A 61,596-nucleotide genomic window follows, 5' to 3' on the forward strand; every position below is an offset into this window, starting at 1 on the left:
TATAACTTCCGATTTGTACTTGAGATAGATGTTTTTATACTTTGCTTCTCGAGTTAACATTCTTTCTTCAATGTCAATCCAGGGATTGGTGTTCAGAATAAAACTTCTGACTTTTGCGATCACATCAATAATACAACAAAACAAAAGGTTTTCAATCGTGGATCTGTTGCAAAACAAAGAGGTTTCAATCATTTTTTGATATAGACAGTTGAGACAATTTTTGAGACATGAAAACATTTGTTTTTGTTGGGAATAAGATTTCAAGGTCTAACCCGGAATGGCCAATTCGGCCCAGCGATCCGAGCGAGACCCTACAAGGCCTAATCTGTGCATTCATGAGATAGCCTCGGTCTTTCCAGTGAAGCCCTCTCGCGAGGCCCACGAGTAAGGGGCCTGTCAGCAAGAGTCATTATAAGGAATTTTCTACGACGACAAGATACACTTTCTAATATATCGATGTATGAGATACGAAAATATGCTGAATATCTTGTCATGGTGGTAACATAATCTATTATTAAACCCTCTATAAATACATCAACTTTATGTTCTTAGGGTTGATCAATAATTCGTTACTTTTCATCATATTCACGGTTCACATTGACTTGAGCGTCGGAGAGGGAAATTGAACACCACCCCGATCTCCCCTAGTGCTTTAAGGTCGAATGTGGGCCGTGGATCCAATTTCTTCATCAACGAGATGCACGTGAATCACTCGTTGTTTAGACCCGAATTTCGTTTTCCTAACATTGGCGCCGTTTGTAGGAAACGGCACGTGAAGCCATTGTTTTTCCCGATTTTAGATCTAAGAGCTTGGCAAGATGGTTTTCACTTGGAGTTAAGTTAATTCCGTACGCAACCATCCCAGTGTTGGGGGCTCTGTCCGTAACCTTAACGCACAGCTGCCCCCTAGCAACGACAATTAATAACCTCTTGTTAATCACCATGCCTCAGGCAATGATGTTTCGCCTCGCCAGCAGCTGACGGACGACTCCCATCCTCCAGCACTCGTTACCGCCTCGCTTGAAGGAGATTCTTAGGCTGAAAAAGACCTACTAGAGGCCTTTCCATCGGAGAAAAGGGATCGAATCCGAGCCACAATCCTCCAATACAAGCAAATGGCTCTGAAGAATGCCCTCGGTGCCCCACGGGGCTCCCAAAGTGGCCCCACCAAGCGTGAGGGGCTGTAAGCTCAATCAAAGTGCTGGGAATCGCCCGAGACATTCTAGAAGGACAAGAAGAAGAAGGGAAGTTTACGCCTGGAAGGACTTTCGCTCCGCAAGGGAGACTTTGTTGTTTCCCTAAAAGTGGAAATGATGGTTGAGGAGCGTAACAAGCTTATAGAGAATTGAATCGCGAAGAACAAGAAAAATAAACAGGGCATTGTGCTCTTTGATATGGATGACAAAAGTCCCTTGGCGAAGGAAATCCTCTCTACCATCATACCGCAAAGGTTCGCTTTTCCTAGATCACAACTTACGACGACAAGTTTGACCCAAATGACCACATTCGCGGATAGGTCACCTCAATGTGGGAAAGACTTCCAACGAGAGGGTGAAATGTTTGCTCTTCCCCAAGACTTTGACTGGGTTAGCAGTAAAGTTGTTCTATTCGCTCCTCGTGGGGTCCATCTCTAGTTTCGACCGACTGCAGGAGTTGTTTGTGCATAGTTTCGCAAGTAAACAGAGAAACCGTAAGGATGTAAACTAACTGTTTAGCATGAAGTAGAGAGAGGGTGAGATGCTTCATGCTTGGTACGAGCACTTCTCTGTAGTGGTTGTAGAGGTACTTGAGGTCACGGCGCACGAAACCATATTTGCATTCCAAAGAGGATGTAGGCAGGGAGACCTCAAGAAGGACCTCATTGTGCATCCTACTCAAGACCTGGGTGACCTCTCAGCAAGGGTCCAGAGATACAAGCCTTCGAGGAGTCGCTGGTTGCAGAAAAGAAGGGTAAGACCGCTTAGGAGAAAAGTGAAAGGATTCCCCCAGGGATGAAAGACGCCATGGGAAATGTCCAGAGCAGTTCATGGCTCTCACTACCCTTCGGTTTCTTGTTCTTCATGAGGTAGCAAAGCTAAGCCTGATCAAGCCACCTCCATTGCCCAAGAAATGATCGTATGGTCATGATACTGATAAATGCAAGCAACTGAGGTTTGAAATTGAAGAGCTAATCTAGCAAGGGCACTAAAGAAGTTTGTTCGGGGTGGCGGTTACGACAAAAGCCCTCCGTGAGGGTCCACTCCCAAGAAACATGGTGACTGCAACCAAGAAGGGAGTCCTGCGAAAGGGATAGGCCCCGCGAGTATCGGCGTTACAATCGTGACGATTCTCGAGAAGGTTGTCGCGAATCAGGAAGTACCAGGAGGGAGCACACCCTTAAGGTGTCATCCATATAATATTCCGGGGAGAAGCCTCTTGAGAAGCGTCTACCAGCGCGCGAAGAGTCTACGACCTGCAAGTGAAGTATGTCGATGCATCCTCAACGTGAAAGGGAGTCAAGGACAGATGACCCGAGGACCTAGTCCTTAGCTTCTATGAAAAGGACTCAGAGCACGTACTCAACCCTCATGATGATATGCTTGTGATGTCAACTTGGGTTGGGGCTTACACTGTAAAGCGAATTCTTATGGACATGGGGAGTTTCGCGAACATACTTTTTCTGGACGCATTTAACCAAATGGGTTTAACGAAGGAAAGCCTCAAGCAGGTCAACGCACCTCTTGTCAGCTTCACTAGAAACATGGTAGAGCCGCTAGGCTGTATCAGCCTGCCTATAGTATTTGGCAAGGAACCTTAAAGAGTCAATAGGATAGTCAACTTTTTAGTGGTAGATCTCCCCTCAGGATACAATGCCATTATAGATAGTTCCTTGCCCCCTTTAGGAAGCGACTGAGAGTAGCTAGTCTTCTAGTCGGTCTCTGGACATCATGGGGGAATTTTGACGAGGCCATGTCTAAAATAGCTTGGACCTTCTTCGGATTGGCCTCAATGCCCCATTGGGTAATCATAAACCCCAAGAACTTCCCAGATTGGACCCCAAAAGGGCACTTCTCAGGGTTCAACCTCATCTGGTACTTCCAAAGCATCGCGAACTTCTCCTCCAGGTCCTCGTGGTGCTGAGCGGTGAAGGGGTCTCGATGATCATGTCATCCACATAGGCTTCAACATTCCTACCCAGCTGCCTCGCGAACATTCTATTAACCAATCTCTGATAAGTTACCCCAGCATTCTCAGCCCGAAGGATACTAGTTTATAGTAGCAGACTCCATTGTCTGTGTGGAACGCTATGTGCTCCTCATCCAGAAGGTAGGTTCTGATCTGGTTGTACCTAGAGCAAACTTCCATGAAGGTTAGCAGCTCATTGCCTGTAGTGGAACTTACCAATTGATCAATGCGTGGTAGCAAATAGGCATCTTTTAGGCAGGAGTTGTTCATATCGATGTAGTCCACGCACATCCTCCATTTGCTATTACTCTTCTTGACGAGTACGATATTTGCAACCCGAGTTGGAATCTGACTTCACGAATAAACCGTGCTTTCTTTAGTTTCTCGACCTTCGCTTTTATTGCTTCGAGCCTTTCCCCTAAGGGGTCTTACTTTTTGTGCCACGGGCCTCACTCCCTCCTTGATGCCCAAGGGATGAGTTATGATGCTTGGGTCTATTCTCGGTATATCCGAGGCCTGCCAGGCAAAGCAGTCTAGATTAGAGGATAAAAAGTCCAACAATGACTCCGGAACATTTGGAGCTAACCTGGTTCCCTCTTTTAACTTCCTTCCATTAGGGCCTACTTCTACATCTTCGAGTTCTTCCACTAGGACAAACCTAAAGGTGCCTTCGCGTGGATTCGATTCCAGTGCCAACATTTACTCCACTTGCTTTCCTTTCAGCAACGCTATATAATAGCTTTGCGTCATTGACTGGTGTCCATAGATTTCTCCAACTTTGTTACAAGTGGGGAACTTCAATTTCATGTGAAAAGTCAAGGCCACGGCCCTAATGGCATTAAGCGTTGGTCTATCTATCATGGCATTGTACCCTGATGGGAGATCCACCACTAAAAAGTTGATGGAGCATATGTCATTGTATCATTGGGACGCTTTCCATACCACATCTCATATGGTGTCTTTTTAACTTATTTTGACGAAGCATGATTTAATATGAGAGCGGCTGTTTGTAGAGCTTATCCCTAGATGGAGTCAAGGTAAGTCAGCATGACACGTCAAAGATCGAACTATATTTAATAAAGTTCGATTCCTCCTCTCAGCTACACCATTCCACTATGATGTTCCAAGTGGAGTCAAGTTGGGATATAATCCCACACTATCTAAGATAGTCAACAAAATCATAGCTCAAATATTCATCTCCTCGATCTGATCAAAGAACTTTAATGCTCTTATCCAATTGATTCTCCACTTCATTCTTAAATTCTTTGAACTTTTCAAAGGATTCGGATTTGTGTTTCATTAAATACACAATCCAAATTTACTAAAACCATTAGTAAATTTAAGGAAGTAAAGATACGCACCGCTAGCAAGCTTGTTCTTCGATCCACATACATCGGTATGTATAAGAGCCAGAAGATTACTAGCTCACTCACCCTTTTTGGTAAAAGGGGCCTTTGTCATTTTCCCCATTAAGCAAGGTTCGCATGTCTCGATCGATTCTAAATTAAACGAATCCAGTAATCCATCCTTATGGAGTCTAGATATACGAATCTCACTAATATGGCCTAAACGATAATGCTAGAGGTAAGTTGAGTTCGAATCATTAGATTTGAGCAGTTTGGTCTCCATGTTATGAAATGGCGTGTCTAGATCAAGATTATTCATACCATTACTTAAATGTACACTGCCATAAAATACATAGAATAACAATTGTCCTTGATAGTGAAATAAAACCCCTTCTTGTCCAAAAAAGAAACAAATATTATGTTTGTACTAGTGGTAGGCACATAATAACAATCGTCAAGATCTAGTACAAGCCCAATAGGCAAAGACAAGTGATGAGTCTCTATAGCTAAATGCAGCAACCCTCGTTCTATTTCCAACTCGTAGGCCCACCTCATCCTTTGCCAATAATCTATTATTCATTAGGTCTTGCACATTACTACAAATGTGAGCACCACACCTAGTATCTAATACCCACGATGTAGATGTAGTATGTACATCGATCTCTATAACATGGATATCTGAAGTGGAAGTCTTACTTCTCTTTTTCTTCTTCAACTCCTCTAGATATATCTTACAATTCCGCTTCTAGTGGCTAGTGTTGCCATAGTGGAAGCAATAGTCATCCTTTGCCACCTTAGCTTAGGGCCTTAATGTACTTGAGTCATACTTGGATGCGTCCTTAACCTTCTTGCCTTTCTTCTTGTCTTTACCCTTTTTCTTGGTCCCTTGGACCTTCAAAACAAACGTCCATTTGCTGATATTCTACTCAAATGTTCTCAACATGCTAAGCCGCTCAGGCAATGGTTTGTTGAACTCACTCATGTTATAGTTCATGATGAACTGACTGTGACTGCCAGGCAATGATTGCAGGATTAAGTCTGTGGCCAACTCTTGACCTAGAGGAAACCCCGGTTGTTCCAGTTTCTCTACATACCCAATCATCTTGAGTATATGAGGACCTACAAGGCTGTCCTCAACCAACCTTGTCTGAGAAAGAGTCTTCGATACCTCAAGCCTCTCATGCTGGGCTTGCTCTTGATAGATCTGCTTGAGATGTACCATCATTTCGTACGCCCCCATGTTCTCATACTACCTTTGCAGTTTTGAATCCATGGTGGCCAACATGAGACATTCAACATTTACGACATCTCTAAGCATCTCTATCAGTTCGGGCGGCATTGTTAGGCAGTAACGCAGTAAGAGATTGCTCCAAGACATATAATTTGTTTTCCTATTTGAGAATAATTCTCAAGTTTCGGTACCAATCCAAAAAATTATTCTAAAATAGTTTGTCCTTCTCAATGACTAATCGCAAACAAAAGACACCAATAGTGTTCACAGCCATGGAAACTACGACAGAAATACATAGAATAAGTATTATAAGAATATTTAATGAGGACTTTATTAGATATAGCTCCCACTTTTTTATCAAATCAAATGACCATCACCATTGATTCGGAGAATCTCACTCTCATAGTGGTCCAAGATCCATATTTCACCAAGTTCTGAGTCAATGAAGGTTGATTCTCCCAAAACCGGCTATTTAGATAGGGAATCCCATTTCCTAATTGCATTACATGCAATTCTTGGTTAGTTGGGTGAATAACTCCTTATTCCGATCTTCCTTGTAGATCGATACCTAACTCCTTGCTCTCTGAACTCCTAATCCTATTAGGCTTGCTCAGTTAAGTCCGACCCACTAGTAAACACCACGCCTTACTAGGATAAAAGAGGGCATCCTGAGGGCAAGGTTTACACACTTATCGATCTTGGTATTGACGAGCATTACACGATGGAAAGCTATGGATTTAATAGTCTTTTGAGGGATTTCGTCAATATTTAAATTGATCTCAGCATGCACTATTATGTAACCACTGCATAATAGACCATACGTATAACTATTATACTAACACAACTAAGACCTAGTCTATGTCTAATCATCATGCATCGCAAATACAAAACAAATTACAGAAGTACCAGATTTTATGCTTCTATTGACTCAAATTTTTACTAGCTAGACTCTGATACCAATTGTAAGTTTCACGTGGTCTACAGAAAGGTAGAAGAAGGAGAAATTCAAAATCTTCGTACCTGTGAAACCCCCAAGACCTACTAAAAGAATTGGAGTAGGTAGAAAAAGGAGAAATTCAAATTTTTCCTATCCGTGAAACTCTCCAGACCTACTAAAAGAATTGAAGCATATAAAGTCTGCTTGAAAATTTTTTTGTCGTCAATTGAGCGCCCCACTCATGACGCTTCTACAAGTATCTACACCGATTTATTTGACAGGTCTTCTTGATCATCGGTGCTAGGGATCAACCCTCGAAGAAAACCACCAATGCGGCACCCAAACTATTAGATTAAACCGGGCCTATTTGAGTTGAACAATTCAACCTGAATTTTCCAAATATATATATTTGACACATATGCATGCATGTACATGCACATGCAAAGCCATTCCCATTTCCTCCTTTTGTAAGGAATTAGGGGAAGCCATTTTCATTGCATGGCCGATGTGGGATTTGTTTAAACAAGCCCCTATAGTGCCATGTGGAATGCTAAATGGCTTCATGCATGTGGCCCTTATGTGGCTATTCAATACGTTGATAGTAATATTGAAATCTATATTTCAATACTACAAAAAGTGAGCGACATTTATCATTGCAATACTATTACTCAAGTAATCGAAAAGTCAATTTCTCAACGAGCCTTGTGACCTATGTTACCGTGCAGTACAATCTTTTTGTCCTCTATATCTCTATTGAGCTCAAGGCATTGGTCGATGTCATCCTTGTATTACTTAATCTCTTTTTCTTGATACAAGGTAAGTCTATCAAAACAAATGAGCTCGATATCCTTATATTGATTCATTTTGGTATGCATACATTTTTAGTCTCTACTTACTAAGTGGCCGTGAAATATCACTCCCATTACGTATGAGGAACGAATCCTATCTTGGTTACTCACATTCTTTTCCATGCTCTGTGGTATACCCAATAATTGCCTTTACTACCAACCTGTTACGATAAAGTATACAACATTACATGTAGGAAACCATGGTAACCTCAAGTGAAATGACCACCGCACCATAGTCACTATGATAATTGCAAATGTCAGCCACGTAACGACCTATGTAGCAGTCTCATGGCGAGTCAGTTCAGTACACATTACTCCTAATGCATACTTGTGGTATGACTCGATATCTCCACATCCATGACCTGTGAGACTTAATCATCAATCGACACTCACACTAGTCGTACCGCATTATCGTTATCCTAATTAACAATAATACTCTAACCAGGGACGTTTAGGAATCGCGTTCATTATTTATAGGATCTCATAATCAAGTCATACTTGATACCTGTTGAATATACTATTCTGAGGACGTTATTGCGCAAAATAATATATACAGCGCAATCCACAGAATAGCAAAATGCCTCATGTTATTAATAAATACATGTCATAATATAAATTTGATGACAGATTACCTCTAGATCATACATCAATTCAGAACAAAAATAATAATACAATATATAATACCCATGTATTATGACCGGACTGCCGCAGCGAAGCCCAGCTTTTGCCCTTAATTTTCATGATAGTCGAATCTCAAGAATGAGATTGGGATATGTACTGAATAATAATGAATTTTTCCATTCTTCACGGGTGTCCCAATTCCTAATTTATTTGCATTTTCCGGTAGGAGAATTTTCATGGTCTCGCAATATTTTTTCCAACTTCAGAGCTCAAGATATTGATTTAAGAACCTCCTCAAAAATTAATTTTTGAACCCAAGAAAGTACGTGTACTTCAAGCTCATTTAAATTCGGGTTTGAATATTAAATTTTTAGGATAGACAGGGGACCCACAAAAATACAAGCATTGTTGGTGCACGAACCAATCGTAGGATAACATATTAGCCGCCACGGGTAATCTGCTGACGTAGTGCCTACCTCGCAGTGTGCCACATAGGTGTCCCGGGGTTAGTACATCCATCTTCGTGGCAGAACGCCGGGGTTTTTTCTGAGCCATTGTACAAGGCCATGGCCACGTGCGCCGTACCAACGGCCATCTTCTTTTGTTATTCTAGTCCTCAGCTTTGCAGGAGGGTATCCCGCTCGAAATCCCCTATAAATCGATATACCTCCGTAGACCTCATTTTTGCCAAAAGAAAAGACCTCTACTCGCACAATTAAGTCGCACACCCCTCCGCTAAAATTTCAAGTTCGAGTCATTATAAATCGAAGGTGATTGGAGGAATAATTGCTTAATAAGATGAGAACTTGATTTTTGGAGTTTGTTGAGAGGACCGGTAGCCCCTCACGATGTGTACCATTGGCACAAACATGGGTTATGCCACTGAACAAACATGGGTTGACCAAATCGTTTTATAATCACCTCATGAACTTGATGTTTGGAGTTTGACAGGTGGGGTGTGTGTACGTCTTTGGCCAGAGGCCGGTGGGAGAAAGCGGACGCTGGGGCAGAGGTGAGGACGTGGAGATGTTCTCAGGTAGGGATGGAACGGGCACAAGTTTGGGATGGTAAAATTCCTCCTATATCTATTTCCATTAAAAAAAAGTCAATCTCAAACCTGTCACAAACATGTTACTATTTTGAAAGAAAAATCCCAAACCTCTCCATTGTCTTGCATCTGGTAATAAAATTTGCAAAAAAGAAATGCTCTTATGGGCTTTATCATAGCATATTACCTATACAAAACACATAATCCGAGGTGAATAATGGACTTGTCATACCATATTACTAATACAAAAACAATAGTCCAAAGCAACAAAAAGTATTCAAATATGAATACCATGGTATTTAAATACCATATATAAGTTCCAGACGAGTAATTGTTGAAGATAAATAAGCCACAGTATTTATAAGTTTATAACATTAAACTTCGAAATAAAAAAAGAATTATTTCAATAATCAACTCTGAAAACAAATGGAACCCTTGAAATTAGAATTGCGAGAACAAAAAATTATACAAGTGTTAATTTAGTAATTGAATTGCTCACAGGTTTGAAACAAGTTTTGAGATAAATTTATTCTTTTCAAATTCTATAGGGTTTTGACCCGTTTCATGACCCAAAAGATAAAACTTTGCCTAGGGTATGGAACGGATACAGACCCTGTTTATATATACAAACTCCTTGCCATCCCAATTCCCCATTCTCAGGTTTGAGAGATATTGATATTGACAGGGCAGAGAACGTAGAAGAAATCCGAGACAGAGAGGGGAAAGAGATGGGTCATTTTCAAAATGGGAAAAAGACAATTTTGATCTTATAAGTTTGACTTTCAGACAATTTTGATTCTACAAGTTTGAAAAAGGCCACGGGTATCGATAGGAGGGGGGAGCCCCCACCACCGCTAGTGCCGCAGCCCATGCCCACGCCCCAACCCACCCACCCCACCCCTCGGGGGCGAGGACTTAAGCATTTCGAGCTGGGTTCTTTTTTCTTTTTCTTTTTTAATTAAATTTATTTTTAAAATTATTTAATTTTTTTACCAATAATAAATAGTTACGTAGACAAAATTAAAGTTTTTAAAGTCCACGTCAGCATCTCTGTTATGCTAAGTCATGGAACGGATCAAAACTGTTTACCGGACCAAACGTATAAGATTATTTCAGAATTAAAAAAAAAACCGTGGGCCATCTTTTAAATTTTCAAATTTTATCATCAAGGATGTTTAATTAATTAGATGCTATACAACCATATAATTTCTTTTCAATTCCGCAGACACCATTACTTATGTGTTCCTTGAGCCCAGGAGAAAGAAAGAATAATACATATGAAAATATAAAAGTAACTCATCAGAATTCTAATGGAGACAATACGCTGAATGTACAATTTCTCCGTGAAAGAATGCAGGGGGGAAAGGGAAATAAAATGAATACATACCTAAACTAAACGGCTGGGTGGGAGAATGTATCGAAAGCTTAGGAGATGTCGGTTCGATCCATGCCAAATTGTCTTATATTAGGTAAGTACATTTCAGCAGGACATGATATAGATCATAGCATTCATTCACCATCTTTTCCCTCTCTCGGCAAGCTTGAACAAACCGTTATATGGCTACACATGCGACCGCCAAGCAGATCCATGAGACTCTTTCAACTGAGGACCTTCACAAGCGCGTACGCCTGGTAACGCATTCCTGAGAAAGTATACGAGTGCCCTGCTTTTCTCCGAGTGTATCCACCACGAAATTGCACGAAACGGTGAATTTCAAGGTTCCGCTTTTTAATAGTCCAATCTTCATCCCTGCAGGAACATCCATCTCAAGCAAGAAAGGCACGTGAACCTTTGGCGTTGTACTCTTCATGCTCTTATTAATATCTTCAGGAAGATGGATATTTAAACCCTCGAGAGTTAATTTAACATCCTTTGTCTCCTTTCCATCTTGGTTGAATGCCGGGTATTTTCCACCAGCGATTTCCTTTCCCCTGCACAATAGGGAAACGATACCATCTTCGTGGTACAAGATTCCGGTGACGGGGTTCTTGTTCTCATCCTTGAGTGTAATTTCATAATGAAGGTGGCTTTTGTTCTCGTGGTGCGCTGAATGTGTCAAGTTCTTGACAGAGAAGTGCTCGATGCGATAGACAGGCACTCGAGGCAAGAAAGCGAATGACATGGTGCTTGGTAACGTCCTTATCATGACAAAGATTGCCACCAAGGCCAAAATCACGACCCATATGGATAGGCAAGAACACCAGGAACAGCAGCCGCATAGCTTCTTTTGGTTGGCCTTCTTCGGAGGGTTTCTGTGGCGCTCGATGATCAATGCATTCTCAGGGGGTGGCACTCGGTAGATTTGATCTTTCGGGATTTGAACCACCAACACGTGCTCGGGGTCGGATGCTGGCAATGGGGGCAACGGGCCATGAACATGGTTGTGGTTATCAATATCTAGGTTCCCGTTGTTGTCTGCCGAGGGCGGCACCCGCTCCTCCATGGTGAAGATGGGGAGCGGTGGAGACAGGAGGATTGGTGGTGGGTTGTGGTATGAGAGAATGTTGTGTTGGCATGGCGAGGCTGAGGTGGAGAGAGAGTGGAAAATGAGAGGAGAGAGAAGGATGGGGACTAGCAATTGAAAGAGTGGAATTGCAATGCAAAAGACTATATTTGGATGTTTAGTTTTGTCAGTTCCATTGGATAACGCCCGACGGTATTATTAGAAAGTCAGAAAAACTCTTTCTCAATTAGCTGAAAAGTTATTCTGTTGGATTTGGGTGCACATCAAAAAAAAGTTATTTCGTTGGATTTTCTTTTTTTCCTTCACAGGAATACGTTATATTGAAATTTGCGATCTTTTCTTTGAACTAACTAGCCAGTTGACCCACACACGTACCTGAGTTTGTAATTTCTGAAAGTTTTTGGTATATTCAACTATCTTACTAAAAATACTAATGACATGTTTTGCCAAAAGATATTAACTGCTTCATAAATGTACAATTTAATTTTTAATAATATTCAAGTTACTATAAACCAAAAAAAAAAGAAAAGAAAACCGAAATCAGTATTATATACCTATGCATTTTTTTTGTATGCTTTTGAAAAACCTATAAGTAACAATGGAACGAAATATATAATTACAAACAATTGAATTATACCAAAAATGGTACGGTAAAATATGTAATAATCCATTTATAATGAAAGGAAAAATTATACAATAAAACTAAGAAGAATATAATTGGAAAACTTAAGTCTTGAAAGTATAAGTTTGGATCAACTAGTCCTAAACATTTAGCCCGTTAAACATTTTCAGTCTGAAACTGTTAATGCTATTAAACCGGTTCATGTGACGCCTTCTGATTGGTCCAATAACATTTTTATTTATAAAATTTTTAAAAATCCGAAATAAAAAAGATTAGAAGTTAAGAAAAAGAAAAGAGGAGAAGGGGGTCCCTCCAATGGGGCTCCCCGGCCAGCCCCTTTTTGCTATTCTTAATCACAGAGAGAGGGTGGAGGAGAATTAATCAATAATGCTACCTAAAAAGAATCGGTCAACAAGGCCTTGAGAATTTATATGAAAGACTGTCATGATGCTTTCTCATTGCACTTGTCGAACTTTATACATTTGTATTAATGATCTCTATATATTCTAAAATATTTTTTTAATTATATATATTGATGATGAATTCATACTCTTTTTTTTTTCCTATTTAAGTTGGCTATTTTCTATTTTTGGTTGCAGAAAATTGTAGGATTGTGCTTACAAAATTAAATATTTACATTTATAAGATCATAAAAAATAAAACAAATATTTCAGTCGATGTAGCGGCTGGTGGCACGGGCTGATCAGGGATGTCCCAAACCTTCGAAAGAGCTGAGGTTGATGGTTGATCGTAGGCCTCCTCACGCCTTGCTTGGCTACGCGTCCATGGTGGCATGCACGAGTTTAATCCTCATCTCCATCGTCACCGGCCTCTACTCGATCTTCTCTTTTATTCCTCTCTCGCTCTATCTAGGTTTTCGAATGTGTGTCCGTTCAGTTCTCATGCACACTAAAGCTCTCCTCTCATTTGTTATATATAAGAATAAATGGGCCAAGCCTAAGTGAGCCTTACTTATGCCCTTATCTGGACTTATCATTGGGCTAAACCAACCACATAGAGAGTAGGTATCAAAGTACCGATTGAGAATGAGGCTAGAAAAAGGACCTAAGACATGTTTGACCTGGCTCCTAGAATGACCATAATGCCCCTACTAACAAATAGCACACTAAGGTCATTCTAACTTTGGTCATTACAACTATGTAAATAGAGGCATGTCATGTCGAGCACAACCATTGTCCCTAACTTGTAAGTGTCTCTATGTGCTGCTCCTCTATGTAACCCTTGTAATCGAGGTCAGGTCCCATATGGCTATCACCTTATCAATTAAATTTTATTCTTGTGATATCTCGTCCAAAAGGCGAACATCCCTAAGTGTCATACTTGTCGTCCACTGGCCAATAGGATCTATAAGTATTCCAACAATCGACATGACCCGAACACATCACTAAGTGCTTAGTTTTTGGATGATCAACTAGGATGACCCATAGGGGCAATTAGCCCGAACCAATATTGGTCGTCGTAGATATTGTATTATAGATGTATGTCCTAACTACTATTCCCATATGCCCTATATACAGAGCTATTGATCCATAAAAGATCTCACCCATTGTATTTAAAAGCATAAGGTCCTACCTTCATAAGTTCATCCACATGCTCAAGATTAAGAGCATATGAACAACTTACAACAGTAGAAGTATATGATTCCTCTTTGTGATAGAGTTCAAGAATCACTTCTACATGGTCCTATTTAATGCCAACCACATGTACTAGCTCTATGAGTTCGTACCTCGTCCGATGACCAAGGTAATCCATCCCCACATACATAGGAAACCCTCAAGCTATTACATTTACATGATGAAGTGTCTAGCTTCATCAACCAACTATGAACATTTATTTTAGGCTCAAGTATCCATGACTTATACCTTCCGTACATCCAGGTATATCCACCATGTACATAAGTCACTTATTTGATCCAATGGACCTTACGCACACATCATAGAATCTAGTATATATGCTCAATTAATGAAAAAAGAAAACACGATATCCATAACCGAAATGTCAAGGCACAATAGTCTTTATGGCATACTGTAATGACTTGGCTCTAACCAATTACAAGATTGGGCATTGCCAGTGGACCAAATCTTACACACTCCAGTCAGGGGGTAGCACGAGACGAATTCCCACTCCCTTGTTGTCTGACAAGATGGATTTCTCAGTCGCGCATTTATAGCCACTTGTCTCCCCAATATTTGAGCGAGGGACCTGAGGAGTGTCATCCTTTTCTACCTCAAGATCTACAACCTCCTTTGAGGGTCACAACTGAGGGGTAGTTGTGGTAATAGCTCCACCTGAAGCGGTCGTTTCTCGAGGATTTTCATTAGGTTGGGGCCAGACTCTTCGACTAATGGAGAGAAACTGGCATCCTCAGTCTCCTCTTCCTCCTCAACTTCCTGTGAGTCTCCTGCCAAACTTTGTTTCCTCTTGCCCGACTCTGTCATACGAATTGCTTGATCGGGGGGAAACTCTACCTTCACCTGTCAACATCATCGAAATCAACCGATAAGAAGCCAAGCCCATAGTTATCGAGTTGTACTGAAATTAAAAGATGAAAAGAAGTTAGCACAAAGTCAATTAACATCTTCGTGACTCAGAGGGATGAGTATTGCTTCACTGAGATTTTCTAAGTTGACCCAGACCTCAGGGGTCGGTAATACAAAGTTATTGAGAAAGAACTCATCCCAAGTCGCTATCTCGTCAGGAGTAAGGGTTAGTGGAGGATCGTTGAATGGCCCTTTCCTCCTAGACCACTCTCCTCACGAAATAAAGAAAAAAACTCTTCTTGTAGTTGAAGTTTAGTTTCTTATCTTTGATGATGGGGTTGCCTTAACTTTTGGACGCGCCTAGAAGAAGTACATGACACTATCGCGAACCTCTACATTAGAGCACTTAAGGTATAGCCTAAATGCTTTAAGCGAGTACTCATATTTCCTTCTATAGCAGTAAATGAAGAGCGTGAACTAGACTTTAATAGCATAAGGGGTCAGTTGTGTAGGGGCAATCTCGTAGTGTCTTTCGATCTCAACGATAGACTCATGGAGAGGCCATTGCAGCCCTACCCTAATCTGCCCAGGGTACACGACTATCTCGTCATTCCTAGTGCTAGTCGAAGGGGTGTAGGGACTGGGCATATGAAGGCCATCATCATTATGAAGCCGGTTGTCCTCCACAGCCATGAAAAAAGAAGTCCGGCGAAGCCTATTCACCGGGGTTGAGAGACGGAAAGAGGCAATTACCTTACTTTGGCCTGAGATGATGATCTCTTTGCCATCGTCTCGGAAATGGAGGTGGCTGGGCAAAGAGAGAAAAGAAGCTGCGGCGATCGGTGCTAGAGAAAGAGTTTGAAGTTGCAAAGGACAATAAGGGAGAAAGTAAGAATGAAGTATTTAAAATATCTTAAGGACTTTATTATAATAAACATAGACAATATATAAATAATATAATAAATTTCATTACCATAAAAGAAATTATCCAAATATATAAACTGACTCTAAGACATATCACCAACACCGGTAACCCCTATCAATGCTACTTCTCTTTCTCCTAAGCTGCGCCAGGATAGTGTACCACTGGTGAGGCTTGTTGATGGATTAGGGTTGCCATATATTGACAGGGTATAGTGAGGTTTGTTGATTGTTATTAATTGATTAATATATATATATATATATATATAATATTAATGGGAAGAGAATTAATAGAGAAGATCAACATGAATAATTATCATTGTCAGCACCTAATTTCGGTCCATCGGCTCCGAGAGGGGCAAATTTGTCATTTCCCAATTTATCACCTTTTCTCAAAAAAAATTATTATTATTTTTAATTAAATTAAATATGTATTTTTAAAATTAAAAAAAAAAAGAGAAAAGAAAAGAAAAGAAAAGAAAAGAGTCGGGCAGGGCCGGGCAGCGTTGACCGGCTGCCCGTGACCCGCCGGCCCTAATTTTAAAAAAAAATAAAAAACAAAGATTCGGGCAGGCCGGGCAGGGGCCGGGTAGCGCTCGCCGGCTGCCCGCGATCCCCGACCTGCCCAGAACAGGAAATCGCGGATTTCCGCGATTTCCTCCCCAAATTTGTCAAAATCTCAACCAAAAATTGCAATTAAAGGGGGGGAAATCGAATTCAGCAAGGGGGGAACAGAACCCAGTGAAAGAAATCGCGAAATTCCTCTCGGATTGGGAGAATTTTGCAAATCAGAGCCCGATTGGAACCGCGCCAGAAAACCGTGAAATCTCCGCAATCCCGACCGTTCCGGCCACCGGTGAAGCCCAGATCGGAACCGGCGTCTCCAGGGCGGCGCTCAGACCCCTCACCCGATCCTTTTCGCGTCGTCGTCGCGGTGTCCAACAGCCGGAACCGCCGCTCGCAGCCGATCGGCGCCGCCAGCACCACCCTCCTCCGGAGCTCCTCACTGACGGGCTTCGGCCCATTATTTCTCTGTTGTAGGACCAGCCCAGTCGGCCCAGTCCGCCAACCTCGGCTCAGCTATTCTTCCGCAGCCCAAGCCTTCGTCCGGCCCGAGTTGCTCCAGACCAGCCCACTCCTTTCAGGCGGTTTCTCCTTCGGACCGGCCGACCGATCCGATCCGATCCGACCCGTTCATCCGGTAGCTTTCGTATATTACAGAAACGCCCCCAAACTTTTGGGTTAGGTAAAATCTCAACTTAGCGGCATGTTTAGGGCTTTATATTAAATATCACGCTTGCTTGAATGATGATGACATGAAATAATTGCTTGTTGGTTGCATAGATTATCAAAATTATGCCGAATCCGATTATTCTAACTTTCTAATTTGTTCCATTCTAGTCCTGCAATGAATTTTCATGTTTTTCAATCCTGCCTAAATTCCCAAATCAATTTTAAACCAGTCCCATGACATTTTCGATACTTTCATCACGTCCCTAATTTTTTCAGAATCAAATACTGCTCCAGCAAACTTTTGCATTTGTTTCAATTCAGTCCCTGGAGCATTTATTAATTTTTTAAAATCAGCCCTAAATTTCAAAATTCATTTCAAACATACTCTGGGCTATTTCATTATTTCTAGCACATCCTCCGAATTTTTCAGAATTTAAAATCACCCCGGTAAACTTTTCAATTTGTTTCAATTTTGTCCCTGCAACATTTATTCATTTTAAAACCAGCCCTGAATTTCAAAAAATTAATTTTAAATAAACCCTAGCCCATTTTATACTTTCCCGAACATTCTCCAAATTTTATAGAATTTAGAAAAATCATTCTCCAAATTGTTTGATTTGTTTCAGTTTAGTCCTTGAGACATTTTTCCGTTACTTTATCAGTCTTTATTATTCTACATTATGTTGTTCGATCTTTATGCAAATTTTTCGAGATGACTGGAAATTAGAGTTTATCGGGCGATCTATTATTGATCGTTTCGACGGCTTGAAACCCAAAAAAAAATAAAATAAAGCATTCAGCAGATTTTAATTAAACTTAATGATTTCACCAATCGGGTAAACGGGACGTTCATTTGACTAATTAATTCACTCGACCTTAATAATTTTGCACGAATTGGTAATTAATCGGAAATACGCGTCGATAAATTGCAAATACGTGTTGACGCCTTCTTTTCAAAATTCGCAAATTTCATACTAAAATCTGAGACTCATGATCCGATGTGACATGGACGTCTGGGAAGAACTTGCATGTTTTGACTCGAGGCCTCCTAATTTTAGGTAACTCAAGTCGGGGTGTAGAAGTTCTTTTTAGATCACTTCCGGATAGATTGATCGTTTCTTTGACTTTTTGGGGTTCTCGCATAACCCTAGAAGAATCAGGGAATCAGTCAACGCCGGTCACAGGCCGAGGTGACCCGCATTGCGTAGTCTCTCTCTTTTCAAAAATAAATTTTCTATACAAAGGCAAAAAAGGCGTATTTACAATTTATTGTTATCTATGCATGATCTTGGGTAGTTAGATCGGGAATAACGGTTTAAGATACCAACATTTGACTTAATCGTATACTCGGCCTAATAGAAAACAGAATGAGGATAGCGGGCTAGGCACTAGGCTGTAGAATTCTCGTGTCAAAATCCACATTCTATAATAACCTATCATAATCAAAGTGTCACGATACATAACATTTTAAAATCAACCCACACATTCGAGACTTGATCACGGACACACACAGTCTGTCAGGTCCGGTAAATGATGCTGAATGCTACATGCCATTCCCCTCTTGCTTTTTGCTTGTTTTAGGGTAGGATTTGTATGCCAAGATACCTCGGTTAATAATCAATTAATCCACGTAAATTTGGTGATAACAAAACCCCATTGATTGTTTATTTGAGCTTGCTTGTTACATCTTTTGCACTTGATTATTATGCGGATCGAGCCCGATCCTTTAGGACTCGATTCACATTGGGTCCAACGCCCATAACCGTCGATCACGGGGTCCAATGCCCTTATACACCGAGTGCGCACTTTAATTTCAATTTCAGTCTTTTCAAACCACACGGTGAGCACAAGTGGAATAATGACCGAATGCGAACCAACCGGGATCCAATTGTTATAATTTGTATTTCATTTATTTGAGAGAACAATGTGAGGATTTATATTGTATGTTTATTCATGTAAGAGTCCCGGTCGGAGAGCAGACGGTCGGAGTGTTTCTTCGAATTTACGGTGTCAAAACGCGTAAGATGAGCGGAACTTAATTAAGCGATAATTAAATAAAATGGCAAGCCTAGACAAGCTAGAGTACCGATAAGGCATGCGAGATATAGGCTCGCATGTAACAGAACCCCCGAATTCGGAACCTTGGGTTTCGCAGACCATATGCCTTAGAATTTAGGTGTACTCCGTACCCCTAGACCTGGGTAACTTGCCGGCCCTCGACCTTCGAGTCATAAAATGGTAAGTGACGACTCCTTCTCACGTGCGTCCGCCGCGTGTCCCCGGGAAGATGGATACTCCCAAGCCGCGTTGCATTTAGGCGCGCGCATGCGGGCCCCGACGAGACGAAATTCGGGTGCGCACAGCTTGGCGACTCCACTGGGGACACTTAGAGGGTTCGGGCTCGTTTCTGCTTGCTTTGTTTGCTTGTTTATTTATCGCTTTCCGCAATTTTTCGCTTATCTACTTTATGCATTTTTATTTCCCGCACGCGCATTGCATAACATACTAGCTTCTAGGTACCTATGGGTCGCGTCCCACGACCGGTAATAGGAGCATAGGTTAGATAGGGGTTCGAAGTAGGGGTACGGCGCGCAGTTCGACTGTCGCTTAGGCCTTGAAAAGAATCCCGCTCGATTTCAAGGAATTGACACCCTTGAGTCGTGGGCCCCCATCCCTAGGTAGCACGGTCCTTGTAGTGCCAAAACCATGCATACTGCAGGAGCTCCACGCCATATTCCAACCCGACTTCAGTAACAATCCATCGAGTCGGCCTGCGCGCCATTTGAGTCCTTTTCTGTTTTCGAGAGAGATGTACATTGTATACATTAAGCCGTGGGCATCTATTTTCTGTACTCATGCATCATCTAATTTCAAAATTAGGCGTCATTTATATTAACTAGTCATAAATCCGAATATGGCCATCCAAGCCGAGCTTACTCATCTCAGAGCCGAAAGAGATCGTCTTTGTTAAGAAGTCGCAGAGAAGGACGAGCAACTTGTTGATCAGCGCCAACTACAGAGAGAGCTCGCCCAGGCCCGCGCCCAACTGCAGAGGCGTGATCAGGAGTTGGCGCAAACGAACGCAGCTTTGGAAAGGTCCAGGAAGAGGGCCCGTGGAGGTCCACGCACATCCTAGGATAGACACCTCTACCAGGCCCTCACCTGGATCCGGTCCTTTCCATGGCGACGGTCGCTTGCACCTCGGGCACGTTAGAAGACCGATTTAGGACTATCTTTTGAAAATTTGTATTGCACTTTGAACCATTCGGAGTTAATACGAATGACGGCATTAGTTTTGAAAAACTCACGCATCGCATGCATCGTAATCATTTACTGTTTTGTATACTAGCTAACATCTCACCATATAAGTGAGTGAAGACCTTCTTCGCAGAGAGTATCATCGCGTGATCAGATGCACATCTCTTCGCAAGACCCTGTGCATCTACTAACGGCTAAGCGCGCATCACACATGTCCAAGCATGTTCACATCAACTCATACACGCATGCTCAGCGCATCAATGCATGTCCCTTGGTGTGCTCGCACGACGCCTACCAGGCCAGTTCGCTTCCCTACACTCTTACATTGAAATCTTGAACAGTTTATCCTCTTTCATTGTTTTCTTTTCCCATTGCAGGAAATTTTCAACAAGAAGACAGCCTGAATATTGAGCGACCACACTTGATACAACAAATGTCTCTCATCCAGCTCCTTGGGATTTCAATACTAAGTCCCCATCCTTGCTCCACAAAGCAAGACTGCAAGAAAAATCAGAGTCACCGCTTTGCAGTGCCCTGCACTGTTCCTCAGCATTGACATTTCCTTTCGCATCTCATGCACTTTCTTATCGAGCACGCATTTACTGCATTGGTTCCGGCCCTATATCGAGCTTTGGCCCTGCATCGTGCTCCGACCCCGCATTTACTGCAGCGGGCTTCGGCCCTGCATCGGGTTCTGACCCCGCTTTTTGCTGCATCGGGCTTTTGGGCCCGCTTTTGGGTTTTGGCCCCGTATCGGGCTTCGACCCCACTTTTGGCGACCCCACTTTTGGGCTTCGGCCCCTCATCGGGTTTCGGCCCCATATCGGGCCTCGGTCTTGCATTTACTGCTTTCGGGCCCCGGCCCAGCATTTACTGCTTTTGGGTTCCGGCCCAGCACTTATTACATTTAGGTTTTGACACCTCGCATCTACTGCTTTCAGGCTCATCTGAAATCCAAATCGACTTGGATTAAAATTCACCCAAGCGATACTTCGAGGAGCAAGTCTAATCCTTTCGCTGCAAAGACCGGAAGTGACAGCTCCACAAGCAGAGCATGACCCAACTCCCGATCGTAGGAGATACCAGCACGATCATGCCTTTGATCAAAGAATGGATCTCATTCACCTCTGTTGTGGTCACTGATTGAATACGGGGGCAACATCCGCAGTCTTCTTTAAACTCTCTTCTACTTTAAGTTAAATACATTCCCACAAATGGGCTCTCGACATGAACAAATCCCTCAATGGAGCATTAAGACAGTTTTTGCGACGCCCTATTAGTGCTGTTGGGCTTGTTCGACTCGCCTGTCCTCATGGGACTCGACTCCTCGAGCCTTCCCTAGGACGACTGCGCATGCTTACTCGCAACTAGGGAAAATATGCTCATGTGACTTTAGTCACGGTCTAACCACTCCAGAGTAGTGATGACTAGATTCCCAGAAACAAATGTCACCTACACGTGGCACCCCATGGGTTGCGCGCGGGACAAAAAGGGATTTTCCTATGGGACCACCTCATATTTCTTACCACATATTCCCCGCATAATCGCCTAATACATTGTCTTCTTTGTCACCCTTCACAGGGGCACATTGACCACAGGCGAAGAGCGATGTACGAGTTCACGCTTCCTTAAGAACTTGTCTCGGACCCTTTCCTTATACTTTGACGAGGGAGGTATCCGACGATGAGGTACCCCCTATGAAGTCGAAAACAAGGACAATCGAGCGAATCACTCAGCATTGATGCAACCGTCTTCCTCAAACATCCAGTGGCTTCAACAGCGTGCACCCTATAAGAGGCACGCGCTGTAGAGAACAACAAGAGATGATCGGAGACATCACACCAGGCGCCTACCACGGGCCACTTCAACAAATGAAGACCGGGGCATCCTTGTTCAACATTCGCGCCGAGACAATCTCGGTTCCCTATTCCACATGGGGCAATTTGACATTTTCTTTTCCTAGACAACAGGGGAAATTCACATGTAATGCTTGCAAGGGCAAATGACACGGAGTTCGACTTCCGAGTACGCGAGAATCAAACTTCCAAGAAAGTCAGTCCTCACAAAATAGGGCTAGTAACACACAACAAGTCTCCACGAGGCGAAGCACACCAAAGCGGCCTCGGCAATGCGAAATCGTGGAGTTTCAAACAAAGACACGGGGCACAAAACAAACCCCAACTACAAGAGAAAAACATAGCGGAAAGAAGCGGAAAAACCCGCCAATGAAGAGAGAGAGAAAAGACGCGGGAAAAACCCGCCAATGAACAAAACAAGGCACCGCCGAGATATAAAACTCCGCCACCACCAATTCGAAGAAGAAATTAACAAACCTCGACAAAAGGGAGAGCAGCAGACGCAACTCCTCGACGGAGATAGAACACAACGCACTCGGAGGTCGAATTCTTCGAACCCTTCGCCCTTGCAAGCTCGAGAGACAAAAGAATCGAGCCCGCTAGGTCGAAAACCCCTTGGGGCGACCTAGGCAAAAGCTAGGGCAAGAGAGAGGCACGACTGAAAATCCCGAGGCGGGCAGTCGTGGCAAAAGGAGAGCTAATCCCCTTTAGGTTGAGAGGTGCGGCCTCGAGGTGGGTGACCGTAGCAAAAGGAGAGCAAAATGAGAGATAGATAAAATTGAGCCCCAAGTCTCTCACACATCGTGCGGACTAGGGATCCTCAACGAAAGGGGCCAGATTATCTACTCCAACATGATCCTCGATCAGCCCTCCAACATAGCTCAACCGTCCAGCGTGGATTCCTCCTCAAGCACAGTGGGCAAACCGAGTATGCTATCCAAGCAGTTTGATACAGCCTACACAACAGAAGAATATAGGAAAAAGGGTACATCTCGCTACAGGCGTGAACTCGTGTATCCTTTTAGCCTGGGGCAACGCGTTCCCCTCAAGCTTTCTCTTTTCTGTTTGTCTTTGCATAACTCTAGAATGGGTCACAGCCACCTTTCAACAGGCTACCACAAAGCCGAAATCCCAGACATTCTTTTCTGAGGTCTAGTCATAGCATTCTGGAAATGGTCAGACCGAGCTTGATCAAATCTAGGAAAAAATCCCCACGCGGGTCACAAGCGCAGCTACCCTACGGTACCTTGACGAGAAGGGTCCTGAGCCGACGGGCGCGTCGAATAATCGACAGAGCCGCTAGGGTATCATTAAGAATGTCTCAATATGCTCGTACATGGCCAACAAGAGCCTTGGAGGCCTCGCATTGAGGCCTTCGAAAGTGGGATCTCATTCGCATCGCCAAAGCAAGAACTCTCTACGGGTTGCCCAGGCGACCAGAAACTGAAGAACATGCGTCGCGAACACACCCTTTTACCTATACTTATACATTGTTAGTAACCCCATGACTTACTGATAATGCCAGAATCACAGGTACAGCAAAGGTAAGAACTACGGCAGACTCTGATCCCCGGTCCAAGAGGGTACGTAGGCGCTCTCAGAACTCGAGTCCCGCATCGCAAGACGCCGGTTCATAGCAAATGAACAACCGCCCAACCGGCGAACGAGCAACCGCCCCAGGCAGGCAACGAGCAACCGCCTCGTAAGCAAAAGTCACAATGGCGAGACCGGGGCATTCCCAGCAAGCAATCACTTCAGCGGCGAGACCAGCTGCCAGCAAGAGTAACAAACAATCAATCCAACAGCAGGGTCGGCTTCTGACAAATCAGACGCATAACTGCCCGAGGGGCAAAGCGGGCCTCCAGCAAAGCACAACCACCCCGGCGGCAATACAAGCCACGTCTACCACTGCACCATTCCGATCAAGCCATGACCTAATGCCAAGCGCCCCTCTTCGGCGCCCCGCGCCATTCCCGGACACTAGTTGTTGCTTCTACATTCCCTGCATTTTCGCATCATGCCCACCGTTACTGCATTTCGGACTTCGTGTCCATCTTTACCGCTTTTCGGACTTCGCGTCCAGGACTTCGTGTCCACATTTACTGCTTTTCGGACTTCGCGTCCAGGACTTCGTGTCCATCTTTACCGCTTTTCGGACTTCGCGTCCAGGACTTCGTGTCCATCTTTACTGCTTTTCGGACTTCGCGTCCAGGACTTCCTGTCCATCTTTACTGCTTTTCGGACTTCGCGTCCAGGACTTCCTGTCCATCTTTACTGCTTTTCGGACTTCGCGTCCAGGACTTCCTGTCCACATTTACTGCTTTTCGGACTTCGCGTCCAGGACTTCGTGTCCATCTTTACTGCTTTTCGGACTTCGCGTCCAGGACTTCGTGTCCATCTTTACTGCTTTTCTTCGTGTCCATCTTTACCGCTTTCCGAACTTCGTGTCCGCATTAATTCATTTTGGACTTCGCGTCCGCATCTATTGCATTTTGGACTTCGTGTCTACATTCATTGCATTCCGGACTTCGTGTCCGTGTCTATTGCATTCCGGATTTCTTGTCCTCATTTACTGCTTTCCGGACTTCGTGTCCGCATTCATTGCATTTTGGACTTCGCGTCCGCATCTACTGCATTTTGGACTTTGTGTCCACATTCATTGCATTTCGGACTTCGTGTCCCCATCTACTGCATTTCGGACTTTGTGTCCGCATTCGCTTTTCGGACTTCGAGTCCAGGACTTCGTGTCCGCATTCGCTTTTCGGACTTCGCGTCCAGGACTTCGTATCCATCTTTACTGCTTTTCGGACTTCGCGTCCAGGACTTCGTGTCCACATTTATCGCTTTTCAGACTTCGCGTCCAGGACTTCTTGTCCATCTTTATCGCTTTTCGGACTTCGCGTCCAGGACTTCGTGTCCATCTTTATCACTTTTCGGACTTCACGTCCAGGACTTCGTGTCCACATTTACTGCTTTTCGGACTTCGCATCCAGGACTTCGTGTCCATCTTTATCGCTTTTCGGACTTCGCGTCCAGGACTTCGTGTCCATCTTTGCCGCTTTTCGGACTTCGCGTCCAGGACTTCGTGTCCATCTTTGCCGCTTTTCGGACTTCGCGTCCAGGACTTCGTGTCCATCTTTGCCGCTTTTCGGACTTCGAGTCCAGGACTTCGTGTCCATCTTTGCCGCTTTTCGAACTTCGCGTCCAGGACTTCGTATCCATCTTTGCCGCTTTTCAGACTTCGCGTCCAGGACTTCGTGTCCATCTTTACCGCTTTTCGGACTTCGTGTCCATCTTTACCGCTTTCCGAACTTCGTGTCCGTGTATACTGCATTCCGGACTTCTTGTCCTCATTTACTGCTTTCCGGACTTCGTGTCCGCATTCATTGCATTTTGGACTTTGCGTCCGCATCTATTGCATTTTGGACTTCGTGTCCACATTCATTGCATTCCGGACTTCGTGTCCGAGTCTACTGCAATCCAGACTTCGTGTCTTCATTTACTGATTTCCGGACTTCGTGTCCGCATTCACTGCATTTTGGACTTCGCATCCGCATCTATTGCATTCTGGACTTCGTGTCCCCATTCATTGCATTCCGGACTTCGTGTCCGAGTCTACTGCATTCCGGACTTCGTGTCATCATTTACTGCTTTCCGGACTTCATGTCCGCATTCACTGCATTTTGGACTTCGCGTCCGCATCTATTGCATTTTGGACTTCGTGTCCACATTCATTGCATTCCAGATTTCGTGTCCACATTCATTGCATTCCGGATTTCGTGTCCGCATTTACTACTTTTTGGACTTCGTGTCTCACTTAATGTCTTTCAAGTATGCGTCCACAGTTACTAATTTATGATTTTTTACTATTTTTGCAACAGACCCACATATTAGCAAAAACGAGGAGAATTGCCAAACGGTCGCCATGACCAAACAAGGTGCTTCTAATAGTCTTTGGCTGCATCCTCTATCCGAGCACGCAACCAAAGAGGGGCAAGCTGTCAGCACCTAATTTCGATCCATCGGCTCCGAGGGGGGCAAAATTGTCATTTCCCAATTTATCACCTTTTCTTAAAAAAAAATTATTATTATTATTTTTAATTAAATTAAATATGTATTTAAAAAAAAAAGAAAAGAAAAGAAAAGAAAAGAGTCGGGCAGGGCCGGGCAGCGTTGACCGGCTGCCCGTGACCCGCCGGCCCTAATTTAAAAAAAAAAAAAAGATTCGGGCAGGCCGGGCAGGGGCCGGGCAGCGCTCGCCGGCTGCCCGCGATCCCCGACCTGCCCAGAACAGGAAATCGCGGATTTTCGTGATTTCCTCCTCAAATTTTTCAAAATCTCAACCAAAAATTGCAATTAAAGGGAGGGAAATCGAATTCGGCAAGGGGGGAACGGAACCCAGTGAAAGAAATCACGAAATTCCTCTCGGATTGGGAGAATTTTGCAAATCGGAGCCCGATTGGAACCGCGCCGGAAAACCGTGAAATCTCCGCAATCCCGACCGTTCCGGCCACCGGTGAAGCCCAGATCGGAACCGGCGTCTCCAGGGCGGCGCTCAGACCCCTCACCCGATCCTTTTCGCGTCGTCGTCGCGGCGTCCAACAGCCGGAACCGCCGCTCGCAGCCGATCGGCGCCGCCAGCACCACCCTCCTCCGGAGCTCCTCACTGACGGGCTTGGCACATTATTTCTCTGTTGCAGGACCAGCCCAGTCGGCCCAGTCCGCCAACCTCGGCCTAGCTATTCTTCCGCAGCCCAAGCCTTCGTCCGGCCCGAGTTGCTCCAGACCATCCCACTCCTTTCGGGCGGTTTCTCCTTCGGACCGGCCGACCGATCCGATCCGATACGACCCGTTCGTCCGGCAGCTTTCGTATATTACAGAAACGCCCCCAAACTTTTGGGTTAGGTAAAATCTCAACTTAGCGGCATGTTTAGGGCTTTATATTAAATATCACGCTTGCTTGAATGATGATGACATGAAATAATTGCTTGTTGGTTGCATAGATTATCAAAATTATGCCGAATCCGATTATTCTAACTTTCTAATTTGTTCCATTCTAGTCCTGCAACGAATTTTCATATTTTTCAATCCTCCCCAAATTCCCAAATCAATTTTAAACCAGTCCCATGACATTTTCGATACTTTCATCACGTCCCTAATTTTTTCAGAATCAAATACTGCTCCAGAAAACTTTTGCATTTGTTTCAATTCAGTCCCTGGAGCATTTATTAATTTTTTAAAATCAGCCCTAAATTTCAAAATTCATTTCAAACATACTCTGGGCTATTTCATTATTTCTAGCACATCCTCCGAATTTTTCAGAATTTAAAATCACCCCGGTAAACTTTTCAATTTGTTTCAATTTTGTCCCTGCAACATTTATTCATTTTAAAACCAGCCCTGAATTTCAAAAAAATTAATTTTAAATAAACCCTAGCCCATTTTATACTTTCCCGAACATTCTCCAAATTTTATAGAATTTAGAAAAATCATTCTCCAAATTTTTTGATTTGTTTCAGTTTAGTCCTTGAGACATTTTTCCGTTACTTTATCAGTCTTTATTATTCTACATTATGTTGTTCGATCTTTATGCAAATTTTTCGAGATGACTGAAAATTAGAGTTTATCGGGCGATCTATTATTGATCGTTTCGACGGCTTGAAACCCAAAAAAAAATAAAATAAAGCATTCAGCAGATTTTAATTAAACTTAATGATTTCACCAATCGGGTAAACGGGACGTTCATTTGACTAATTAATTCACTCGACCTTAATAATTTTGCACGAATTGGTAATTAATCGGAAATACGCGTCGATAAATTGCAAATACGTGTTGACGCCTTCTTTTCAAAATTCGCAAATTTCATACTAAAATCTGAGACTCGTGATCCGATGTGACATGGACGTCTGGGAAGAACTTGCATGTTTTGACTCGAGGCCTCCTAATTTTAGGTAACTCAAGTCGGGGTGTAGAAGTTCTTTTTAGATCACTTCCGGATAGATTGACCGTTTCTTTGACTTTTTGGGGTTCTCGCATAACCCTAGAAAAATCAGGGAATCAGTCAACGCCGGTCACAGGCCGAGGTGGCCCGCATTGCGCAGTCTCTCTCTTTTCAAAAATAAATTTTCTATACAAAGGCAAAAAAGGCGTATTTACAATTTATTGTTATCTATGCATGATCTTGGGTAGTTAGATCGGGAATAACGGTTTAAGATACCAACATTTGACTTAATCGTATACTCGGCCTAATAGAAAACAGAATGGGGATAGCGGGCTAGGCACTAGGCTGTAGGATTCTCGTGTCAAATTCCACATTCTATAATAACCTATCATAATCAAAGTGTCACGATACATAACATTTTAAAATCAACCCACACATTCGAGACTTGATCACGGACACACACAGTCTGTCAGGTCCGGTAAATGATGCTGAATGCTACATGCCATTCCCCTCTTGCTTTTTGCTTGTTTTAGGGTAGGATTTGTATGCCAAGATACCTCGGTTAATAATCAATTAATCCACGTAAATTTGGTGATAACAAAACCCCATTGATTGTTTATTTGAGCTTGCTTGTTACATCTTTTGCACTTGATTGTTATGCGGATCGAGCCCGATCCTTTAGGACTCGATTCACATTGGGTCCAACGCCCATAACCGTCGATCACGGGGTCCAATGCCCTTATACACCGAGTGCGCACTTTAATTTCAATTTCAGTCTTTTCAAACCACACGATGAGCACGAGTGGAATAATGACCGAATGCGAACCAACCGGGATCCAATTGTTATAATTTGTATTTCATTTATTTGAGAGAACAATGTGAGGATTTATGTTGTATGTTTATTCATGTAAGAATCCCGGTCGGAGAGCAGACGGTCGGAGTGTTTCTTCGAATTTACGGTGTCAAAACGCGTAAGATGAGCGGAACTTAATTAAGCGATAATTAAATAAAATGGCAAGCCTAGACAAGCTAGAGTACCGATAAGGCATGCGAGATATAGGCTCGCATGTAACAGAACCCCCGAATTCGGAACCTTGGGTTTCGCAGACCATATGCCTTAGCAATTAGGTGTACTCAGTACCCCTAGACCTGGGTAACTTGCCGGCCCTCGATCTTCTGGTCATATAATGGCAAGTGGCGACTCCTTCTCACGTGCGTCCGTCGCGCGTCCCCGGGAAGGTGGATACTCCCAAGCCGCGTTGCATTTAGGCGAGCGCATGCGGGCCCCGACGAGACGAAATTCGGGTGCGCACAATCATTAATGCTTACCATGTACATATCATGTATATATAATTGTCATACTTAGAACTACCTTTTATAATTAGATCTTTGTATACCACTATTTATTCTAATGAATTTCACCTTACACTGTAAGTGAGGATTCAACCAATTCTTCTCTAATCTTTAGGAATGAAAAATATAATTTTTTGGTTTTATTATTATTTCAAATACTGGAGTAGACACACGCATGAGAATATTACATCTATGCAAATGGGTAGATTTGGTAATTTACATCTATGCCTACAATAATCAAAAGAATAATGCGACAGCCTCTTTAAGTTGACAGCCATAAAAATCCAAAACACGCCAATAATATATTTTCATTTTTGCAATAGCTAAAAAGGGTATGCTGATCAATTGCAGTAATCGGGATCTAAGGATCATTCTTTTTTGAAGATGTAAAATAAGTTATTTCACTAAGTCTTTTCTTAGAAAATCTCGGATATTGAAATGCCGATATTGAGCAAAATGAGACATTCAAATCGGGTTTGGAAGTTGTTGTGTTTGGTTTTAGAGTTGAGTTGAATTGAGTTTTGATTTTAATTGGTTTGTAATGATTGTATTGTTGAATTATAAGAAAAAATGTGAAAAAGTAATGAATAGTTAAGAGAAAGTAATTATGATGTTGTTGAATTGTGGAAAAAGTAATGAATAATTGAGAGAATTTAGTATTAAAAATTAAATTAAATTGTTAACAAATTAAAGAGAAATGGAAAAGTAATAATTGTGTTGTTGAATTGAAGATAAGTGGAGTAGAAGTTAAATTGATAAGTAGAACCAAACAGGCTTGGGAGTTGCCACTAACCAGTTATGGTTGGTTAGAAACATATATATTGCCTAAGGATGTTTTCCACCATTCACTTGCTTTAATTTATCGGTTTTAAACGAAAATTCTAGGATATGAGGTTTTATTATAAATTTAGAGGCTCACAAGTCAATAACCCATCTTAAATTAATACGATAAATATGCTATGTTTGATTTTAGAGTTTTTTTTACTCTGCTCCATTTAACTCTACTTATCTTTAATTCAATAGCACAATTATTATTTTTCTTTTTTCTCAATTTTTAATCATTTAATTTAATTTTTAATATTAAATTCTCTCAACTATTCGTTACTTTTTTCATAATTCAACAACACGATCATTATTTTCTCTAAACTATTTATTACTTTTTCACAATTTTTCTAATTATTCAACAACACAATCATTACAACCCCAAATAAACATAATTATTTATAGTTAAAATGGAGTGAAGTTAAACTTCACTCTATTCCCAAATAAAAATTTGCATTTTATTATTCCTCAGTTTGATTAACCTCATCATATTGGTTGCCTTCACATTCTTGATTGTTCTTCTTTAGAATCTAGCATTGAATAAGAAAATGACAGTGAAAGTACACACTTCCCCCTTATTGCAATTTTTTGGGGAGAAAGTGTCAGAACTTATTGTTTGCTTTTGCTAGTGGTAAGTTAAACATTGAAGAGAATTAGAAATCACGTCGGGTGATGGTCTCTTCGAGTAACAATTCCATCATCTCCTTGTCCTATTTATAGTCAATTGCAATTTTTGGAGGAGGAAGAAGCTGAATGTGGTTTATCGTTTTCTCTTTGTTTTGTAACCCCCCAAACCTGCGGGGTTTCTGCCGGAAGATATGGAGAATGTAAGCTAATTTCATAATAAAAATAATAATAAAAGAAAAACGTTTGTCACTCTAACTTCCATTTAGTCAACATTGGTCAACTGGGACTAAGTATGCATTTTTTAACAGATGGGATTGAGTGTCGTTTTTAAAACTCCAAGGAGATTAGTATATTTTACTTATACAAAAAATGATAAAGCAGAATGCCAAAACAGAAAATGACAACTTACACTACTTAGAATGCAATGAACTAGGTCCTACGGACCTAATGGACTCTAAATGTCATGAAAACGATGATTTCAAGCATATGAAACGGGAAAATGCAACTATGCAAATAAACTATCATGTACTGTATGCGATCTAAATATGACTTACCTTCTCCAAATGCTATGAAATTTTAAACCTACACTCAAACATCAGAACGCCCAAGCAGCAAGACTTAGGTTCGCATAAAGGAAAATTCTACAAAGATCATGCTACTATTGCGAAAGGGGTTTTGGCAATCTATGACTATATCTATATATATTCTTCCAATGTTGTAGAACCTGGAAATCCTACAGGCTTGTTTGGGAGTCCGTCGTGAAATTTCCATCTTAATTGGAAGGTAAAACAGTATATGGTCCCTAAACTTTAGGTTCTTTCTGATTTAACTCATTCTACTTCTTGTTTGGTATATTCTTAGGACTTGAAACTTTTGAAAAATCAAATTTTTGTCCTTCAGTTAGAAATTCCATCTATCGCTAGAATTGATTGGATAAACAAGCCTCGCGCAATTTATGTATAAAGCTCTACTTCTGATTATGGCTAAGAAGATTCAACCAAAGCTATGAATTCTCAGTTGCGGGAGTATCTTTCGAAGCCAATCTGACCTCGAAAAATCTTGATTGTCACCATGTATGGTGCCAAAATCTCTCGACTCTCAATTGAGGGTGATTGTTGATTGAGAGCAAAGAAGCCTTGATCAAGGGCGACGATTGAATGAAGTTTCTCGTAGAGGGACAAAAAATAAGTCTTTCATAACAACGGGGGCCTTGATTCAAAGAACTTGAATTTGATGGACTTAAAAGAAACGAAACAATGTTCATAGGAGTCATTTTGCGATTCGACCATACACCACACTCGAACATTGATATATATATATATTGGCTAACTCGAGGTGTCTGGGCTTCGCTCGACTAATCCTCGGGGCTTCGTGAACCTCTGGCGGCGCACGGAGCGAATAATTACGCTAAAGGCGCTCCGGTGGCCCCAAGGGAATTCGAACCCGGGTCTCGGTGCAAACTTGGGTGAATATTAACCACTAGGCCGAACTCCTTGGGGTTACTCAAGCATTGATATATTTTCAAAGAAAATACCACTATATCAGAATATTAGAAGATGATCAATGTCAGTTAAATATAGAATAGGCTTACAAGTCATTGGGACCGTATGCATCCTAAAAACTCAAGCTGATAGGATGCAAAACTCAACCGTCTTGTAATTCACTTTATTGTTCCAATGTGGGATTTACGATCCTTAACACCCGTCCTCATGCATAGCGTGGAAACAAAGCTAGGATCAAACTGGACAAGACATAAAGTCAGCACGCTAGCAAGCATCGAGATCGCGTAAATGCGAAGTTTTACATATCAGCATACTAACGTCGAACCTAAGCCTAAGTTTGATGCTAAGTTAAATATCCAATGCGCCTACAAGGGGGACCGTATGCATTCTGAAAACTCAAACTGATAGGACGCAGAACCCAACCCTATTATAAACTTATCAGATTCACTTTATTATTCCAAGGTGGGATCTAGAATTCTCAACTGTCTCTATAAAGCAATTACAACGATTGTAACATCGTATTGAACACTCTGACAATTGATACTAGTTATTTACTTTAAGAGTAAATTAATGATTTGGTCATCGAGAGATGCAAGTTACATCAAATTTGATCTCAAGAAATTTTTTACATGAAATTGAACATTAAGAGATTAAGTGTATATCAAATTCGACCTTCCGTCAGAATGCTGACAAAAAATGGATGGAAAAATCTCATATGGCATTCAACAGCTGATGTGGCATTCTACGTCAAATTGAAGAATATGACATGGCATTTTACATCATTTATCCTCTCTCTCTCTCTCTTTCTCTCTCTCTCTCTCTCTGTTTCGCGAATGGCTGGACGTTCTTAAGCATGGAGGCCCCTGCAGTGGAGTAGCGGACGTGACCAATGGCAAAGCTCCCAGAGAGCTGGTCCAATTTGGACTGATTGAAAGCGTTAGTTATGAGGCCGACACCGATGATTAACTGAAGGACATTGTCATAGACCGCCATGATCTCGGCCCTTCCTGACCCTAGTGCTGGAAGGCATAGAGGACCAAGTAGCAAAGGCAGAAGGCCTCGGTGTCGCCGTAGATTCCAACCACCTTGTACTACTCCCCGGGCTTGTCAAGGAAGAAATCGACATTGGGGGTATCGTCGGAGCCGAGGCTTTTCTCCTTGAGGGGTTCAAAGTTTGGATTTTTAAAGGTCGCGGTGAGGGGATTCTTGATAGGGTTGTCTTTCAAGTCGAGATGCTCAAAACTTGGATTCTTAGAGGAAGCAACGATGGAGTTCCTGACGACGAGTTTGGGGGCATGAGGGAGAGGGGTTTTGGGAGGGGTTTAGAAGGGTGGAGGGGGAGGTGGGGGAGGGAAGAGAGGGAGATGGAGGTGGAGGTAGGAGTGGGATTCTTAGAGAGGTTGGAGGAGAGACTAGTGATGGCGGCGGTGGCAGCAAAGGAGGTGGCTACTGCAGCTGCCATGGAATAGGAAAAGGGTTTACAGAGGAAGGGGAAAGCAGGGGGAGAGGAGATGAGAGAGAGGACGGCGGTGGCCCCGTCCTCCCCCAATAACAAGGTGAAGTTCTTCTACAGCCACGACATCAAAATCCTCCCTAGGCCCGCTGACGACCGCCTCAAGTACGTTAGCGGCGAGACCCATATCGTCTCCATTCCTCGCAGAATCGGCTTCTCCGGTGCATAAAATTCTCTCTCCCTCCCTCACCCTGCATTGGCGGCTGGCTATGTTTTTGGGTTTTGAATTGGCTCAATTGATTACTAATTAGTGGAAATGGCGATTGTACGTTTGAATTAAAGAAGGATTTGTTCATTTGAGTTTGTCTAGCAAATGTTTTTCATGCGAGAGAAATGTTTGATTTTTAACGTTAAAATGTTTGTAGATTGTGATGGGGATTCCAATTTATGAATGCAGAGTTAATGAATAAGTTATATGCCCTGTTTGAAATGATGTAAAATGCCACGTCATATTATTTAATTTAACGTTGAATGTCAGATCAGATTTTTTCGTCCATTTTTTTACGGCATTCCATCCACTTAATCTTTCAAGGTTCAATTTGACGTAAAAAATTTCTTGATATCAAATTTAATGTAACTTACATCTCTCAAGGACCAAATTATTAATTTACTCTTTACTTAAATCAAAGATACAAACAATACGCCTCTACAGTACCTGACAAACCCGAAACAGCATCTTTTCATTTATCTTAGAAGTGTTGCGGCTTCGACGTATAGAAATAGCTTTAATCCTCTAGCAATTAAAGTTTCACAATGTCACAAATGAAATGAAATTAAACAAGATTTTTATGCTGCGTTTGGTTTCAAAGTAGAATTTTAAAATCAGATTTTAATTTTGAAAAAGAGTGGTATAAATGGGGTCCACTCTTTGACTTTGTATGAGTTATTTTGTTTTGTTGTGGAAAAAGTGTGGTATAAATGGAGCACACCATTTGACTTTGTATAAGTTATTTTGTTTTATTGTAGGTAGAATTAAGTTAAAGTAGGATTTTAAAATTCTCCTTTGAAACCAAATAAGCCTTACTGACTGCCATTTTCCGGGGGTGGGTAGGGGAATTGGGGAGTGCCAGGGGAAGGGTTTCATATTATTTGTTTTCTTTTTACTTTTCAGATTCTTTTTCCAGGTTATGTGCATTGCATTTCCTATAGCTAAAAGTGCCCTGGCCCAACTTTTGGCGTGTACTTTGATATTAAAAAATTTAATGAGTTCAGATTAATTTAATTTGTGTTAAGTCATCTCATTAAGAAGTAAACTCTCCTAGCATATTTTTTTTCATTTATGAGATTCGAATCTGAAATATTATTTAAGAGGAATAAGTGTCGAATATTTTTAATCAACTCGCGTTGGTTGCCCAACTCAACTTTATATAGAAAGGATATTTTTTACCCTTTTTAAAGTAAAATTGGCATACAGTCATCAGCTTATTTGAAATTTTGTATGAATTCAATAATATGTGAATAATATGATAATGTTTAATAAGTGCATATGTTATCATAGAATTTAATTTTATGAATAATGAAAGACAAAATTATGCAATAAAATATTAGTACACACATGCAAAATTATTATTCTATACTAATAAATAAAGGAAGAGATAACCTTTTTTTTCTCACATAAATGAAACTCTAAAATACTCTTAGGGATTTTTTATAACCAGAATGAGGGTAATAAAGGTAAACTCACAAACTACCCATTTTCTCACCCTGTTTCCCTTCCCTAATTCGCTGTAACCCCTCTCTCTCTCTCTCTCTCTCTCTCTCTCCCTCTTTTCCCTACTCTTCCCGTGTGCCTAAAAACTTTTTTTTACCCAAAAGAAATTATTTTTTAGACCAATTCAATCTTATGATTTCTTCTTTTAATCGATTAATAATTGAAATTTTTGATAAAAAAAAGCTTTTTATGTTTAATAAATAAGTTTATCTTATTTGTTTGTATTTAATTTCCATGCGTCGCGCAAATAATATATTATAAATTTACTTTCAGGCTGCTCAAAATATCCAAATAACTGAAAAATCAAATTAAAAATTCGAATATCCAAAATTATACTTTGGTTACGGTGTGACTTCTCATTTAAACTTTTGGGATATGATTTGGTTTTTTATTTTTAAAAACAAAATGAACGGAACCGAATATATACATATATTATATCATTCTTTCCACTGACCTTGCAACTCTAATCTTGAAACACCACCAAGGTGGTAGCTCAGTTGGTAACGGACTTCGTCTTTCAAATGGGAGATCAAGGGGTTGAAACTCGACTTAAATACGGAGACGCTTGTATTAGTAGACCCTTGTCCTCTACCCCATGAGAGTTGTTCTGGTCTACTGTGCGCTTTGGTGGGGTGGTCAGGTGGGCTATGTCTCACCGAGAGGGGTTGCTACGCTGTGGAGGCCCTCTAGTCTACAGAGAGGGATTGCTACGCTGGTCTCTCTTTCCCGACCTTTCATTCAGCGAAAAACTCTAATCTTGAAACAAATTTTTGCATGTAAGCTATAAATTTGATTTTTTTTTTCTATTTTCTAGATCATGAAATTAAGTTATTTTTCTACTTTTGGATTATGAACTTTCTAGGTAAATTAAACTTCGGTTCGAAATTATTTTCTTCATGATTTTTTGTTATTTGTGAGCATCATTTTTTTTTTACTTTCTCAATAAATAAAATTGGTATGGATATAACACAATACGGAAATTAATTTATTGGTGCCAATATGGTCCAAAAAGTTAATCGGTTACTTGATTAACCGAATCAAAATAATCGAATGTTATGGTTGTGGGTTTATTTAAAAAAGAAGTGCTTCGGATATCAATACAATTTTCAATCTTTAACAAGCCGAATTTATGATTCGGTTACAGTAGAGTAAAAAATCACACCAAATCCAAATCAAGCACCCATAAAGTCACTTAATTAAATCCAGGCATAATGCGGGCATGCAATATGGGGAGGGAGATACATAAATAGATTTTAGATAGGAGCATAATATCTTCTCAGGGTAAATTGCACTGGTGGTCCAAAATATTTTACAAATGTTTTATTATGGTCTAAAAGATTTTTTTCGCTACATAATTGTACAAAATGTTTCAAAGTTATTTTATGATGGCACAAACGTCAACTCGAGCTTGACTCCGTCAAGCCGACATTGACGTGGCTATTACGTGTCACCTCCTTGCTGACGTGGCCGAAAATTTAAAATAATTCTAAAAATAATTTTAAATTTTAAAAACTTTTAAAAATAATTTTAAATTTTAAAAACTTTTAAAAATAATTTTAAACTTTTAATTTAAAATTAAAAAAAAAAATAAAAATAATTTTAATATTAAATTTTAAATTTTTTATAAAATTATTTAAAAAAAAAAAAAATTATTTAAAAAATTTTAAAATTTAAATTTTTAAAAAATAATTTTAAAATTTTCAAAATTTCAAAATTATTTTTTATATTTTTCTAAATTTGTACTCTTTTTTGTATTTTAATTATTTTTTGTATTTAAAAAAAATTAAATTTTTTAAAAATAATTTTCAAAATTTTAAAATATTTTTTTTTTTTTTCAAAATTTGTACTCTTTTTTTGTATTTTTTAAATTATTTTTTGTATTTTTTTGAACTTTTTAAAATTTTATTTTATCTTAAATGACGTGGCGCACTATGATTGGTTCCACGTAACAAAAGTAATATATAGGACATGCCACGTCAGCAAAATATTAACGGCGTTAGGGCCAATTGACGGTTTGTACTATCATAAAACAACTTTGAAACATTTTGTACCATCATATAACGAAAAAAACCTTTTGCGTCATAATAAAATATTTATAAAATATTTTGGACCACCAGTACAATTTATCATATCTTCTTGTGATCAACCTTTTCCTTAGAGTAAATAAACAGTTTGGCTGCAAAAGTGTCTCTGGTCATTCGTCCATCAGTCGTTTCACTTTGGTCGTTCATGGTTCTTTTCCAACAAACAGTTGCCCCAGCAGCCGACACGACGGGGGGGTTTTCGTCATTAGGATACGGTCCAGCAAAGACAGCATCCCAGCCGGGGCATTTCGGTCATTGCACTCTCCGACCATACTCGTCCCACCTCAGTTCGAGCTTTCTCCTTATAACTGGCCATTGCCCGAATTTGATTGCATTGCAATTCTTCCTCCAAAAGGAAAGAGATGATGATGGGAGTTGTCCAGTGGAAGTACTCACTCCCACTCTCTTCCGCCATTAACTCCATCGTCATCTTTGCTCTCCTCCTCGCATCACAGGCGGCGGAGTCGGCCCAGCCGCCACCGTACTCGTGCGGGCCTGGGACGAGGTCTCTGCCTTTCTGCAGGGTGGAGCTGCCCATCCGGAAGAGGGTGAAGGACTTGGTGTCGAGGCTGACTCTGGATGAGAAGATCTCACAGCTGGTGAACTCGGCCCCGGCAATCCCCCGGCTTGGGATCCCGCAGTACGAGTGGTGGTCGGAGGCCCTTCACGGGGTGGCCAATGTGGGCAAGGGCATAGCTCTCAACGGCACCATAAGGGCCGCCACCAGCTTCCCTCAGGTCATCCTCACCGCCGCCTCCTTCGATGCTAACCTTTGGTACCGCATTGGCCAGGTGAGTCCGCGCCGCCCCACTCAGCTCACTCAAACTAATTAGGATCTAATCTGATAAAATAATGATGGAAAAGATTATTTATTGCTGCAGTATTTATTCCTAGGAGCAGCAAAATTTCTCCATTAATGTAGCCTCTTTGGCATGCGAGTCAGTCCCTATGTCTAAACGGAATGGGAAAAGTGTAAATAACGGGAAATTTCACTAGAATCGAACACGGGATCTCAGTTTGGTGGTAATAAACATAATTATCTCCTAATCCTAGCTAGGTAGTTATGAAGTTAATTTGCTTAAGTACACTAGATCTCAAGTATTAATCCACAATACGAAATACGTACACATTTAATTTCAGCGGTTTTAAATTCATATCTTATGAAAGCTTTAATTACCTGTACTTATCACTATAGTATTCAACGAATACTTTCTACCTAAATCATCTGCCTACGGTCGTCGGTTATGCCATGTTATGCTCTTGATTGTGGAAAACTTAGTTACTTCTGTTGTTAATGCCTCGGTGATCAATTCTGTAACACTAACTACAGGTGATAGGAACAGAGGCGAGGGCAGTGTACAACGCAGGGCAGGCAACGGGGATGACATTCTGGGCGCCCAACATAAACATTTTCCGGGACCCGAGGTGGGGGAGGGGCCAGGAGACGCCCGGTGAGGACCCAAGGCTCACCGGCAAGTACGCCGTCTCTTACGTCCGAGGGATACAGGGCGACTCCTTCGATGGGGGGAGGCTGCGCGGCCACCTCCAGGCGTCGGCCTGCTGCAAGCACTTCACCGCGTATGATCTCGACAAGTGGAAGGGCATCAACCGCTTCGTCTTCGATGCCAAGGTAAGTTACTCTACCTACCTGGGTTTTTTTTTTTTTTGCCCCCCCCCCCCCCCCCCCCCCCCCCCCCCGATAAGAACAAAGCCGGCTAGCTTTAATCGCTCTTCTTTCAAAACTTTCTTTTATTCCCGTAAATTTTGGTTGTCCTTTTACACTCCCGAACTTGCATCATGCCGAAACTCCCGATATACCCCTAATTATCGGCTCGCAATGGTTTAATTGCAAGGATATCATGGTCTAGAAATTAAAGCGGGCAATATAATAATCTCCAATGAAGAAAGTCGATAACGTACTAAATTTTGGATTCTGTCTCTTCATGTTGCCAGTTGTATCAGCTTGACGTGGCAAAATTTGTCCATCATGAAATCCAGGAAGGATAATTGCATCTATGATCCAAAAGATTTCAGAAACATTAGATTTTGACTTAAAATATTTTTTCTGCTACTTGTTGGTATATGAAATTTTAAAACCATTTCTATGCGATACATTCCATCGTCCCTCGCTTGACGCCGTCAGCTATTACTGATGTGACATACATTATGTGTCACATTTTGTCACGTGAAACTAATCATAGTGCGCCACGTCGTTAAGGAAGATATAAAATTTGAAAATTTCAAATAAAAAATACAAAAAAAAAAAAAGAAAGGATATTTTCTAAAAAAAGATGTTTTATTGTATTTATTTTCTATATTTTTATTTGAAATTTTCAGATTTTATATTTTCATTAATAACGTGGCGCCTTATAATTGGTTCCACGTTTCAAAAGTGACACATAACGTATGACACGTCAACAATAACCAATGATGTCAAGCGCAGCATGACAGAATGTACCACATAAAAACAGTTTTGAAATTTCATGTATCAACAAGTAATAGAAAAAACATTTTGGAGTAAAGTCTAATGTTTCTGAAACTTTTTGAACCATAGGTGCAATTATCTCATTCGATGATCATAATAACATGTGATTCAATTCTTTTTAATTCATAAATAATAATAATAATCAACTTAGCCATCATTAACAAAATTAATATTATCAAAGAGACAAATTGTGGAAATTTTAAATATCCGTATTCTATTATGGGGCAAATTTAATGCTATCGTCTTTCTTTTTTTAATGAATAAAATCTAACAGGATGAAGTTGTGGTAATTAGAAAAATCAACTTCTTTCTTTTTTCTTTCCCTTTTTCGGGTCTAAGATTGTTAATGTGAAGGGAGTAAGGCATACATAACTGCAAACGGAAATGAAACTCGAAATCTCATTATTTTGAACACTAGGACTACGTGCCACACTGAGTATAACGTCATCTTCTTCTTTTCTATTTTTTCCCCCTTTGTTTCATTTACTCCGGTTTCTATCATTCTTTTTTCATTGTCGTTTTGATATAAAATTCTATCATCTACCTTAGGACCATTCTCAACCTCCTGCCATACGATCGATATTTTGTATTGTGAGCCCATGACAGAAGATCTTGATGTGATGATTAAGATCTATCATTCTTTCTTCATTGTCGTCTTGATAGAACATTCTATCATCTACCTTAGGACTCATTCTCAACCTCCTGCCATAATTGGGTGGTCATTACATAAAGAATTGAACAATGGTCTCCAGTGGCCTAATACTTTTCTTTGTTATGTGTACCTTTTGGGGTTGTGTGTGTTCTCGGACAGGTTTCAGAGATTCCTCCTTGATATTTGCTCTCTTTTAAAAAATCAAATTCTCGGCTAAGAAATAAAATAAAATAAATCAATTCATTTAGGTGTCTGATTGGTAGGTGGGGGATTATAAAATTTCCTCTCTCTTTTTTTTTTTTTTGAGTTTACCATTAGTTTGGTCCCTGAAAAATTCTTTTGATTTCCGGATAAAGCTCCCCTCCCGTTTCAGTTTTGTCGTCTTATAGTTTTATATTTTTCTTATTTTTTGATAAATATATATATATATATATCAAAGGATATGCACATGACTTTAGCAATCACTGATATCTTATATGCTTGACCTATATAATTATATATTCTATGTATAACACAAACACTATCAATAAAAATATATATACAACATATAATTGTCAAATTACCCACTATATTGCGCCAATTCAAATTGCAAATCTTTGGCTCCACATTTTTCTGAATATTTTAAATAATTAGTTAACTTATCTTGAAGATACCCAAGTTTCTTGATAATTTTAAAAAATTTATGATTTCCAGTTTAACATTAATATACTGAGATATCCAAAAAAAAAATCTCATTATTATATAAAAATAATTTTATGCATTAATTATAAATCAAATTACTGGAACAATATCATGCTACTAAACTATTGGATGGATATTTCTAATTGTTCATGGACTAAAACCCTATCGATTCCGAAGGTGAATCCGCAAGATATGGCGGATACGTTCCAGCCTCCATTCCAGAGGTGCATCAAAGACGCGAAGGCCAGTGGAATAATGTGTGCTTACAACAGAGTGAATGGAGTCCCGAGCTGTGCTGATTACAACCTCTTGACCAACACTGCCAGACGCCAATGGCATTTCAATGGGTAAACTAGTGACACTACACACACACACACACACACATATATATATATATATATATGAACTTATTGTCTACAATATACGTCCAGCTTACAGACAAATATATGGTGGTGATTTGCAATCAGATATATCACATCGGACTGCGACGCGGTGTCCATCATACATGATGAGCAGGGCTATGCGAAATCGCCGGAGGATGCCGTGGCTGACGTGCTCAATGCTGGTAAGTACCATGCTCCATATAGCAATCTCATCTTTATCTTGATTTATTTGTAGTTGTGTTCATCCCACAATATATAGCCTATAAAATCACTGCATGAAAAAGAAATCAAGAAACTTATTTTAGATTGGATTCGCCCAAGGAGTCCTCAATTTTAAGAAATAAAGTAAGTCGAGATACTAGGTCGAATGTCAAACAGGATTAGTCTAAAAGTTTATAGATCGAAAATATTCATAGTTTTATTATTAAAAAACTTGTTTAATTTTTTTTTTCAATGTACACACTGATTTCTGGAAACCTAACGGGTCTCGACTAATCCAGTTTGAACTAGATTAGTTCATTAAGAAATAAAACTCTCTCAATTAAGAATTTTTTTCATTCATAAAACTTGAATTCGAAACCTTATTGTTAATTTTAAATTAAACCTGTAACTATGCACTGAAAAGTGAGTTGAGGCCCATTAAATAAATATCAAACTCCTCAATAGACTAAAAGCAAATCATTAATTTAACTCTCTGTCCCAATAATTTTTAAAAAAATTATTGTTTTGGAAATTGTTTGCGACGACGCCAGCTTAGGCACTGGACCAGCTGCTGCTCATATCGAGAATCGCAGAGGACAGATTAGTAGGACCAGTCCCTCTTCTTTTTGCCATTTTCCCTTCCGACGCCTTATTTGGACCAATTGACCGCGTGTGATCTAAATAACGTCTATCTATGTCTGTCTTGGGTTTTCACTGGATTTTAATTGCGGTGGTGGATCGAGTTGGGTCCAGCGGCAGCAGATTCTGACCCCTTAAGACTGACTGTTTATATTTTTGTCAGACAAATTCTCTTTCCTTCTTTTTCTCAATTACATGGAGAAACCATTAGTTTATCTAATATGATAAAATAAAAATCATAAGAATTAATAATAAACAGGCACAGGTGATCCCACCATGTGTATCGAATATAAAATTTCTTAAATCTTAATTATCAAGTGAGCATGTGCGTCATTACACTACACTCTTCTCGATTCTTTATTTTATATTTATTTATGACGGAATCAATCCATATACTATAATTATAGAAAATTTAAAGAGTGCGAGGAAAAAAATCATATATTTCAAAATGTAAATTTTCACGTTGCAAAGTTTAGAAAATATTTACGATTCTCACATTGATGGTGATATTAGATGCAGTTAATTTACGAAAACTCGCATTTTCAATCTAAGTTTGATATTTAGAATATTTTTCATTACTTATAATATTATTGCACCCGTATCTATCTAATATAAATATATCGATTTAGTTTCTTATATTAAGAAACAAATATAGATATATAAAAGCTAACAAGTCACAAGTATGTAGGGAAGTGCCACAATAGTCGTCTCGGTAAAATCTCATTAAAAGTCATCTTGAAAAAAATTTCTCTCGATAAATTAAAAAGTTTCTCCAAATATCGAACAATTAAATTGAATTAATTTTTACCCGTGCAATGGGCTTGCATCTGGTTCTTTTAACATTGATGAGTCCTAAGCTCGGTTGAGTCCACTAAGGGACATCCATTAAATTAAAAGGGCAAAAAAAAAAGTCCTAGTAAGCCTATGGAGGTGGGGAGAGCGGAGAGGACTGAGGAGAAGAGAGGGAGAGAGAGAGAGAGAGAGAGAGCCCGTTGCAGAAGAAGAGGATAATTGGGCTGGAGCCCACGGGCAGGAAATAGTGGTTTTTAAAAGGAAAAAATAATTGGTGTTCTTAATTGAAGTTGGTCTCAAAGAGGGAAGACTAGGGTATGAGCAAATAATGAGGTACGAATCCAGTTTATTCAAGTAGGAAATTATGAACTTAGTCGGGTTACCGATGGTGTTTATGCTGTCCATAGAACCCTATCAAACATCATACAGGGACAGACTTAGTATTTGGACCTAGTGGGGCGAGAACTTTAGGGGACAAATAGTAAAATAGTTTTTCTAAGTTTGGTTTGGAGTGCAAATCATTGTTATCAGAACCGGACCGGCCCGGCCGGTTCGACCAATCGGACCGGAAACCGGACCTATGGCCGGTCCGGTTCGTTTAAAAACCGAAAATGCCTAAAAAAATCGGTGAACCAAAAAATCGGCCGGTTTTTACATGAACCCATGAACCGGCCGGTTCATGGGTTCATAAATTTAAAGTTTCAACTCTTGATTAATTGGGTACTGTCAAAAGACTATCAGTTCTTTTCTTAGTTTTCTACGAGTCATTTACAATAACATGCAAATAATTTTTTCTTATATTTTTTTAGACACATAATAATTATTATCTAATATATATTACCATTTTTATTTTTATTTTTTGTATTTTATATTATTTTCTTAAAATAATATATATTTATTTATTTTAAAAATAAACAAGCGGTCCGACCTATCGAACTCTCGGTTGAACCCATGAACCCATGACCCCCTGCCTCAGCCGGTTCGATGTCCGGTCCGGTTCTGATAACACTGGTGCAAATATAAGGAATTTCATCAAATTTCGAATAATTATGTATAAATTTCTAAAAACGTGAAAATTTTAGGGGCGACTGCCCTTTCAGTCACCCCTCGATCCATCTTTGGTTATAATTTTTCCATTATCAGCTCTGACACATTTTAGATTCATGCCCGTTTCTCTTTCCACTGCTACATGGAAGTTCTTGAAAATCTCAGTCACCTGATCTTTAGTTCTCATAGGGTAAGCCCAAACCTTCCTGGTGTGATCATCTATAAAGGTCACAAAATAGAGAGCACCACCAAGAGATCTATCCGACATGAAACAAACATCAGTATGCACAAGATCAAGTATGTGATCGCATCTAGAGGGACGACTTCTAACAAAAGAAACTTTCCTCTGCTTACCAGCTAAACAGTGATCACAAGTGCTCAAGTGCATACATTTAATGGGAAAAGACTGCTTTCTAGCAAGAATTTGAATACCTTTCTCACTGATATGCCCAAGTCTCTTGTGCCATAGCTCGATAGGATAATCCTCAGCAACATTAACCTGACCGGAATTGTGCTTGGCATACAGCCTGTAGAGAGTGTCGGTCTTCTAACCCCGTGCCACAATCAACGAACCCGTGGAGAGCTTCCATCTCCCATTGCTAAATTCGTTACTGTAGCCTTCATCGTCAAGCTGACCCGTCGAGATTAGGTTGAGGCGAATTTCTGGAACATGCCTCACTTTCTTCAGAAGTAACTTGCAGCCAAGCTCGGTCTCTAGACAGACATCACCAGTACCGACAATCTTGCATGACTGTCCATTCCCCATTCTCACATAACCATAGTCCCCGGTAGTGTAAGATGAGAAGAAATCCCGATGAGGAGTGACATGAAACGAGGCACCTGTATCTGCAACCCAGGTAGAGTCCTGACATGTGAAATTCACATAGGCTTCATCATAAATGATGTAGGTCTCTCCATCAGATGCCACTGCTGTAGTGCCTTCTTCTTTCTTGCTCTCACCGTTGCCATTCTGATTTTTCTTTAGAGCTCTACACTCCCTTTTGTAATGTCCCTTTTTTCCACAGTGATAACACGTGACCAATTTCCTTGTCTTCGACTTTGATCTACCCCTGGATTTGTCACGTGAGTTACCATGCTTGGAAGATGAATTTTTGCTTTGACTTCTCCCCCGTTGTTCAGTAACCAAAGCTTCAAACCGAATGAAAATCCCAGAGCTTTTCTTTCTAGTCTCCTCATTAAATAAACTATCTGTCACCGTGGCCAACAATAGTTTCCCATTTGGCGCAGAATTGCTCAATGCAACCACAAGTGTATCCCAATTATCCGATAGAGTCCCTAAAAGTAGACAAGCCTGTAGCTCATCGGGTAGTATTATCTCCAAGTTCGTCAACTGGTTAACAATATCTTGAAAATTACTCATGTGCACAGCCATATCACCTCCATCCTGGTAACGAAGATGAACCAACTTCTTCACGAGAAATGCCTTATTTTGCGGAGTCTTCCTCGCGTAGAGATTTGTCAATTTATCCCACAAAGCTTTCGCATTTGTCTCCTGAGCAACATGATGATAAATACTATTGTCTATCCACTGCCGAATCAAACCAATAGTCTTCCGATTTGTGCGTTCCCAAGCCTTGTCATCCTTATCTTTGGTTTCACGGAATCCCCTTCAATGAGATCGTACAAATCCCTTTAAAATAGAAGATCCTTCATCCGAGACTTCCATATAGAGTAGTTGGTTGCATTCAACTTGAACATAGATCCTGTAGTCTCCTCCATCTCAAAAACACCGAAAAAACTCAAACTTCTCTAACCCGAGGCTCTGATACCACTTGTTGGGAAGGGATGTGCTCAACCAAACAATAACGCAACGATTAATCTTCCTCCCCTACTAGTGTAATCGAGATAGAAACTGATCAAATCAACCAACAAGCAGTAAAGAAAAGAACACCAAGAATTTTACGTGGAAAACCCCAATGTGGGGAAAAACCACAGGACCAACTCCGAATCAACGATCCACTATAAATGAAGGCTATACAATGTCTTTCATCAAGGGTAAACCCTTGGATCACCAAACTCAAGAGAAACACTCTCTTGGATCACCCAAACACCAAATTCGTCACTCACACCGGATGGTTCACAAAGTCAGCTAAAACAGCACCTACAGATCTCTAATAGGAATTCTGACAGTTCAGAATTTAGTCCCATGTGTCGTGAAGCTGCTGCTGCCAAAATTTCGTCCCGATCGGAGTTCGTTTGATGTCCCGATTGAGGGTTGATCTAGCTCTGGTCGTACAGAAAAACAGCTCTCTGTTCTCTGTATTCTACTGCTTCTTTGTACTGTTCTGCTATCTCAATTCTGCCGCCTCTTACCCAGCTAATTTAGCTGAAAATTAACCCTAACAAAAGTGGGTCATTGGGCCTATTAAAGCCCGATAAAAGCCCAACATGATTTGAGCTCAACTTCCTCCAAATTGGAGGGATATCTAACAAAATATCAATCTCCTCAATAGACTAAAAGCAAATCATTAATTTAACTCTCTGTCCCAATAATTTTAAAAAAAATTATTGTTTTGGAAATTGTTTGCGACGACGCCAGCTTAGGCACTGGACCAGCTGCTGCTCATATCGAGAATCCCAGAGGACAGATTAGTAGGACCAGTCCCTCTTCTTTTTGCCATTTTCCCTTCCGACTCCTTATTTGGACCAATTGACCGCATGCGATCTAAATAACGTCTATCTATGTCTGTCTTGGGTTTTCACTGGATTTTGATTGCGGTGGTGGATCGAGTTGGGTCCAGCGGCAGCAGATTCTGACCCCTTAAGACTGACTGTTTAGATTTTTGTCAGACAAATTCTCTTTCCTTCTTTTTCTCAATTACATGGAGAAATCATTAATTTATCTAATATAATGAAATAAAAATCATAAGAATTAATAATAAACAAGCACAAGTGATCCCATCATGTGTATCGAATGTAACATTTTTTAAGTCTTAATTATCAAGCATCCGGTTCTTTTAACATTGATGAGTCCTAAACTCGGTTGAGTCCACTAAGGGGCATCCATTAAATTAAAAGGAAAAAAAAAAGTCAGAGTAAGCCTATGGAGGTGGGGAGAGCCGAGAGGACTGAGGAGAAGAGAGAGAGAGAGAGAGAGAGACCGTTGCAGAAGAGGAGGAAAATTGAGCTGGAGCCCAAGGGCTGGAAATAGTGGTTTTTAAAAGGAAAAAATAATTGGTGTTCTTAATTGAAGTTGGTCTCAAAGGAGGAAGACTAGGGTATGAGCAAATAATGAGGTAGGAATCCAGTTTATTCAAGTAGGAAATTATGAACGTAGTCGGGTTACCGAGGGTGTTTATGCTGTCCATAGAACCCTATCAAACATCATACAGGGACAGACTTAGTATTTGGACATTGTGGGGCGAGAACTTTAGGGGACAGATAGTAAAATAGTTTTTCTAAGTTTGGTTTGGAGTGTAAATATAAAGAATTTCATCGAACTTCGAATAATTATGTATAAATTTCTAAAAACGTGAAAATTTTAGGGGCGACTGCCCTTTCAGTCACCCCTCGATCCATCTCCATCTTTGGTTATAATATTTCTAATTGCATACAGTAGCTGGCTCTTATGTTTATTTTCTGAGATTTTCGAGTGTGACCATGGACCATCGCCATTACTCATTGTCAAGCGATCCCAACCCATTACAACTTGGAATGGTCAAATTCACTGCTGGCATCGCTATGGCGATTATGGGGCTGCCAGGGGGAAGATACAAACCTTTCATCTTATTGATGAAAGACTTTTTCTTGCATAATGGACCCTACAGAAGTCTATCATATGACAGGCCAACATAAGTCCAGTGATACTGGTAACGAAGCCGTAGACTAGGCAATGCTTCCCCTTGGTCGACTCGGGTCGAAAGCTCGGTCATTGAAGTTCTTCAGAGAGATGGAGCTTTTCATGCTTTATCCTTTTTAATTTTACATGAACATGAGAATGTCAAGTTCACTGGTTCAAAGACCCGAACATCATTCCATGTCTGTCGACAAGTAGCGGAACTGGAACGAAAGAATGTACTCGATACAATTCTCCAAGCTGCATGTATAATGTAAAAATCTTATATGAAGAGCACTTCCCAAGAACAAATTGATCCATTGTTGGTAGCGAAAACCTTTTGCAGGAATGGACGTGAATTGCGGGACATACCTTAAGAACCACACTAGATCTGCAGTTGAGCAGAAGAAACTTGCCATCGCAGAGATAGACAGGGCCCTCCACAACCTCTTCTCTGTCAGGATGAGGTTAGGGCTCTTCAGTGGTGATCCGAAGAAGCAGCCCTTCGGCAACATTGGGCCCGCACAGGTCTGCTCTAAGACACACCAGGCCTTGGCCCTTGAGGCGGCTCGCAATGGGATTGTCCTCCTAAAGAACAAGGGGAAGACCCTCCCATTGCAGAAGTCAAAGACCGTTTCCCTCGCGGTCATTGGCCCCAATGCCGACGCCCCCAAAACACTCCTTGGGAACTATGCAGGCCCCCCTTGCAAGTCAGTGAGTCCATTACAGGCACTCCGAGCCTATGCCAAGGACACGAGGTTTGAGCAAGGGTGCGATTCGGTGGCATGCACCACAGCCTCGGTGGACCGTGCAGTGGAGATCGCGAAGTCTGCAGATCGTGTCGTGATGTTCATGGGATTGGACCAGACTCAGGAGCGAGAGGAGCTCGATCGGGTGGACCTGGTTTTGCCTGGCAAACAACAGCAGTTGATCGAGGCCGTGGCTCTGGCTTCAAAGAAGCCCATTGTTCTGGTACTCCTCTGTGGAGGTCCAGTTGATGTGTCTTTCGCTAGGAATGAAGCCAACATCGGGAGCATCTTGTGGGCTGGCTATCCTGGCGAGGCTGGAGGGATTGCAATCTCAGAAATCATCTTCGGCGAACATAACCCGGGTAAAAGTTTCACTTCACTCAACTACTTCTTTAGTTATACAAATCCTTATCAGCAATTTTAGTATGGAACATATAATAGCATCCGTACTCCGATCAACAAAGATTATGGTTAATTTCTGGATTCTATGCAGGAGGGAGATTGCCGATGACCTGGTACCCACAAGAATTCACAAGGGTGCTCATGACTGAAATGAGGATGCGACCCGAGCAATCAAGGGGCTACCCAGGACGCACTTACCGGTTCTATGAAGGCCAGTCAGTCTATCAGTTCGGTTATGGGCTTAGCTACTCGAGATATTCGTACAAGTTCATTTCCGTGAGCCAAGAAGTCATATCCCTCACCCAAACGCCGAAGACGTCACAGCAACGTCCGGAGGAGTCTGAAACGGTCCGCAACAGACCAGTGACCGAACTGGGCAATGACTTCTGTGCGAAATCCAAGAGCACAGTGACGGTCGGGGTCAAGAATCATGGGGAAATGGAGGGCAAACACCCAGTGTTGCTGTTCATAAGGTGGTCGAAGCAGGGGAAGGGTCGTCCGATGAAGCAACTGATCGGGTTTGAGAGCGTGGAGCTTAAGGCAGGGAAAGGAGCAGAGGTTCGCTTCTCGGTGAATACTTGCGAGCACTTGATCTGGGCGAACGAGGAGGGCCTAATGGTAATAGAGGAAGGTTGGCATTTCTTCGTTGTGGGAGAGGAGGAATACCCCATTGCTGTTATGCTTTGATTCTGATATGCAAACAATTACTGTCTGAAACCAAAAGATTCTATGCTATTGCTGTTCCATGGTCTAAAAAAAGGATGAACAGGAGTAGGATAACAATCATTATGATGTTAGACTTCTCGAACGACATGATTTTGCTGCTCCGATCAATAACATCGATGGAATTAGAAGAGAAATGTAGATGAAACATGCGATTCCCTCGCAGTGGTACTATAGTCGATGCTGGTTCTGTTTCCCCTTCTCAAATGTCACAAGCCCAAACCCGGGATCGTCTCTGGTATCCCATGACATGGCAGGAATGCTTACTTCACGGGTCCCATACTCGTGAGTGTAATCAGAGAACACGACTGTGCGCGACGAAGACAATCCTGCAGCCGCGTTAAGTTCCAAACAGTCTTTCTTTTGTTTTTTTTTTGTCTTTTGTTTTTTTGTTTTTGGGATAAGTTAGCTAGCAAAGACATACCCAGATTGCAAAGCACGCCTCAAAGCTGAGGGTAAATAACCTATTAATTCCATCTTGACAGTTACATCCAAGAAGGACAGAATCAATCAAAGCATCAGAGTGGAAATCTCAGACAAAGAAGTGGAAAACTCCAGTGCCTCATGATGCTCTCGGGTCCAAATTGTCAAATGTGAAGTTTCCCAGATACTTTGAATGTGCTAGGGCCACGACAAATGATGCAGGAAATGACGGATATCAGTTGATGGCGCATATAAAGAAACAGGACCAAAGTTGTCAAGATAGTGAATAGTACGGGATCCATAGCTCGGTGACATTAAGATCAGCTCGAGTGTCGTGAGATTCTACGTATAATTTAAAAAGAAAAAAATATAAAAATCATCATTATGGTTTGAGATTGAGACAAATTGCACATTGTGCTTTTATTAGGGACAATTAGCTCTCATGTGGTGTATTCCGTTAGCCACGAGAGGTTACGGCGCTATTTTTTTTTCATTTTTAGTCCTCACTCTTTAGCATTTTAATCATTTTAGTTTTAAATCTTTTTTCTTTTATCATTTCTATCCTCAACTTTTCATTTTTTTCATTTTAGTTCTTAAAAGAAAATCAACAGGGAATGAGAAATCAGGGCTGTCAATCGGCAACCCCAACCCCTCCACCGAGGTCACCGACATCCTCCATGGGTACTAGCAACCTCGGTGGAGGGGTCGGGGTCGCCGATTGGCGGCTACAACCCTCAAATTGACCGGGGACTCCGAGTTAGAGTTCCCGATCGATTCGCAGGCTCGAGCCGCCAATCGGGGACCCGGACCCCTCCACCGAGGTCACCGGCGTCTTCCGTGGTAGCGGAGACCTCAGTGGAAGAATTGGCTACCCCAACGCCCTAATCGACCGAGGACTCCGAGTCTTCTTAAATTGTCAACAAATGCAAAATGGGTCGGAATCATTTGACTCGCTGTGATCTTACGATCCTACGATTTTGCTCGGGATCCTACACTGATCTTAGCTTTCCGATCATAGAACCAATATCAAAGGATGATGTAATATAATCATGCGATTTTGAAAGCAATCTCAACAACTTTGCCCAAGACAATTGTAGAAGTATCTTGCCTTAGTCTACGAGCTTGGAGGATATAATCGGAAGAATTTGGAGGGTAGTGTGTAAATAGCTCATAGGGTCTGGGACCAACCAACTTGTTAGATTTCATTGGACATACAAAGTGGTTGAGACTCATTCAAGCAAAAAATTTTAACTATCAGATGGTGAGACTCATTCCTCCTTGCGTGCGGGAAAATGTTGAACACATCCAGCCAACCAAGTACTGTTATAGGTTGAATACCATGTTAAATTGCACTAGGCTTATAAAATAATTGGCCCTTGTAAAAATAAAAGGGTTAAATTATTAGGTGTCGGTATCCAATGAAGGTTCCCCTTATACATTTATGTACTGAAATGTCTCACATTTGATCAAGGGAATATGAAAACTCAACGAGGAATGAAGGAAGACGAAGACGAGGAAATGATGAAGGCTCGGGAGCAATCGCACCCCCTAGAAACGGATCAGTTAAAGTTGTCGTGGCAAAGCGCTCAAATTGCGGCAGGAAAAACTCCTCGAGGCAAATAGTTAACTATGCCGTGGCAAAAATGAAAAATGTGCCACGACAAAATCCTCAGATGTAGCTCTGTTAACTGTGCCCTGGAAAAATGAACAATGTGCCGCGGCACGAGAGTATATTTGGGAAGATAGTGGCCGAAATTTTCTTATGGTTTTGTTGAGTTTTATTTCTGGTTTCAGCTTGTGACTCATATCTAATATATATCTCTGATGTGTAACAAAAGGATTGAGAATGAGAGAGCTTGGGAAACACTTAGAGCGACTTTGAGCTAGGGTTCTTGGTGTAGCGATATTGGGTGGAAATCGAATGAGACTGAATCTCTACATTTGTCTCTTCATTTTTCATAGAGGTTTGTTCTCTAGCGCTGCTCGTTGAGGTTTTCCCTTTCTCGATGAGAGAAGTCTTACCATGTATATCATTTGTGTCCCGATTTCTCGCGTTCTGTTTGCTTGTTAGTTAACCGCATCAAGATCAAAACAATTTCTTAGTTGGGATTGCAGAATTTTTCTTTTTTTGTCATAAGAGAGGCTCATACGCCTAGTATAAATATAAGAAATAAAATAAAATAAAGGAACACATAAGTCATACTAGTGAAGATCGAACTCATAACCTAGTAATTTCTTGTTGGCAACTTATGCCACTACATAAAGACTCCTTTCTCCGATTGCAAGATCCTTAACACAACCTTTTGAAAATGTTATTTAACAAGCAATTCGTGATATTATTCCATAAAGGAAAATCATGCCAGGACGCCTAATTTTGGCGCAGACCAATTTTTGTTTTTAAACTCGAGGCGCTTTCTAGATCTAAGAAAACCACGATACAATTTTCCGGTTCCCATGTCTAGAAGTCTAGATCAATATTGGAAATGAAAAATATTTTTTTGCATATTATCGTTTCTCATTAATTAATTTCCTGAGAATGGCGATTGGTCTGGGAATATATTTTTTATTCTCGTTTGTTAAAGATCGGGATTTGAAAGCTATTCACAGGGATTCGATCAGGCCAAGTTTTCACCGGAGTCAAAATTCATTTTGGGTACTTTTTAATAACTCTCGGTATTTTACCAAGCACAATAGTAGTTTCGAAATATTTTCCTGAATGCCTAGTCGTCAAGATACGGATCTGGGAACGACCAAACAACATAATTTGTCTTTCTTACAATATCTCAAAAGTGCCCAGAGTTTTCATTGTCTTGGAATATTTTGTAACATTTCCCTTGGAATATTTTTCCCAAATCCTGAGCTTAAAATATTGATCTAAAAAGCTCATATGAGCAGCAAAAGGTCTGATTTTCATCCGAGAAAAGATGAACATCGAGTTCAGTTCAACTCACGGTAGGTAGTTCTTTTTCAAAAGGATGTTATCAGCCGCTTCCAGCTATTGCACGCGAGATACACGAGTGAGCCATTAGACGGCACATCAACTATCGCTGGGGTTATCCCTGCGGCACTGATGTGGCAGCGAGCCACATTAGTGTAGTGGGGTTAAGCCCCCGGTGACGTGGGACACGCTGGGCTTACAACTCAATGCCCGTCCAAGGTTACGCGTGATCGGCTCAGCGACCGATCACATATTTATAGGCCAAGAACTTCCAACGTTATTTCAATTAGGTCCTTGATGATTTTAAGTTGAAAGTCTTTCAAACAGGACCCGTTTAATCACTTGTCTTCAAAATCCATCATCATAAATCAGGTAATTCGGGAAATTGAATAAAATTGCGTAACTTGAGAACAAATTGGTTGATAGTTTGCTTGGGATTAATGCATGTTCGTTCAAATATGGGATGAGTTTATGATTGACATGGTTCGAGCAAAAACATGAGCTTGACAACAATTAATTAGGCGATTTATTTGGGATCGACAAACCATAGGCAAACAAAGTACCTAAGGATTAGGTGTTCAGCTTGTGTACCCCTCACTCTTAATAGGACCCCAAGGTCTAGTCTCTTACCACAGAGCGATGATTAAAGTCTTAAGAGGATAGTAGTATAATAATTTCTTAGACCATTATAGGTTTCTAACCGAACTTAACCGGATTAATGGGGACTCCGATTTTCTAAACTCCATTTTAAAAATTTGAAGTACTTTTTATTTTTAATTAAAATTTATTAAGATATTTATCCTATGTGTACTGTTCCTCTCTCCTAATTATAGCCAAAGTTGGAAGTAGTAGTAAATTTAAGTATATAATTTTGAAACAATTTTGTTCATAACTAGTCCGTTGAGTTTTCATCCATATTATAAAATAAAGAAAATAGAATCATGTTTAGGAAAAACTCCATTTCTTTTTTTTCTACAATCATGAGTTAATCTCATCTTTCTAGGATTGTGATCCAACCTAGCACGTAATCAATTTATTGTTCTCTTTTGATTTATCAAGTCTTTGATTTAGATTCATTTATCTTTATTTGTTGTTAATTCTTTCAATTAGTTGCCCACTAATTGAATTGATCAAATAACCTATTTGAACTCAAAAGGGGAATTTTAGGATAGATCAATGTAACAATAGCCTAAGATTAACTTTGATAGATCGTTTTGAGGGTAGATTCAGGTCTACAGTTGATTTGTGGGTGGGAGAAAAATATATCTATTTACCTTAGGTAACCAAATTAGGGTTGATTCTTAACGAACTTACATTAATTCGGTAACCATAAAAATATAGGGGATCAATTAGTGCAGGTATTTTCTTGAGTGATTCGAAATAACCTTAAGGATAGATTAGAACCCTAGGTTAGTGAATTGAATTTTAGACGGGTTAGTGATAGGGAGAATTAAATAAATTAATGAAGTGTTACGGGAAATCATAATTCTAGGTTTTCTCCATTGATTGAACTTACGCTATTTATTTCTTGCTTTAGAATTTAAATTGTAAAAAAAAAAAACAATTTTCGCTTGGCTTGACTTTAATTAAATTGCTCAACATTGAACGTTAATGGAATTTTTAGTATGAGGCTCTGTGAGAATGATCTTTATACACCACTTTTTTACTTGCACGGCTATGCATTTGTAGGGTGTTAAACCGTCAACAGTAAGGCGCAAGACTGTACCTGGTACTCATAAAAGAAAGCACCCCTTACCTATCTCCATCTCATAAACACTCCTTTCCTTGGGCCATGTCATGTGTTGAGGGGCACGAAGCGTACACATCGACCTATTATCTTTTGCGGGTTGGTGAGGTCCCTCATTAATGGAATGTGCTTAGATGGTTCGGCTAAATTGTTTAACAACTGGAAAACGGGTTTAAGTTAGTAGAAAGGATAATTAAATCTCCATGAGAGGTGCAGGTTGGTGAGGTCCCTCATTAATGGAATGTGCTTAATTGTTTAACAACCGGTAAACGGGTTTAGGTTGCTACAAAGGATAATTAAACCTCCATGGGAGGTTGTGTATTGGATAAATTTTTGGGAAAAAGACAAAAACCCCTATTGTGGTTTGGAATTGAGACAAATCGCACTATGTTCTTTTATTTGGGATAATTAGCCCCATGTGGTTTGCTCCGTCAGACATAGGGGGTTATGGCGTTATTTTTTTTCATTTTCAGTCCTCAATCTTTAACATTTTAATCATTTTGATTATAAATCTTTTTTTTTATCATTCATATCCTAAAATTTTCAGTTTGTTTCATTTTAGTCCAACAAAGGAATCGAAAAGGAATCGGGATCAAGGCCGCCAATCGGCGACCTCGACCCTTCCACCTTGGTCGCCGGCGACCTCTGTGGGCACCAGCGACCTCGGTGGAGGTGTCGAGGTCGGAGCCGCCAATCGACGACCACGACCACTCCACCGAGGTCGCCAGCGGCCTCGACCCCGATTCCCTTTCGATTTCCTTTGTTGGACTAAAATGAAACAAAATGGAAAGTTTATGATAGGAATGATAAAAGAAAAAGATTTATAATCAAAATGATTAAAATGTTAAAGATCGAGGATTGAAAATGAAAAAAAAATTAATGTCGTAACTCCTATGTCTGACAGAGCAAACCACAGGGGGCTAATTATCCCAAATAAAAAAAAATATTGTGTGATTTGTTCCAACCCCAAACCACAATTGGGGGTTTTTGTCTTTTTCCCTAAATTTTTTTTATATAAAATGGACTTAATTCGGATTTGAGCACATTTGGAACCTAAAAGTTTAAGTCAATAGGTTGTCTGAAACATTCTTTGTCCTCTCACACCTCTCATTTTCTCTAACATCTCATCCTCACATGGTATCGTGTCGTCTTACACGTTCCATGCGACCTAAACCACTCGTGTACACGCACTTGCCCTCACTACAAAGTTCGGATAGGGGAACACTTTCGGCTACGGGTGCCCCACTGGGCATGCTATTACATTGGGCTCTGGTACTAGTTTGATTAATTTTTTATATATAAAATGAGCTTAATTTGAATTTGAGTCCATCCCTAACTCAAAAACTTACCAATAGGTTGTTGGACTTTTGTCTCATATAAACTACAAACTTTTCTTTTCCTCGAACTGTGTGGGACATTCTTTGTCCTCTCACATCTCCCGTTTTCTCCGACGGGTTGCACTGGTGTATTTGCTTGGATGATTGACTGCTTGCATTACTGGTGGTAGCCTAATGGGTGAGATAATATGTTTGCTTGATTAATGCCTGAAAGATCAAATGGCGCCTTGAGCCAACTTCTTGAGCACTATGGTGAAGTTGATGATTGTGTCTTAATCGGAAAATATGCGACGATGCCTACATATTCCTTGATTGATGAATTTGTGAATGTGATAATCGGTTAAGCGACTTGGCTCAATGAGATTTGCTAGAGAATAAAAGCTTCCATGGGAATTTTTTGATCGTTTCATTGAAAAATAATCCGGGGATGATTGGAAAATGAATTTTGATAAAATCGTGATGATGGGTTTGAATTGGTTAAACTTGGTTTTACAAAACTTTGACATTATCTCAACTTAGCTCCTAAAAACTTTTTCATGTTTTTAAATCAAACCCAAAACTTTCTGAACAATTCCACATTGGTCCTAGGGCTGTTTTCAGCATTATCAAAACAGCCACTGAACTTTCTGGGCTGATCAGATCGGTCCCTGGGATTTTCACATAATTTGAAAATGAGTTCCTGATCTTCTGGAAGTTTCCAAATTGGTCCTTGGACGGTTTTCAGCATTTTCAAATCGGCCACTGAACTTTCTGGCTGATCAGATCAGTCCCTGGATATTTTACTTAGTTTTCAAATCAGTCTCTGCCTTTCTGGATACTGCTAGGTTGGTCCCTGGACAGTTTTCAGCTTTTCTCAGATCAGTCCTTGACTTTTGTTACAGACCAGTACTTGGGCAATTTTTAAAGATTTTAAAGTCAGCTCTCAACTTTATGGGACTTTTCAGATAGGTACCTGAATCTTTGAACAATTTTCAAATCATCCCAAACTTTCTGGAATGCTCCAGGTTAGCCTCAAGGTGCTTTTGAAGATTTTCAAAGCTCTTTCTGGGAATTTTCAGTCGGGTCCCTGAGAAAATTTGGTTCAATTTCATATCAACCCCCAAACTTCAAGTTAATTCTGCATCAGTCCCAGTTTCTAAATTGAGTTCCAAATCAGTCCCAGAACTCTCAGTGTTATTTCAAATAGGTCCTTGATGGTTTTAGGTTCAAAGTGTTTCAATCAGGACCTGTTTAATCACTTGTCTTCAAAATCCATTTTCATAAATCGCTTAATTTTGGGAATTGAATAAAATTGCTTAACTTGGGAACGAAATGGCTCATTGTTTGCTTGGGATTGATGTAGTTATTCGAATATGGGATGAATTATATGATTCACACAATTGAGGGCAAATGTGAGCTTGGCGACAGTCGATCGGGCAATTAAAATGGGAACTAATAAAAATGATAAACTATAGGCAAACAAAATATTGAAAAGATAACAAATGGCACGGAAGTTGATTAAGTTACATGTGTCAAATTATGCTACCAGGTCGTAATTGTGGCTACTATGCGTCGTGATAGTAATATATGTAGTCTCGACACGGATGATAAGAAAACTCAACGTGAAGAAGTGTCCAAAGTACAAATATTACCTTAACAAGCACCTTATACGTCGTGTTAGCACAACAGCTGATTTAAGCTTTGTAATACGTGAGTGTTACGTAATGGCCCTTTTAATACCTAAAGGGAAGTTTGGCATGATAAATGACCCACTTTTGAGGCAAAAGTACCCCATTTGACGTCGTCTTTTTATTCTTTTTTTTTGTAATTCCATTAATAGTAAGGGTTTCTAGCTCTATATATAGTAAGAAGGCATTATTGAACCGTGCTAGACTAACATGCCTATCCTGCACACAACTCGCATACTTTCGGTGGCATAGAATGCCAAACCGATAAAGGACCGGCAAGGCAAGGCTTTGCCCAAGCAAGCGTTATCATGCTTGGACCATGCCATTATGCTTTCCAATCGGACTGATCAGGTCCATAAATATTGCAACCTGATCTAGTCATGTTACGCATGTTCCTGTTGGTATTTTTGAGAGGAAGAAACATAATTTTTCAAAATTAGAAGATACATAAATATTTTTTTAAGATACCTAAATTATTTTAAGTGGTACCAAACAAAGTTTTCCTAGCTACTTAATTAGTATTAACTTGTCTTTTAAGAGGTTCAATCTCATGACCGAAGAAGCGTGGTGCTTTCATGTCAACCTGTCCAATATAATTTAACTTATCGTGAACTGTATATATATTATACAATTATATAAAATATAAAATTTAAGGCGTGACTCATGACTCAGGTGATGTGTGTGCATGAGTTAATCTTAAATTAGTAAGAATTGAATATTAATAAATGGAACCCCAGTTGTTTCTGCCCTTTCAGAATCACAAGACCAAACAGAGATTAAAATTATATATTATAGAAGTATATCCGATATTTATGATGGTCTATTAAAATTTTATTTCAACCAAATGGCGAGAAGTGAATTCATCGACCTGCGTGCAAATTAGCTTAGATAGACAAAAAAAAATCTATTCCAACGTTTAGCTAGGTTGTTTTAAGAAAAGACTTGTATTGAACCTCATATGATAATCAACCCATCCAATTTTACTATTTTTGTTGGCACTGTGACGAGCCTAACTAGTAACTCAAAGCGAAATAAATTAAAAGTAGTGTTTAACTTTTATATAAGAAGCCTCCTTCAAAAGAGGGATATTCGGAGGTCAACCAAAAATGGTCGCATGATAATTTGTCGGGTGCATGCCTGTACTATGTTTTACGAAATAACAAATTTCTTATTATTTTACAAGAAATTTATTGCTATGTATATAAAAATATTCCATACTTCAAAGTCTTATACTGACATTCCTATTGCTTTCACACTTTAAAGTCTTATATTAAAAACAATAAGACAGTACATCAAACAGTAATTATTTTCTTAAGCTTCCTCAATCTGGACTTTTTAGAAGGCTCTGAGCGTAGCAACTCTCTTAAAAGAAAAGCTCAAATATAATATTTAGGAAAGTGGTGTCAGTTTCTGGATTTATCATTTATGGCGATAGCGCTAACTAGTGTACACGAATGCGTTTCTGACCGCATTGAGAGCCACCTTACTCAGATGTGGAGAATAATGATAAAGCAAAGTAGAGAAATGAGAAAAGTAAAATTAATCATTTTAGCATAGTGGCATATAACAACTATTTTTATAAATACTGCCAGATTATTATCAATTAATCTTATACATACAAGTGATATCATTTATGTAATTCCTAATTCTACCAGCGTTTTTTTTTTTCGTTTTAACACATTTGAGTTCGTACATGTGCTTCACATATTGTTCAATTATACCCCTAGATGGCGTGGAAATTGCTGAGGTTGCAGTAATTATAACATGCCAAATTAACTGATCTGGTCCAATTAATCCGGACAAAATCTTTTATTTTTCCAAAACCAAACAGAATTGGGAGGGAAAAAAAAAAGAAAAAGGAGAACGGGAGGGGCGAGAAGGAAGAGGCGTCCAGCGGGATTTATCTATCTTTTTTTATAGGACAAATTATCAAAAAAAACCCAAATTTATACTTTATATCAATTTTGGCACAATAAAAATTTACCAACTATCATTTTGGTATTGATTTCAACAGGATGTTTAATTTTTATGTTCAATTTTGACGGATTTGCTAACGTGGAAGCCAAGTGGCTTATGGTGGCTGATGAATGGGCCTAAAGACTTTTCTTTAATAAAAATAATATTCTCAAGAAGAAATAATAAAAATAGAAATAAGGAAAATTATATTGCCAATGAGGTGATGGTCACTAGTAAGGCCCTCATAAAATATTATTTCTATTATTTTGGAGATAATATTCTAAAATTCACCGGCGATCCCAATCGAGGAGGTGGTGGCTGCACTATTGCTAGTCCTCCCTCCTCTACCTCTATTGGAAACCCCGATTGGGATTTACCTCTTCCCTTTTTTAAAAGAAAAATCAGAATATTGTTTATTAGAAAAGGTTTTTGGGCCCACTCACTGTGGCGTCCACATCATCAAATCCGTCAAAATTGATGAAAAAATTGACGTCATGCTAAAATTGATACCAAAACGATAGTTGGTGAATTTTCATGGCAACAAAAATAGCTCGTGCTAAAATTAATATAAAGTGCAAAGTTTGGGCTTTTTTTTGCAATTTACCCTTTTTATATAAATCATATCATTCAAAAATTAGGTTTTCTTCCCTTGATAATTTGATTAAGTGCATATTTTTTTTTAAAAAAGAATTTGGTTTTCTTCCCTTGATAATCAAGTCAATCCCATTGAAGCCATAAACCCATGGTATCATTAGTGAAGTGGATGAAGCTCAATGTGCGGCGATTGTGTGGTCTTTAAGGTGGTGGCTGGTGATGGTAAAGAACGATGGTTTCCGATGAGAGTTGGTGGGAAAGAGAGAACAAAGAGATCACAAAGCTAAGAGAAAGGAATGGAGTTGCCAAAAAAAGGGGAAGTGAGTTGGTTGGTTTTCCTCTTTGCAAAAGCTTATGTTTATAGTGAAAAATGTAATTGGGCTTGTTTCCCAGCTATGGAGAGAAGTGCATGAAGCTCAATGTAAGGCGGGAGTGTGGTGTCTATGGTAGTAGTGATGGTGGAGAACTATGGTTTCTATGAGGGGTGGGTAGAGAGAGAGAAAGTAGAGAGATCTGAGAGCTAAGTGAGAGGAATGAGGACCAAGGTTGTCAATGGAGGAAAGAGATGAGGCCTTTATTTATGACTACTTTAAATCAGTGTCATCAGAATCGGACCGGACGGGGCGGTTTGACCGGTCGAATCGAAAATCGAACCTATGTTCGGTCCGATTAGCTTAAAAACCGAAAATGCATAATAAATCGGTGAATCCAAAAAATCGAGCGATTTTTAGGCCCATTGAACCCATGTGAACCACCTGGTTGGATGGGTTGCGGATTCG

The 61,596-nt window shown here is 40.4% G+C and overlaps 2 protein-coding genes across 2 annotated transcripts; one reads left to right on the forward strand and one right to left on the reverse strand.

Moving 5' to 3' along the window:
• Window positions 1-10,367: 10,367 nt before the first annotated feature.
• LOC116189073 (NDR1/HIN1-like protein 13) lies at window positions 10,368-11,741 on the reverse strand. The gene has a single exon (XM_031518602.1). The coding sequence runs from the start codon at window positions 11,638-11,640 to the stop codon at window positions 10,810-10,812; it is 831 nt and encodes a 276-aa protein (XP_031374462.1). The 5' UTR covers window positions 11,641-11,741; the 3' UTR covers window positions 10,368-10,809.
• Window positions 11,742-37,903: 26,162 nt separating this feature from the next.
• On the forward strand, window positions 37,904-50,292 carry LOC116188246 (probable beta-D-xylosidase 7). The gene is made up of 6 exons (XM_031517469.1): window positions 37,904-38,396; window positions 38,936-39,235; window positions 41,601-41,770; window positions 41,891-41,988; window positions 48,628-49,392; window positions 49,524-50,292. Exons 1-6 carry the CDS (start codon window positions 37,968-37,970, stop codon window positions 50,117-50,119), a joined length of 2,358 nt encoding a protein of 785 aa, XP_031373329.1. The 5' UTR covers window positions 37,904-37,967; the 3' UTR covers window positions 50,120-50,292.
• The last annotated feature ends 11,304 nt before the right edge of the window (window positions 50,293-61,596 follow it).

This window comes from Punica granatum, chromosome 8 (assembly GCF_007655135.1).
Source record: "Punica granatum isolate Tunisia-2019 chromosome 8, ASM765513v2, whole genome shotgun sequence".
In the NCBI taxonomy this organism is placed as follows: Eukaryota; Viridiplantae; Streptophyta; class Magnoliopsida; order Myrtales; family Lythraceae; genus Punica; species Punica granatum.

Excerpts from the sequence above, each read along its gene's own strand:
- LOC116188246 (XM_031517469.1), top strand. The coding sequence starts at position 37,968 with ATGATGATGGGAGTTGTCCAGTGGAAGTACTCACTCCCACTCTCTTCC. Across the intron at positions 38,397-38,935 it reads TTTGGTACCGCATTGGCCAG|GTGATAGGAACAGAGGCGAG; the intron begins GTGAGTCCGCGC and ends CACTAACTACAG. Across the intron at positions 39,236-41,600 it reads GCTTCGTCTTCGATGCCAAG|GTGAATCCGCAAGATATGGC; the intron begins GTAAGTTACTCT and ends TCGATTCCGAAG.
- LOC116189073 (XM_031518602.1), bottom strand. The coding sequence starts at position 11,640 with ATGGAGGAGCGGGTGCCGCCCTCGGCAGACAACAACGGGAACCTAGAT.